General features: G+C 40.3%; 3 protein-coding genes and 1 pseudogene across 12 annotated transcripts; all 4 read left to right on the top strand.

The window, feature by feature from the left end:
- The first annotated feature begins 20,900 nt into the window (after positions 1-20,900).
- LOC116210534 (mannan endo-1,4-beta-mannosidase 7) lies at positions 20,901-26,554 on the top strand. Of its 2 annotated transcripts, XR_004157517.1 has the most exons (6): positions 20,901-21,296; positions 21,562-21,756; positions 21,911-22,033; positions 22,399-22,601; positions 22,729-24,229; positions 24,863-26,554. XR_004157517.1 is itself a non-coding variant. In XM_031544416.1 (5 exons), exons 1-5 carry the CDS (start codon positions 20,979-20,981, stop codon positions 23,162-23,164), a joined length of 1,275 nt encoding a protein of 424 aa, XP_031400276.1. In that variant the 5' UTR covers positions 20,901-20,978; the 3' UTR covers positions 23,165-26,554. The 2 variants fall into 2 exon arrangements, 1 of the variants encoding a protein (XP_031400276.1); XM_031544416.1 differs by having other exon boundaries at positions 22,729-26,554.
- A 10,711-nt stretch (positions 26,555-37,265) lies between these two features.
- Positions 37,266-39,747, top strand: LOC116210533 (splicing factor 3A subunit 2). Its single transcript, XM_031544415.1, has 7 exons — positions 37,266-37,503; positions 37,601-37,770; positions 38,447-38,523; positions 38,652-38,717; positions 38,802-38,876; positions 38,969-39,043; positions 39,133-39,747. Exons 1-7 carry the CDS (start codon positions 37,352-37,354, stop codon positions 39,496-39,498), a joined length of 981 nt encoding a protein of 326 aa, XP_031400275.1. The 5' UTR covers positions 37,266-37,351; the 3' UTR covers positions 39,499-39,747.
- A 1,018-nt stretch (positions 39,748-40,765) lies between these two features.
- On the top strand, positions 40,766-41,556 carry LOC116212105 (annotated as a pseudogene).
- A 2,097-nt stretch (positions 41,557-43,653) lies between these two features.
- Positions 43,654-48,034, top strand: LOC116211822 (putative pentatricopeptide repeat-containing protein At3g47840). Of its 9 annotated transcripts, none has more exons than XM_031546344.1 (4): positions 43,654-46,467; positions 46,662-46,788; positions 47,213-47,328; positions 47,438-48,034. In XM_031546344.1, exon 1 carries the CDS (start codon positions 44,057-44,059, stop codon positions 46,181-46,183), a length of 2,127 nt encoding a protein of 708 aa, XP_031402204.1. In that variant the 5' UTR covers positions 43,654-44,056; the 3' UTR covers positions 46,184-46,467; positions 46,662-46,788; positions 47,213-47,328; positions 47,438-48,034. The 9 variants fall into 9 exon arrangements, with proteins under 9 accessions (XP_031402204.1, XP_031402208.1, XP_031402203.1 ...); XM_031546348.1 differs by having other exon boundaries at positions 47,435-48,034; XM_031546343.1 differs by having other exon boundaries at positions 47,210-47,328.
- The last annotated feature ends 24,055 nt before the right edge of the window (positions 48,035-72,089 follow it).

The following is a 72,089-nucleotide window of genomic DNA, read 5'->3' as shown; positions in this document are numbered from 1 at the left end:
TATAAAAAATAATAATAATTTTCAACTTTTTGTGTTAATACTGAAATAATAATCTTCAATAATTTTTTAATAAAACTTATAATAGTAATAATAATAATAATAATAATAATAATAATAATAATAATTTCTATTTCAATTAATATGCATTTCATATTTTTAAATTAACTGTTAATAGAAATTTATCACATACATTAAGTTTTATATATATAATACAAATTTGTTTTTTTTAAAACATTTTTATAACATCCTAATTTTTAATATTTTTATTTTTATTTTTATCAATTAATTGCATTATGTTATAAATATTTTCTTTTATAGGATCTTAATATTTTTGGAAATTTGTAATGTTTATATCATTTGGCGTTTTATATATAAAAATGTTCATTTTTTAACACACATATATCATTTCTTATAACAATTATTCTGATTTTTAAAACACATATTTGCTCTTTAACACTATAAAATATGCTCAAAATTAATTTGAAGTTTCATTCTATAATCATTTGATAAAATTAGACTAGTTTTGAATGGTTTGGTAAATATTTTTTTAACTAAATGGTCTCAATGCATTACATATTTATCTAATCAATCGATGTATCATATGCATATTTTAATGGATCACACAAAATTGGTTATGTCTTCTGAAATATAAAATTTGATGATATTCTTATTTCAAATATATAATTATTGTTTTATGTATTACCATAAGTTCACATATTACAATAATTTTACCCTTATAATAATAGAAAGTAGGTTAAAATATATTTGCTTTCTAACACAATAAAATATACTCAAGGTTAATTTGAAGTTTCATACAATAATCATTGGAATAAAATTAGGCTGATTTTTAATGATTCGACAAATATTTTCCAACGAAAGGTCTAAATGCATTATATATTTATCTAAAAATTGTATAATATACATATTTTTATAGATATTCATACAAAACTGGTTATATGTTTTCTAAATACAAAATTTGATGACAATATATATTTTTTATTTTTTTATATTACCATAATTTTATATATTGCAATAATTTTACCTTTATAATGATAGAAATTAGGTCAATATCTAATTATATAATCAATTGTTAGCATACTTAATTGTCACTTATTTTTAAATTGGGCCTTTTCTAATAAACTGAGAAGATATTGCGTTCTCACGATTGTGCTTGACTTGATTAAATCAATTGTCTTAATTTTTAATTGATTATTTTAATATATTTTTATATTAATGAGAGAGCATTTATTATAATAGGATACAATTTTACTTCTATACTAGGTTTTTTTTGTCCTATGGGTTGCAAGGTATCGTTTTCATATATCTCTAGATCATATATTATTGCAACTATTTACATTTTGAAATACCAATTTTCTTATTAAAAATAATAATTTTTATATATTAATTTTATTTTTCAAATAACAATCTTCAATAGTTTTTTTTTTGTTATAAATTAGAGTAAGTTGATGATTATAATAATACTTTAAAATTAATTATTCCAATTAATCTGTATCTCATTTTTAAATTAATTGTTAATATAGATCTACCGCATATAGTAATTTTTAGGGTAACCATTTGTTTCGTCCATTTTAAAATATCATTTAGGTGATTTGTGTTTTTAAGTTTTATTGTTATTTTCTTTATGAGTTTAAGTTCATAACGCTATGTCATAAGTTTTTCTTTCATAAGATCATAATTTTTTATAAATTTTAATTAATTAATTAAATTCTCTGTAGTTTTATATCATTTGCATTGTGTGTGTATATATATATATTCATTTTAATACATACACATGTATATATCATTTCTTACAATAATTAGCATGATTTTTGAAAAATATAATTGCTTTTTAACAAAGTAAAATATTTTCAGTACCAATTTTATGTTTCATACGATAATAATTGTATATTACATGTTTACACAAATTTGAATACATATTTTTTAAATATAATGTTTTATGATATCCTCATTTCAAATATTTCAGTTTTATTTTTATATTACAATTAGTTCATATGTAATAATAAGAAATGATATGAAATATATGAATCATTTCAAGAATCTTTTGAATAAATTATTTTAATAATTTTGTTTTATAAATGAGGAAGCATTTAATGATGTAGGAGTCAATTTTACTTATATATAGGGATATGGATTTTAACTCATGAAAGTTAGAATTTTTTCGCTCTGAGAAATTAGAGAGACATTTTATCAAGTAATAATAACTTAAAACTGGATAAATTTTTAATTTTGAAAAATAGGACATTCTCTCCATTTCCAGCTCCGTTTAAAAATAGTCAAGTATATATGTATATATAAGATATATATAATACTACTTTCCCACTCAAAATATTGTCTTTCTATATGATTTTTTGGAAATTCATATGAATAACATAATTTGTGAAACATATAATAGAAGTATAAATAAATATAAATATTCACATATACATGTTATATATGATAATTAAACATCCCTTTCAAGTTCGAATACAATTATCATGGATTCAATTAATTTTACAATCATGAAGAAATTAATCATGCTCAAATAACATAAAGAGCTAAGAAAAAAGTATGTATGCTAATTAACAAAAATAGATAAGCAGTTCAATTAGAAATTCATAAAATATTTTCAAACATAATTACTACATAGATTTTTCTGTGTTTCTGAGTTAAATAATAGATTATGGTGATTTAATAAAACTTCCACATGTATGAGAGGTTTCCCGCCAAGGAAGGTGCTCCCATATCAAGCGGTATTCCTTGTGAGCAAATCCTCGACTTTAACTTTCCTCTTGCAATTTATAATGTAACAATAAACTTTCCTTTATGCAATATATTATATAATGAATATAATAATTTGCAGTAAAATTAAAGATTAATAGTACTCCTCAACACTTTTATTTAGGAACTATTAGTAATAAAATGTTAACAAACAGATGAAAAATGCCTACGTAATACGCGGGTTACATGGCTAGTTAATTGTATTATTGACAAAAATAAACCCTATTAGTTGTTATTAAGAAAAAAAGAAAAAGTTTGGCAGCATATCAGTCGAATAGAAATTATGGAATCGACGCTTTTCCATGGGGCTCCTCCACAATCTCCGGCGTAATTTGCTCCCATACACCAATCACCAAATGAAAAACTGCTGAAAGCCACTCAGTCAAATCCTCTTTTTCCCTTTTTCTTTTTCTAATACTAATATCGTTCTCTTTTCCGGCCAAAACAAATAGGGAAAAAAAAATGTTTCCATTCTCTTTTCCTCTTTTGTTAGCTTTCTCCTCAAGGGGGAAAGTCTCAATGGGTCATTGTATTCAAAAATTTAATAGATCTCGATTAATTTAGTTTGAGTCAGGTCGGCTTATTAAGAAGAAAAACTCTCTCAATCAAAGATTTTCTATAAGAGTCGAACCCGACACCTTGCTCAAGGCTGCATCAAACCACTCAAACCAACTATCGTTAGTGTCTGCTTTCTCTTTGAAGGGGTCCGCATCCCACTTATCAGATTTGTCATTCAGAAAATCATAAGAGATTACAAATTTGATTTGGCCCGAGAAGGAGCCATGTTCATTTAGTAATAATATCACCCCAAGGGATGTCGATTCTCTAGAACAAGATTATGATCAACTCTCAGCATAACTAGTTATAGTTAGACCAAGGTGACCAGTTCATGTTACTAAAGCCGGACGGTGGGGACATTGAAGATGTATACGAGAACAAAGACGATAGTATGATATATAATTGACTTTGAAACCAGAAGGCTCAAGTAAGCCCTCCTCCGGCCTAGATGTACTGACATCTCTATCGTTATCGTTCACTCGGATGCTCAAGCATTCAAAAGTATGATATTCCTACAATCAAATTTTTATATACTAATCTCGGAGGGGAATATCAAAGATAAATTTTACCATTCGATAAAACAAAATTATTAAAAAGTAGTTATTATTGATTTCTTAATTCATGTTGTTATGGAATACTATCTGAAACCGATATAGATACCATTTATATCGATTTGCCTTATTTTCAGATTTGGTTGTCACAATTGAATCTTATAAATGTGAGGGTTTCTCTAATATAGTCAAATACGCCGTTTGCAATAGTAAATCATCGGCTCCTCGGTTTGGCCCTTCATTGTGACCATTGCATATTTCTCTCCCCATATTGTATCATTGTATCACTTTGTGTCTTCTTCATTGTCAAGCTAGCTAGAGAGCCTTTTGATCCCCTCCATGTTGTACGGACTTAAGAGATGTCAGGGACAAACTTCCGTGCATGACACAAACACGCGTGTATATATATGTATGTATGTATGTATATAATACAATAAAACGAGTGGCCCATTACCATTACGACCACATAAAGGGTAATTGAAGCACGCTGGACCTTGTCGTCTCTTCAATGGCGTCGGTGCTAGGATTTTCTTTTCCCTTTTTCCCCCTTTTTTCTTTTACCATTTTTTTCTTTTACAAATGGTGGTCCTTTTCTTTTTCCAATGTGTAACATACCTATCGGAAAACTCAATCAGTTATGTCTAATTCAGGTTTGAATCAGTTCTGCTGATTAAGGGATAAAGTTGCTTCAATCGCAAGCTCTTTGTTTTTTTTTTTTTCCGGCAATGACTAGCGAAGTCTTACTTACTAATCGAATCAATTGAACCAATCTATATTGATAATAGTTGCGCATTTAATGACTTATTCTTAGGAAAAATAAAACTTTGGGTTATTTGTCTTTATGCTTTTGTGCTGTCTAGGCAAATTACTCCACTCTACCAACAATATAATACATATATTATCATTTGCTTATAGAAAAATTAATAAAATTAGATAAACTAATGATTTTATTCTTCAAATTTAATAAGTAATGTAGTAAGGTTTTAGCGTCGTCACTCAAAGGTCCTCTACCTTTGATCAATGACAGGAACAATAATTGATCCAAAAGTATCGCTTGCCCTAGGCAGCCACTGACAGAAGTGCCGATGGCCATGATCGGGAGGGTTCTTATCTACGTATGGATTCTTTTGTCGAGTAATTTTTTGCTTCCGGTAGAGGCTTTGTTGGCCTTAATATTGAAAGCTGAACCCTCTGTTAAAGAGATCGGCTGTGATGGTCAGTCTATGGCTAGCTGGGTCTCCTTAAGCCGTTCGAGGCTGGCTGTCAATGGATTGGAATGAAATTAGATATGTTCGGGTGCACTTGATTAGACAAAAATTACATGCGGAGGAATGAACATAACGTTAGAATAGGTCTTAAATAATTTCAGGGTTATGCTATTTGAAATCTTCCGTTTGAGGAAAATGCGAAGAATCAAGAATTAGCACCTACAATTAATTATCAAGAATGAGCCCAAAAAAATTAAATTGATTTTTTTTTCAATTATAAAGAAGGTATATGAATTTAGTACATGTTAGCCATTTTTGCTTATCTAGAGGGTATTATTAAGGTAAATTGATTACTGCTATAATCACCTGGAATTGGAAATGAATGAGTGCATAAGTGCCTGCATGTGCCAACTGGTCACAACTTATCGGGTATGGTGGAATAAGGGGGCAATGGCATATGTCGATGTCCTTTTCCAAATCTCTGGGAAATTAGCTGGGACCCCTATGTAATTTGATAGGTAGGGGGAGGAAATCTAATGGAATCTAAATATTTATTATGCCCAAAATAATTTAAAAAAAGGGATAATTATCCAATTCCCCTGAAATGGAGACTTTCGGCACGTATCAACATATCAATCCTCTGTAAGCAGTTGAATCAACATTTTGTAAAGTGATATGTCTCACAAAAATATCGATATGATAGTATAAAAGTTATGATTCCTTATAGGTATTGCATAGTTTTTGTAAATTAAATGTCAAATGACGACGAGACCGGCTCTTTATCTTCTTCTCCTTTTTTTTAATATGGAATCATAAGATATTCTCAACTTATTATTTGAGATCAATTCTTATTCAAACTTCGGTACAACCATAATCAATATTATCTTTGTTATTTAGCCTATTACTTTGTCTTATATCATACGTATTACATATATAGTTTGTGCTCTCTTGCAGGTGTGCGATAATAACATGCTGATGCTGAATGGAAGTTTAAAGAAAGTCGATTGACAGGTAGGACATTGTAAACGACCACCATTTAAAATGAATAGAAAAGCTCCCACATACAATAATCAACGCTCCCAACGTTAAGAGGAAATGCACTGTTTCTAGGAGCTTGATGTGTTTTCATTCATTGTATATATCTTACTCCTGTAATGTGATGAGATTCGCTTGAGCTTGAAGGAATTAAATGCAATATAAAGTGTATATATGCAGATGGAAGTGAGAGTGGAAGGAAACTTTGTGAGGATTGGGGCACGTTTGGGTGGCTCCAATCCATCGTATGAATTGGATTGGATTGGGAGATGGCCCCACCCCTACCCCTAGCTCGTCAATGTCCACAAATGCGGTGCCACGTGGTGAGTGCTGAGGGGATCGTGCTTTAGTATTACGACACAAAACCATGTACCACGACGATCGATGGAGCCAAAGGAATAGCATAGACGGTAAGATCGATCCTCCATTGCCTTGAGTCATCTCTTGTTATCGTTCTCTCTGGGATAATATTAGGGATGAGAGCTGCCCTACCCCATCGACCACCTCGCTGATTATCACTTCTTCTTTTTTGCCGGGTAATCACTCATTATCACATTGATTCGACGGAGGGATTTGGATGATATGAAATTCCTTTTGCTTTCACCCACCTCTCTTGCCCTTTCGTCGTTACTTGTCTTTCTGTGCAAATCACCAAAATAAAAGGGTCACATGAAAATTTGATTTGACCATAACTAAAAGGAAAAGGAAGAGGACGAAAATCTTATATTTATTAACCAACAGAGACCGAATGTAGTCATTTACGTGACAATGAATTTTTCGATATTTGGTCCTCTCCTATCTCCCCGAGATTGGACAGTGATAATTAGCTATATTGCAACATAATCACCCTCTTTATTGCATATCATAGTTATATACATTTCAAATTTTTAAAAAGATTTGTATTTTCAAATTGTATCAAAATTAAAATAATCCCACAACCCTGCAGTATCAAAGAATGTGGTAAAAGTTGGCGAAAAATTCAGAGTCTTGTATTAATAATGGTTAGAATTACATTTCTTTTCTTTTTTAAAAAAATATTATGCGACAGCTGAAGTGTTTGGACAATGTTTTAATTGGGAATTAATGTTGGACCATTTTACGCGATTATTCTATTTTTTTAAGATATCCCCATAATATTGATATAATTCCTTCATGAGAAAACATAAGTTATATAAAAGTAAAAAAATTTCTTGGCGATGGCATGTAGAACACATATAGTCCATAATTGAGTGACTTTTGAGGTCTCCATAATAATTACTCATATGCAGCCGGTTTCAATGATGATTGCTAGTGTTTTTTATATGCCCAATTAACTCTAGCCAGTATGTCACGCACAAGTCCATCATCTCCATGACCCATCCATCGATGCCTTTCTTATTAATGTCCTCGCATCGGCAAGATTCATCCAACGTTCATAGTTATGCTGGCCTTTATTAATCCAAGGGTTCACAAGATGAACATATCAATGTGATAATTTAATTTGTTAAGAAAAGATGATGTTGACTATATATTGTGGATTGTGTTACACTGCACATGACGACCGTAATAATTAGCAATATCACGTCCCTATAAGACATTGCCATCCCACAAAAACATGTTCTTACTATTTATCTCCATTCTTCTCCTCAAACGTCTACTTGATAAAGACTGATTTTATCGTGACTAAGACCGATTAAAACAATCTATGGTTGATGCAAAATATTGAAATAGGATGTCACAAGTTTTTTATCGGAAAATTTCCAAAGAAGTAAATGTTGCAACGTTTGATGTTTATTAAGTTGGACAATAGTTCATAACCTCCAATATGCTTGGATTTATTAGGTTGACATAGTTCAAAACCTTTAATATGCTTGTCCTACTTTTTCTTCTGAAGGTATCAAAATTTCTTGGCTCACATGTACCTTCCTTGTAGTGGACAGAAGATATATCAAAATTACTTTAAAACAAAACATATTCTTAATGTTGTACTAATGATAAGGTGGAAGCAGGGAGGTTATGAGAGGGTATTAAAATGGTAAGACACAAGAAAATCATGGTGAAAATGAATTTTTATATCTTTTGTTTATGAGATATTAGTATATTAAATTTTAAAATATTTTATATCTTGAAACTTCTTTTTAATTTTGAAACAAAAAATTAACTTTAAAAAAACTTCTTTACTTATATATTTATACAAAAAATTTGGACAAATGACCAAAAATTTGTCAAATATGATAATTGATACTATTAAATTTTTATGGGCTTATATGGATCTAGGCTCATACCCACTTAAAAGCTCAAACTAATAAGTGGTGGTACTCAAGTTTCATATAAATCAATGGTTGTTTTTTCATCTTTTCCATGTAGGATTATAATTCCCAACACCTACCCTTAAGTGCAATGTGTGGTCTATCTCTATCTACACGTTATCACGTGCTCTTAAACACCCGCCTTCAATAACTAACCTCGAACTGGACTCATCTTCTGTGCTCGGGCGATGGGACTAACACGAGGCGCTCTTTTGGCTACTCTCAATATTGGTCGGTGTAGTGTGAGTTCATGTGGATACGAGGAAGCATAACCCGCTCTGATACCATATTAAATTTCCATGGGCTTATACTGGCTTATGATACCATATTAAATTTCCATAGACTTATACGGACTTAGGTCCATTTCCACTTAAAAACTCAAGCTGATAAGTGGTAGTACCTATGTTTCATATAAACCAATGGTTGTTTTTTCATCTTTTTATGTGAGATTATAATTTCCAGCAAATATAAGCAAAATATAGTAATTAAAAGTTAATCAATTAAAAATGAAAGGTTAAGTGAACGTAGAGCCTAAAGTTTTATCATTTGGTTTATGTGACTCTCTCTCCTCTTGCTTTTCGGGGTCTGTATATTTATATTGATGAGGACGTGCCATATAGCATTACATTGCTCTCATAGAGTGGCATTTCATGTTTCCCATCAATTAAATGATGATGGTTCACTCATTCTGATCATGCTAACGCGGTTGGTAATTGAAAGTTTTATATTATAATTTTATATTTATAAAATTCAAAATAGATTGAAAAATGAAAAACAAGCACTGCTTCCTGATATAAAATGTAGAATTCCCTTTCTATATCATATGGTCACTTCCCTGACAAGAAAATGAGCCGAACATGATGAGAAACTACTACAACTCTGGACTGTGTGATCTACCCGACAGTCCATTAAATTAAATCAATGATTTCAACTCCATTTCGATCAATAGGGAAAGTCATAAAAGGAACAGCTTACATCCCTTACCATCCCCATTTCAATTTCAAAAAATTAAAATTTTGACATCTACAAAAGGAAAAGGAAAATTCTCCATTAAATTCCACATGATAATACTTCAAAAAGGGTTCTAGTGCAAATGACTTATAGTAATTAATGAAATGTTATTATAGGCTAAAAGGTAAGATTAATCTTCTTTTTGACAAAGGTGAAAACTTAAAAATTGTGTTGATTGATACAGTTTATATTCACGAATATGGGCTACTCTTGCTCTTAGGAGATCATTTAGCTTCTTTAGTACCTGAAAGAGAAAGAAATCTGAAGTTTTGATCTGGTAATTAAGTGGGTAATTGTGCATAGAAGTTACCACGACTCTAGTCTCGTTGGGGCCCAAGACACACAGATTTATCCCAGTAAATTCCATAGACTGAGCATGAATCTGCTTATCTTTGACTCATTTGTGAGTGAATTAGTTGTCGTGAAGAAAAGTATGTGCGAACACCATTCGACCAACACAAAAAAAGAAAATGGACAAAAAGATACATCTATTTATGTGTCTAATGGATATTATTAGGGTAAAAGATAATAACCTCCCTTAAGATTTTGCGAAATGCCATTCCACCCAACTCTTTACAAAAAATGGACACTCCACTCCCATTCTTGACGAAAAATGGACACTCCACCCTATTGATCATCTTTAATTTAATAACATAATTCTTATTAGGTCCAAATCCTTCAAACTTTTGAATTTCATCGTAATTATTTTTTCTTTTGTTTATTATTATCCTAAAGATTATGTATCCCCATTTTGATTTCGCCGTTTTGAGTTTTTGATAAATCATTAATATGCAAGCTGTTGACGATCTAGAGTGTCGAGTGGCCATTCGGAAGGCCTTACTTCTAGGAGCGGGGCGAGGGATGGTTCGGTTTAATTTTCAATATGAACTATAATCGTTTTAAATTATTTTGAGAAGAATTCAGCTAACCATATTTGAAAATCATATTGGAAGGTAAAAAAATCCCAAATGAATTGTATTAAATTTTTGCTAATCGAACTGAACTGATTGATAAAATTATAAAGCCTAATTTAAAATCCCATACTCCAAATGTCATCATAGTTTAACAGTTCATAAATAATTCGCAGAATGAAAAAAATAAACATATAAGAAAATGAAACATATCCAAATTTGAAAATATATAAAAAAAAATGAAACATATCCAACAGTTCATCAATTCACCAATTCTTCTTTTATAGTGGGATTTCATTTTATAAAAGATAACTATATAAAATATATCCAAAGTTGAAATTTAAATTAAAAAATTAAAAGAAGAAAAATTCACATTTCTTCTTTTACAGTGAGATTTCATTTTTTTATATATTTATTTTTTTCATTTTGTAAACTATTTATGAATTGTTAAACTACGATGACATTTGGAGTTTAGGATTTTAAATTTTGCTCCATAATTTTATCAATAAGTTCAGTTCGATTAGCAGAAATAGGAAGATTGGTGAACTATTGGATATGTTTCTTTTTATATATATATTTTTTCAAATTTGGATATGTTTCATTTTTTTATATATTTATCTTTTTCATTTTGAATTGTTAAACTATGACGATATTTGGAGTTTACGATTTTAAATTATGCTTCATAATTTTATCAATTGGTTTAGTTTGGTTAGTAGAAACGGAATACAACTCATTTGGGATTTTTTTTCCTTCCAATATGGTTCGTTAAGTTCTTGCCCAAAACATTTGAGACGATTATAGTTCTTGTGGAAAATCATACTGAACTATCTTGTCCCTACTCCTAATAGTAGGGCCTTCGGAACAACCATCTAACACTCTAGATCGTCCAGAGCCTCCAAATTAATAGATTTATCAAAAGCTCAAAATGGGGAAAACAAAGTGAACACACGTAATCATGAGGATAAGAATAAATAAAAGAAAAAAGAATTAGGATGAAATTGAAAAGTTTAAAAGATTGGGACTTAATAAGAATTATGTTACATCGAAGATGGTCAATGAGGTGAAGTGTCCATTTTTCATCAAGAATGGGGTGTAATGGCATTTAGCAAAACTTCAAGGGAGGTTAGGCTTTGTTTGGCTTTAGAGTTGAGTAAAGTTGAATTTCGGTTTTAGTTGGTTTGTAATTATTGTGTTGTTGAATTATAAAAAAATGTAAAAAAAGTAATTAATAGTTGAGAGAAAGTAATGATTGTATTTGTATCGTTGAATTGTGAAAAAAGAAATAAATAGTTGAGAGAATTTAGTATTAAAATTGAATTGAATTGTTAAAAAAATTAAAGAAAAAGGGAAAAGTAATAATTGTGTTGTTGAATTGAAGATAAGTGGAGTAGAATTAAAAAAAAAATTTGTAACCAAACGGGGCATGTGTCTTTAGGAGTTTTTATTCGGTGTGTACCATGCTATTCAAAAGTCTAATGATTCCCAATTAATCCGGTTGAGTCGGGTCGGTCCATTAAGATGTAAAACTTTCCCAACATAAATTTTTTCATCTACAAAACTTGAACCCAAAACCTTGTTTAGAGAAAACAAGCGTCGAACCACTTGAATCAACCCACGTTGGTTAGTTTAGGTAGTTTTAGGTTCGTCAATTCCTTTCCATGCATTGATTCGCCATTTTAATTTGTCCTTAAACTTCCTAAATTTATTATACGATATAAACTATAATAATATAATTATCCTAAATTACTCTTTATAATTTATGAACAAAAGAATAACTATAAAATTAGGAATTGTAAAATGGTGTCGATTAAAAAACTTCTTTTACAATTAAGCAAGAATCTTAAATCTGTCCACAATTGCGCAGCTCTCCCTTCTGCATTGCATAATAATAAAAAGGAATAAAGAAAATCTGCTATCAGGCGAGTTTCTTCCATCACACAACACCGGGAGAGTCTCAAGGACTCTCTCTCCTTTGTTGAGAGCTTCTCTCTCTTCTCTTCCCTCTGTTGGAAGCTTTTTCTTCTCCATTGCTCATGTTCTACTGCTTGATCTACCATCTTCTCTGCTTCTCTATGACTGATCTTTGGAAGTTGATCTTCTTTTACTGCAAATCTTTAAGCTCAACCACCTCTCTGCTCCAATCAAGTCTGGAGTTACCCCCTCCGGCCTGGATCAAATCGCACCTACAACACAACAGTCATTAATTCCATTCTTCAGCTCTTCATCCCGTTCTATTAATGTCTCTAGTTGGATTTCTTAATCTCAAAACTCCAGCCATCATACCGGGACTCTCCACTTCTGAAAATCCACGGTCAACAATTCATCAACCGCCTCTTTACAGCTTGAATATACCCCCTACCCATCACCCCCCGAAACCACAAGATACCCCTCCCCCAATGGATCACACTGACCTGGAAAACTCATTGGCTGAAATGTTTGGCTCGCAGATGACCATGCACCACGCCCTGGAAGTTCTTGATCTCCCAACCATGGAAGAGGGCGAAGCAAACGAAACCATCCCTCTAACCCTTCTCCTTAAGCCCTTTGGATTCAAGCCTCCACCATCAAAAGCCATCATTCCCCGTCTCCTGCAGGCCTGGAAGATTAAGAAAGGGGTCTCTATAACGCCAAAAAAATATTCTGACAACATATTGGTGTGTTTATTCAAGGACAAGAAAGACATGCTTTATGTTGAAAGGGATAGAGCATGGTCGGTTCAGGGAGCCCACCTAATGATCGCACGCTGGGACAAAGGTAAGGCACTGGAAGAGGTACAATTCGACACAATTGCCTTCTGGATCCAATTGAGAGGCGTCCCACCTGAAATTTTATCCAAACAAAACATCATCAAATTGGCAGAAAGTGCAGGCCAGGTCCTCGACATTGACTGGAAGGACTCACCATCCCTTCCAAAATGGTATGTCACCCCCAGAGCCTTGGTTGAAGTCCTCGTCACCAATCCGCTATGTCCTGGCCGACTAATCAACCGAAAATCTGGAGCTCCCACCTGGGTCTATTTCAAATACGAGCATCTTAAAACCTTCTGCTATGATTGTGGAGTTCTGGGTCACAACCAAGCCCATTGTATGTCGGAATCCCCAGCAAACCCCAACCTCTATGGACCATGGCTGCGATTTGACGAACAATCGGACGTTCCCCCACCTCAGGCCTCCCTCTACCCCCGGGAAATCTTAGAATCGTCCTCACCACAAGGTATTGGAATCTCCTCACCGCCCCCGATCAGCCACCCCGACGCTGCAACCCTTGCCCACTCCTGTCGCCGAAGCGTGGACCCCCAAAAATTAGGGCAAAACGTCGGCATCAATCCCCCAGAATTTAAGTCGTCTTTGACAATTGGAGGTGACTACCTGAAGGAAAGTGAAAGCACTGACTTGGAGCAGAGTTTTTTGAACGTTGGAGGATAGATTGAAGCAGACCTGGCAGGATCCCCTGATTTCCTCAGAAGGGGGCATGTCTCTGTCCCGAAGAAGAAGACGCCCCAAGCTCAGGAAATCAGCACAGACTCTCTTTATTCGGGCCTTATTGAGACGCAAGCCCAAGCGGAAGCCCAATTCAGTGAACTCTTCAGCTCGCACAGAAGCCCAATCAGCCGCCCGCTTCCTCCATTTGCCACCCAGAGCTCAGGCACCCGAAGCCCAATTCAAGGCCCAAGCCCTAATCCAACAGCTCTCCAGCCCGGTATCTCTCCCAAAGAACACAGCAAAACAGCACGTCCCAAGAAGAAATTTTCCAGAATAGGGGACATGGACCTTGAGGATTTTTCCATCACCATCATGCAGAGGAAGCGTAAAAATGACACGACATTGGAGGAATTTTTTAATTTCTCAGCCCCATACTCCAAAATCCTGAACAAAATGGCGAGGACGATTGGAGAATATTCCCAGATGGACTGGACTGCCATGCAATCCACGACAACGTGCCAACCGAATAATTGGCAACCGGAAGTTGGGAATCCGAGCTATGAGGAAGACATGGAAGAGGAAGTCAATCCCGAGAACATCCAAATGGCCGAGGAGGCGGGCCTAAACATGCCCCCGACTCAGCCATGAGTCTTCTCGCTTGGAACTGTGGGGGAGTTAGAGGAGAACCGACAGTTAGAGCCCCAAGACTCCTCACCCGGAAGCATCGTCCTAGTATGATCTTCCTATCTGAAACAAAAGCCGACTCAGCTCACTGCTCCAAGTTAGCAAGGCGTTGCAACCTCGATGGCCATTTCTCGGTCGACTCCTCAAATGCAGCTGGGGGATTATGCTTATTATGGAATACTGAACTGAAGGTAAACATTCTTAAATCTTCACCTCATTACATTCATGCTAGTATTGAGCATCATATTCTACCTGCCCCCTGGATTCTTACTGCGATATATGGGCCTCCCTATTTGCATGAAAAGCCAATGTTCTGGGCTGAGCTATCTGATCTTGCAAAATCTATTGATTGCCCTTGGTTAATTATAGGAGAATTCAATGAAATTTGCTCTGCATCTGATAAAATGGGCGGTCGTAATTATGACTCATCTTCCCGTTCTTTCCTTGATACTTTTCTTAACCAAACGGGATGTGTGGATCTTGGTTTTAATGGCAATCCCTTCACCTGGTATAACAAAAGACTGGGATTAGCCTCCATTAAACAAAGGTTAGACAGAGCTATAGCTAATAATGAATGGAGGACTACATTCCCAAGAGCAGGAGTATTCCACCTTCCACAAATTCGATCTGATCATAATCTTATTCTTTTAAAACTATGGATAGACTCCTCGCATAGACCCAAACCATTTCGTTTTGAGGAAGCCTGGACATGCGATAAATCTAGCAAGGAAATTGTTAAAAAGGCGTGGAATTCAACAGTGAAGGGTTCAAAAGCTTTCCAGCTTTCCTCAAAAATCAAAACTGTTAAAAAAGACCTTAGAAAATGGAACAAAGAGGTTTTTGGTTATTGTGACTCTAACATTGAAGGGATCATGGAGAAACTTGATGAGATCCAAAGAAAGGTCCCAACAGTAGAGACGAAGGAACAGGAAGAAAACCTCCTTGCTGATCTAGAAGAAAACCTCATCAGAAAGGATCTTATATAGCGTCAAAAGTCAAGGGAATTATGGCTAAAGGAAGGTGATAGAAATTCCAAATTCTTCCGTCTCTCAACTGTCATCTGGCGGAACTCAAATCACATAACTGCCATTAAAGCCAACAACGGTGATTGGTGCCAAGACTATGAAGGAATAGGGAATTACTTCCTCAGAAATTTTCAAGAGCTATTCGCCACCTCTCACCCTGATATACCTGATGACCTGGAAGGGCTAGTCAGACAAGTTATCACCGACTCTGAAAATGAAAATTTAATCAGAATCCCAGATGACGAGGAAATTCTCATTGCCCTAAATTCAATTCCAAATCTAAAAGCGCCAGGTCCCGACGGAATCCCATCTCTCTTTTACAAGCACTTCGGAGAGACGGTAAAGCCACTTCTGCTATCCGCTGTTAAAAGCTTCTTCGATTCTAACTTCATCCTCAAAGAATGGAACAATGCTCTCATCTGCCTCATTCCAAAATGCCAAGGAGCTGCTACATTTAAGGACTTCAGGCCCATCAGTTTATGCAATGTAAGCTATAAGGTGGTTTCAAAAATCATTGCAAACAGACTCAAGCCCCTCCTTAACAAGATCATCTCCCCGAACCAAACCGCCTTCATTGAAGGAAGATGGATAAATGAGAATGGTCTCTTAAGCCAGGAAATTCTCCATACAATGAGGAAAACTAAGGCTCGCAGAGGCTGGATTGGGATGAAAATCGACTTTATGAAAGCCTTTGACAAACTTGAATGGAACTTCATTGTCAAAATCCTCCAACATCTTGGATTCCACCCCACCTTCACAACTTGGATATATCAGTGCATCTCAACATCAACTTTCTCCATCTTACTCAACGGATCTCCCCACGGGCACTTCTCTCCATCTAGAGGCTTAAGACAGGGCGATCCTATCTTGACTTATCTTTTTGTGATATCAATGGAGATCTTGTCTCGACTTCTATACAGGGGTGAACTGAATGGGGAAATCAAAGGAATCCAATTAAGCAGAGGAGGACCTCAAGTCTCCCATTTAATGTTCGCAGATGACCTCTTAATCTTGACAAAAGCAACGGAAGCAAACATTCGAGCCACAAAAAGCATCCTCGACAAATTCTGCTCTTGGTCAGGTCAAGAAATCAACTGCGCCAAATTAGGTCTCTTCTTTTCCAAGAACTCCGATGCAGACACAAGGAGAATAGCGAGATCAATCCTAGGTATGAGGAAATTAAAAGAAGATGCAAGATACCTAGGTAACCCTCTATTCATCAAAAGGAAGAAGAAAGAGTCGTTCCAATTCCTCATCGATAAAATCAAAGGCAAGCTAGCTTCTTGGAAGACTAAGGCACTATCCTGGGCGGGCAGAGCAACTCTAATCAAATCCGTCATCAATAGTACCCCGATCTACACCATGTCACTGTTCCAGTTACCAAAATCCACCCTTAGCAATATTGACAAGGTAACCAAGCGATTCTGGTGGGGTACTAGTAAAGAGGTGGGCAACTATTATGCACCGAAGAGCTGGGACTCCATTTGTCAACCGAAAGCAATAGGTGGCCTTGGATTCCGAAGGGCAATAGATGCTAACAAGGCAATGCTCTCCAAAACAGCTTGGGCTCTGACTAAATCGAACAACAGCCTTGCGGGTAGGGCCATGAAGGCTAAGTATGGCAACTTCCTAAATACCTCTAACCGCTCATCCCCTTCGCCATTTTGGAAGGGCCTCCAATGGTGCAAGGATACCATCAAGCGTTGTACCTGTTTCTCGGTTGGAAATGGCTTATCCATCTCAGCTTGGCATGATCCATGGATTCCGAGTATGAACAACCACAAGCCTCTTCCCAGACACAATGCAATCCAAGACCCAGATCTCAAGGTAAGTGACCTAATGCTGCACCAACCAAGGAGATGGAACATCTCTCTCCTCATAAGCCTCTTCGAGCATGATACAGTGCAGAATATCCTCAGAATCCATCTATCCCAGGATGACCTCGAAGATTCAGCTCAATGGACGCCAAACTCATCAGGGAAGCATTCTGTCAAATCCTTCTATCTTATGGATCAACATCATAGATTCCAAAATGACAGTGATATTAAATGGAAGGACATATGGAATCTTAAAATTCATGATCGCCTAAAACTCCACCTGTGGAGAATTGCCAGTGAAAGCCTCCCCTGATTTAGCGAAGAGAGCACCACTTGCCCTCTTTGTCAAACTAGCTCCGATAAACTAGATCACCTCTACGGAGAGTGTAAATTTTATCTTGTTGCTTGGAGGGAATCACCTTGGAACTTACATCACAGTCACTTTCCAATTGCAAATGCAAAGGATCTGATCAATTTTTTGCTTGCCCTCCTTCTTCTTTCCAATTGAGCACTCATGACAAATCCAAGTTTTCTTTATATGCAGCAATAACTCTCCATCATTTATGGAACTCACGCAATATTGTTTTGCATACAGGTAAACCTGCAGATCTCCACGAAACTATCAAATCAATCAAAAGGTCTTTCATGGAGCACTGTAAGAGTAAAGGTAGCATGGATCAGAATGAGGGAAGCTCGCAGTCTCATCCGTTTAAGCTCGCTACATCCCAGATCCCCACAAGTCCAGATTGGAGTATCATAAGCACGGATGCAGCATGGAACATCAGCAGATCATGCCTCTCGGGAATCATTCAACTCCTGAATAGCCCTCCAAATCTATCTTGGTTCCAGGCCTCCAATGAAGGCAAACCTCTCCAAGCAGAAGCCCAAGCTGTCCTCCTCGCCCTTTTAATTGCTGCAGAAAGAGGATTGTCGAAGATTTGGCTTCGATGCGACGCCTTGATGCTTGTTGAAGCCATTTTGCACCCCCATAATTCGCCTTGGGAAATTAGGACGATTGTTGCTGATATTACTTCCTGTCTTAATCTTTTCTCCGATTGGCTCTGGTCATGGATCCCTAGGTCCGATAATACCCTTGCTCATGACCTGAGCCATTTTGGCTCCAAGTCAAATTTTCAGTCTCTTTGTATTTTTCAAGGGTATCCAAACCTAGATCCTCCGGACAATGTAACCGTTTCCCTTCGTTAATGAATTATTTTTAATTATCAAAAAAATAAAAAGGAATAAAGACAAACCCCACTGTTTACCGATGGCTCATATCCACGTCCCGAGAAAGCTCCCTTTACTTTGGATGATTTGCTTTTTTAGTGAACTAGTAACTTTACCCGCGATTATTATTTAATTATGTATTATATATACATCATTAGATAATAATTCTATTATATTAATATTATGAATTAATTAATTTTATGTCATTTTTTTCTTTTTGAGAACTTTCATGATTTAATATGATTGTCAAACTAATGTGGTGGATTAATAAATGTAAATCATGTAATAAATGAAAGTACTTAATTTATATTGGGTATGTAAATGGTCGAGCCATGAGGAATGTTGGGATCGATCATTGGTTGAAATTGATTTGTAAGGATCGAAAGGGATCTAGCTCACAATAATCTTAACGAAACAATTGAAAGGAGATAATGGAAGAAAAACTTGCACACTCGTGTACATTATTCGGGCCAGTGGTGTGCCAGCTGTACATCCACGGGCAAATGAGACTGTATCGGTTCTTCTTTTACTATGAGCAATGAAACCATGGAGTACATAGTGTTTTTCCCAAGCTCCAATTACAAGTTCTCTTTGTGATCTCTTTTAATCTCATCCCATATGTAATCTTATACAAGAAGAAAAGAATCAGGGAAAATAAATCTCATACATGAAAGAAATCAACTAAAAGAGGAAATAACAAACTAGCCAAATTTGTTGTGATTATGCTAGATCTCCCCTAAGGATTATGTAGCTTTTTGCAATCAATTGCACGGGTTACCATAGTCGACTTTCTGCGACTTCTGTCATCTTCAGCCTACTCAAGCTGCAGTTGGCTGTCTGCAGTACTACAATCGACTGTCCATAGCCTAGGTCTTTCCCTATTGCCTTCAAGTCTTGGGGTGAGAATTCAAGTCACACTCAACAGGAACTGAAGGTTTGATAATTAGAGCAACAGTGTTAATTCTTCCTCTCTGTTTTGCAATTATATATTATATATAGACTAGTCATTGAGCCCGCGCGTTGTGCATCTACTTGTACTTTAGGTTTGATAATTAGACGCGTAAGCGTGTTGGAAATTTATTGGATTTTTTTTTAGGAAATTCAAAATTCATTAATTTTTAGAGAAATGAAGAGAATAGAGTAAAAATTAGAAAAGTTAACGAGAGGAACGTGAAGAGAAGATAAATCCTTAGCTCCTTATTTACCGAGAACACTTACGTGAAAGCTCCTCAACAAATAAATCGAAGGCTTTCATTGAGAGCACTTTGAATTACTATATATATAGATTGGAGAGGTTGATTAATCAATATGTGCACAATATGTCCTAAACACTTAGGGGCATTCACTCTCACTTATTAATTAAGATATTGCGAATTTGATTCAAGTAATAAAACTAGCCATATTGATTTATTAATTATTAAGAATTTTATTTTATTGTATTAAAACCATGGACCTTCTTGTAATTGGGGAAAAAAAAAGCTCCCCTCCAACCATCTACATTCTAGTTCCCTATTTCGACTTAATTTGGTTAAATATTATCGTAAACAAAGCTATTGAGATTGAAAAGTGGTCTTTCCATAGAATGACGTGATAAGAAAAAACTAATGAGATGTTTATAGGAATGAGAAAGAGACTAGTTCTCGTTTAGGAATCAAGATTAGCTCTTATTATACCGTTTATGCCCAAAAAAAATATCCAATGAGAAAGGAGATGTTCCAAGAAAAAGAAAATAATGAGAAAAGATGTGTAATGCAGTGATACACGTCAATTCTCATTTAGGAATTAATGATATTTCATATTTGATGGAGTTTGGGTTTCGGGCAACCCTAACCCGAGCCCAGCAGGGCACTCGACATGGGCCGAACGGTAAGATCCAATGGGTTGAGAACCCAAGAGCCCCGCACGTCCATATTCAACATAGAAAGGAATATATTTTGCTGATAGCATATCAATAATCCAATCTCGAGAATATATCGAAAATTTACATATTTTCTAATATCACGAAGAATATCTCTCCACGTCCTCCTTCTATATAAATAAATCACAGGTTTTTATTTACACTGGCTGCCCTATTATTTTCCAGATACAGTCTTTGACTTAAGCATCAGAGGAGGAATCGGGGCACGCCTCCTGAAGTCCCTCTTGGAGGTTGGAGCTGAGCTTGTTTGTGGGATCAAGCACATGAAGATCGCAGGGTCTGAGATCCGAATTCCGACTCCATCAATATTCAATTTTTATCAGTGCTATTTTATTTAGCTTTTCATTTGCTCGTATTACTTTTTCTCGTAATATAAAAAAATAAAAACCGCATAACTTCCTGTGGTCGGAGCAGAACAGGGGGGACACAGGACTGAGATCCGTTATAAATACACCCCACGTACCCTCTATTCTTTTTCTACATCCACGGTCCACCCCCTGCCTTCTTCACTCTCCCCTCACACTCACTCTCCGCCACAAAAAGCCATGAAACCACTAACGCCCCTTCTCCTCCTCACCGTCTTAGCCCTCCAGAGGTTCCTCACGGTGGCCGGAGGAGACGGGTTCGTTCGGACGAGAGGGATCCACTTCATGCTCAATGGCAGCCCCTACTACGCCAACGGCTTCAACGCCTACTGGCTCATGTACTTGGCCTCTGACCCGTCACAGCGGCCCAAAGTCTCCAACGCCTTCCGTGAGGCCGCCTCCCACGGCCTCACCGTCGCCAGGACGTGGGCCTTCAGCGATGGCGGCTACCGGCCCCTTCAGTACTCACCTGGCTCCTACAATGAGCAGATGTTTCAGGTCTCCTCCCCTGTTTCCTTACAATGTCACTGCTCCTGAGCTGAAAATTCCAAATTAGCTCTTTAAGAATACTCTGTCTTTACCCACCGGAAGCACCAACCGACACCGGAACTTCAGTCTATAGACTGAGATACTGGTGGTCTTAACGGAAAAAAAAGGAATATTTGTGTCTTTCATAGTCGAACAAAGTTGCTCCTCGATAGATCCATGAGTCTTGGTCTCCATGAAATGCCAACAAATTGTTCTGTTTGCTTTGTGTGTGAAGGGATTGGATTTTGTGATAGCTGAAGCAAGAAGGTACGGAATCAAATTGATATTGAGCTTAGTGAATGACTATGAAAACTTCGGGGGCAAGAAGCAGTATGTGAACTGGGCAAGAAGCCGAGGCCAGCCCTTGTCCTCCGAAGATGACTTCTTCCGGAATCCTGTCGTCAAGGGCTACTACAAGAGCCATGTCAAGGTAAGTCTAAGCCTTTGATCCGAAGTTTCCAAGTATTCCTCGTAGTTACTCGGTGAAACCAGAAGAGAACTAAACACTTTTAGAGCCTGGGTATAGATCATCACGTGTTGGCTGGTAAGAGATCTGATTTCATTTGTGCGTCGAACTTGTGCAGACGGTCCTTAACAGATACAACACCTTCACTAGAATCCACTACAAGGACGACCCGACGATCATGGCCTGGGAGCTCATGAATGAGCCTCGATGTACTTCGGACACTTCGGGAAGAACCATCCAGGTTTGCTACGAAGACTTCTGATCCCGCTTGAACTCGTGATCTCTGTACTCCTCATTTTTGGGAGGAATCTAAAAAATATTTTGCTTCTTACATTTGTGGATCTTATGATGCTAATTGAGATCTTCAAGCCACTAAATTGCGAGGAGATTATCGGTATTTTATTTACAGTAATGCTAGACAATGTAGAATGTTCGATTGACAAATTTCTTTCTTTCTTTCTGTATTCAACGTGGACATTCGGTTAGACTACACTACAGAATTCACATTTTTCCTTTCAGGGAAAGCAATTAATCTCCTCGAAATTGTTAATCGCTGGTTCCTTAACATAGCCATTTTCTATTTTTGTTGATGTTTGTGGAAAACAGGCTTGGGTAATGGAGATGGCTTCATTCGTAAAATCGATAGACCGGAAACACTTGCTGGAGATCGGCTTAGAAGGATTTTATGGGCGGTCAACTCCTCAACGGAAGAGGGTGAATCCCAGCATTGATATCGGAACAGACTTTATCGCAAATAACCGTATCCCTGGAATTGACTTTGCCACGGTTCATTCATATCCTGATCAATGGTAAGCTCTCATTCGCATATACGCGAAAAGATAAATCTGTGCTGAAGTAGTTGGTTTCTTCTTATACGTTAAAATTTGCCATTTCATTGATCTCTCTTCGTAATTGTCCTGTTTCATGGTGTCGTAGGTTATCGAGCTCGAATGATCAATACCAGCTCTCCTTCCTGAACAACTGGCTGAACACCCACATTCAAGATGCCCAGTACATTCTTCAGAAACCACTGCTCCTTACAGAGTTTGGAAAATCACGGAAGGACCCCGGCTTCAGCACATACCAGAGAGACCAGCTCTTCAACACTGTCTACTACAAGGTCTACTCGTCGGCCAAACATGGTGGGGCAGCCGCAGGCAGCCTCTTCTGGCAGCTGCTGACGGAGGGCATGGACTCGTTCAGGGATGGATATGAGATAATCCTGGGCGAGGGCTCCTCAACTGCTAATCTGATCTCTTATCAATCCCACAAGCTCTATCAGATTCGGAAGATCTATGCGAGGATGAGGAGTGTCAACAGGTGGAGGAGGGCACGGGGAGACCGGAACAGGGGAAGACGGATCGGGAGTTGAAGCTTGAATGGATGAGAAACGGATTTTGGGATCAAAAGGTTCGACATATTTAGATTCAAAATGTTAGTGCCGTTACTGATGTCTCTCTTAGTGATGAGTTCTTTTCATCCAGGGGAGTGGTTAGCTTAGCTAGCATAGTTGAGTTTTGAGTGTCGAAATTAAAGGTTTGGTATAAGCTTTCACCCCGAACTTAAGAGAGTGAATTGATTTGTAACCGAGAAGGCTGTGGTCGCTTAACATGGTGATCAGAAGCCATGAGTGGATGCCTACTGTAAATTATGCTAGGAAGAATTCTATCGACTTATGTCAAGAGGAGCCTGTGTGCAAGCTTCTTTATAGACCTAATGAAAGATTCCTATTCCGAAGTGCAAACCTGCAGGCCCAAGAACTGCATTTGAGCCAAATTTTTGCCTGGTGAGACAACGAGATTGGATTTGATGGCCTCGGGGCTTTTGCTGGCCTTGCAAGGCTTGCTATCCGCAACCTCGTTAGCTGGATCTGACGGAGGAGCTTCTCCATGGGAATCCAGAATTCACCTTAGGGTCATCGGAAACTGCCTCCTCTTGCTGTAAAACAGCACAAGGAAAGGTAGAGGGGTCATAGTTATTCTCCAGTGGAAATAATTGGTTGTATTCGTTTTTACGTTCGGAAGATCGGTAAGTAGAGTGATCAATGAATTCTGTGAGGACATGGCTGAGTTAATCCGATATGTGGTGAGGCTTGAGAAGAAAAACCTGGCCAAGGAGAGTATGAGAGCAGGAAATAGCCTCAGCTTGGAGTATATTGATATTGGAATCCATAGACCTACATTTGGGAAGTTGTTGGGTCAGTCTCTGCAATGTGGATAGTGGCTAAGGCCCATGTGCATATAAAAAACACATGGATGGTTATCGGGCTTAAGCCCATGGACTTAATAAAATGCACCCACATATAAAGGCAAGGAGTCAGGGCCCATTAGGGAGTAGATTTTCGACCAGCAGCAGTAGATGGAGATCAGGAGCAGCAGCATGAAGCAGAGGAGTCGTCTGTCAGTTTCTGCTCCGACTAGCTTCGGGAAAATCGCTGGTACGACTTTGTTCTCCGTTGGATCGTGCTCAAATTTTGAGGGAAGGTTCTATACTCGTAGCTCTCCATTCTGAACGGTGGAGATGGGAAAAGAAGACGTGTGGCCTGTGTTCTGAGCCACGACAGTTTGCTCCTTTGTATTTGGTGAAATCTCTTCAGCTCAAAGTTCTAGTGTTGTTGTTTGGTTGTGGTAGCCAAGAAGTTGATTCTTGATGAGATTTGAGTTGATTGAGTCGTGTATGCCCCTATTTGTTAATTATGCAAGGGAATAACTTCTTGCATACTCCCGGTTATTGTTGATAGTGGAGTTTTGTGGGTGCCCTCGTCGGGCCGTGGTTTTACTCCTCACATCGAGTAGGTTTCAACGTTAAAATCTTGGCGTCCATTTCCCATTTGGTTGGTGCTATTGGTTATATTTGTTGATTGCTCCACTTGGTTAAGTTCGCACAAGCAGGGATTTCGGATTCCCCACCAGAGCTTGGTTTGGTTGCTTGGGTGGTTTTCTTGTGCTGAACATGAAGGTCAATACCAGTGGAATGATTATGTTGAATGGGTGTAACTATGCTCTTTGGAAAGCAATGATGGCGGATTTGCTTTATGTGAAGAATTAATACATGCCTGCTTTTTCCATAGAGAAACCCAATGACGAGCGATGAGCAGTGAACTGTGATGCATCGGCAAGTGTGTGGATTCATCAGACATGGGTTGAAGAAAACGTGTTGAACCATATTTCTGGGGAGACACATGCTCGAACATTATGGAGCAAGCTTGAGGAGTTATATGCTTGCAAGATTGGAAACAACAAGTTCTTCTTGATGAAGCAGTTGTTGGCTCTCAAATACGCCAAAGACACTCTCGTGGTAGATCACGAGAATACCTATCAGGGCCTTGTGAGTCAGTTGCCAGTCATGAGTGTCAGATTGATGATGAAATGCTAGAGCTATGGCTGCTTGGGAGTTTGCCAGACACGTGGGAGACATTTAGAACTTCGGTATGCAACTTAGCCCCGAGAGGTGTGGTCACACTAGACTTGGCCAAAAGTAGCGCTCTGAATGAAGAGATAAGAAGGAAGTCATTGGGTTCCACCTCCCAGTCAGATGTTTTAGTAACCGAGAGTAAGGGGAAGAAAGGGTGCGGGTCGAAGAACAAGAATGATAGCAGCAGGAGTAAGTCAACAAGCAAGTTTGCAAACATCGGGTGTTATCACCGCGGGAAGAAAGGGCATACCAAGAAAATTTGCAGACAACTCAAGAGGGAGAAAAACAAGAACAAGAACAAGAACAAGAACGATGAGAAGAAGAATGATGACAATAGTGATGAAGAACGAGTTGCCACTACTGTTGAAGATTTTCTCCTCGTCTATGACAGTGAGACTGTTAACCTAGCTTGCCATGAGACGAGTTGGGTTATCGACACGTTCGCTTCTACTGATACCACAGCCCAGAAGGATTTCTTTGCAACTTATAACGGCAGGTGATTTCGGGGTTGTTAGGGTGGGTAATGACAGCGTGGCGAAGGTAGTCGGGATCAGAATATCCATTTGGAGACTCATAATGGATCCAGACTGATTCTCAAAGGTGTGAAGCATGTTCCAGATATTCGTCTCAATTTGATCTCTACTAGCAAGCAGAGTCTTGGCCATATGAGAGAGAAGGGTATGGCTACGTTGGCTAAGAAGAATGTTTTGTCTGGTTTGAAGACTGTGCCTTTGTAGAAGTGTTCTCATTGCTTGGCAGGGAAGCAAAACAGAGTATCCTTTAAGGCACATCCTCCTTCCAGGAAGCAGAATGTACTTGACTTGGTGCATTCAGATGTATGAGGTCCTATGAAGACTCGATCATTTGGTGGCTCTCTTTACTTCGTCACCTTCATTGATGACCACTCTCGAAAGCTATGGGTTTACAACTTGAAGCGTAAGTTGAGCCGAACTCCGAGCATGAGGACAAGTTGTATATTTCTACCGGACCGGTCACCATAGCATGTGCCAAGAAATTGGAGCAAGCCTTGCAGAACTTATGGACGCATATTCGAGAAGAGGCACGCAGTTCGAGAGACGAACAAGTCGACTTGGGGCTGATTTTGGTCATCAAAAGTGCTGGACCTCATCAGTACACATCGGGACATTAAAGGATTATCACAACTACTTCAAATCTGGTTGGAATGCCTTCTAGAAGATGGCTACCAACATTTGACCGAATTTTCAACCAAACATTAATGATCACTCTTGTTGGTTGACTTATTCAATGTTTTTCGCTTTTCCTATGCTAGGAACTTGTACTTTCTTTAGTTGTTTTCAGATTACAAGAGCATTATAAGCTTTCCTTAGGTTATTTTTTTCAGAACTTTCCAAATTGTTCTTGTTGAACTTATGCTTCAAGGGTTGCAAGTCGATTACTTGTAGTTCTTAAGCTTCATATAATATTGGTTTCTAGCTCTATATAGCTACGGGGTCAATATTACACCCTTCGAAATCTCTATCTTGGACGATCCGGGATTTGATAACATATTATTGTTGCTTGATTCCAAATTATCGCGAAACCCAGCAACAATAATATGTAATCAAATCCCGAATCGTCCAAGATAGAGATTTCGAATGGTGGAATATTGACCCGTAGCTATGTAGAATTAGAAACCAATATTATACGAAGCTTACGAACTACAAGTAATCGACTTGCAACCCTTGAAGCATAAATTCAACAAGAACAATTTGGAGAATATCTCTCACACAAGTTAGAAAATGGCAGAAAGTTCTGAAAAAAATAACCTAAAGAAGAGCTTATAATGCTCTTGTAATCTAAAGACAACTAATGAAAGCACAAGTTCCTAGCATAGGAAAAGAGAAAAAGATTGAATAAGTCAACCAACAAGAGTGGTCATTAATGTTTGGTTGAAAATTCGGCCAAATGTTGGTGGCCACCTTTTAGAAGGCATTCCAACCAGATTTGAGGTAGTTGTGATAATCCTTTAATGCCCCGATGTGTACTGATGAGGTCCAGCACTTTTGATAACCAAAATCAACCCCGAGTCGACTTGTTCGTCTCTCTAACTGCGTACTTCTTCCCGAATATGCGTTCATAAGTTCTGCAAGGCTTGCTCCAATTTCTTGGCATGTGCTATGGTGACCAGTCCGGTAGAAATATGCAACTTGGCCGCATGCTCGGAGTCCGGCTCAACCCCATTATTCCCCCCTTCTTCAAAAGGATTCGTCCTCGAATCTGCGCCCATATCAAAGGGAGAAAGATCAGAAACATCAAATGTAGAACTCACTTGATACTCACCCGGCAAATCGAGCTTGTATGCATTATCATTAATCTTTTCTAAGACTTGGAATGGTCCATCTTCTCGTAGATTCAGCTTTGATTTCCTTTGTCTTGAAAACCTTTCCTTCCTGAAATGAACCCAAACCCAATCTCCTGGTTCGAAAGTGACATGCTTTCTTCACTTATTGGCTCGAGTGGCAACTTGCTCGTTCTTGTGCAAGATGTGGTTCCTTGCCTCTTTATGGATCTTCTTCACCATTTTGCCTTACGCTTTTCATCAAGGCTAACAATCTCACCAATAGGCAATGGAGTTAAATCAAATGTGGTTAGTGGATTAAAGCCATAAACAACCTCAAAGGGAGAAAACTTAGTAGAAGAATGCATGGCCCGATTATATGCAAACTCAATGAATGGAATGCAATCTTCACAACTTTTCAAGTTCGTTTTAATAACAGCTCGCAGCAAAGTTCCTAAGGTTCGATTCACAACCTCTGTTTGCCCATCAGTTTATGGGTGGCAAGTGGTAGAAAACAATAGCTTTGTTCCCAATTTACCCCACAAAACATGCCAAATGTGACTTAAGAACTTAACATCACGATCACTTACAATGGTTCTAGGAATGCTATGCAAACGCACTACTTCCCTAAAGAAAATATCCGCCACATGAGTAGCATCATCCGTCTTTTTTACAATGAATAAAATGAGTCATCTTTGAAAAACGATTCACTACTACAAAGATAGAATCCTTACCATTCTTAGTGCTAGGCAAACCCAAAACAAAATCCATTGATACATCGGTCCATGGATGACTAGGAACAGGCAAAGGCATGTAAAGTCCATGAGGTTGAATCTTAGACTTAGCTTTCTTACACGTGACACACCTAAGACAGATCCTTTCAACATCTCGCTTCATATGTGGCCAAAAGAAATGCTCTCTCAAAACATCTAAGGTCTTAGCCATACCAAAATGCCCCATTAAACCTCCCCTATGGGCTTCCCCAACAAGCAACTCTTGCATGGAACTTTGTGGAATACATAGCTTGTTCTCACGAAACAAATACCCCTCATGCCTATAAAACTTGTCAAATGCCCATTTTTCACATTTAGAAAAGACTTCCTTAAAATCATAATCATGCAAGTATAACTCTTTGATATATTCAAATCCCAAAAGCTTAGCATCAAGAGTTGAGATAAGAGTATACTTGCGGGATAAGGCATCGGCCACTACATTTTCCTTACATTTCTTGTATTGAATCACATAGGGAAACATCTCGATGAACTCGATCCAACGTGTGTGCCTTCGATTCAGCTTGTTTTGACCCTTTAAATGCTTCAAGGACTCATGGTCGGTGTGAATGATCAACTCCTTGAACCACAAGTAATGCTGCCATGTCTCCAAAGTCCTCACCAAAGCATAGAGCTCATTGTCATATGTAGAGTAGTTCAACGCAGCCCCGTTAAACTTCTCACTGAAGTAAGCAATAGGCCTCTTCTCTTGCATAAAGACGACACCTATACCAATACCGGAAGTATCGCATTCGATTTCAAAAGGTTTAGAAAAGTCTGGTAAAATCAGTAAAGGAACTAAACTTAGCTTTTCTTTCAAGGTATTGAATGCCTTCTCTTGCTCCTTGCCTCATCTAAAGCTAACTTCATTCTTGATGATCTCGGTCAAAGGAGCAACTATTGTGCTAAAATTGCGCACAAATTTTCGATAAAATCTAGCAAGGCCATGGAAATTTCGGACCTCAGCAATGGTAGTGGGTGTAGGCCATTCCCGGATTGCTTTCACCTTCTTTTCATCCACTTCCATACCCTTGGAACTTACAACAAAACCAAGAAAAACAACACTTTCCAAGAAAAATTCACACTTCTTAAGGTTAGCATACAACTTCTCCTACCTCAGCACCTCAAGAACACACCTCAAATGATCTATATGATCATGTTCAGTCTTGCTATAAATCAGAATATAATCAAAGTAAACAACAACAAATTTTTCAATGTAAGCACGCAAGACATGATCCATAAGGCGCATAAACGTGCTTGGTGCATTAGTCAATCTAAATGGCATCACTAACCACTCATACAATCCACTCTTGGTTTTAAATGCTATTTTTCACTCGTCTCCTTCTTTCATGCGAATTTGATGGTACCTACTCTTCAAATCAATCTTAGAAAATATAGTGGAACCATGCGATTCATCAAGCATATCATTCAATCGAGGAATATGATAGCGATACTTTACCGTTATCTTATTCACAGCTCGACAATCCACACACATCCTTCATCAATAATCAGTCCACATACTCGATCCTTCACGTGGCATCGAGTGTAGAAAATGTTATCTCTTTGTAGCTCATCACCATCTTCTTTGGCCTGTACATGTAAAGCTCTCAAAACAATAAGAGTTTAACTCGATACAGCATGCTCCACATCATCTGCATCTTCAAGTGATGGTATAGAGTCCGTGTCCTCACATGCTCATCTGCACTTTCAATCTCCCCATTATCTAACATAATCATGGCTCTTTTGTTCGGGCATTGAGAAGCATAATGACCAGAACCCAAACAATGAAAGTACTTTATATCACGGTTTCTTTGAGGTTGGGAAGAAGAGTTACCCTTCTCCTTAGAATCAGATGATGGCTTGGCTGAGGACTTGTCTCCCTTGGCCTTCTCCTCTTACTTCAAACCAGCCCATTTAGGTCCAGCCCCTTCAAACTTGGAAGTTCACTTCGAATTCGAATTAGAGGATTCGAATCTGGATGACGATCGTCCCCCCTTCTTGAGCTGCCTCTCAACCTTCATAGCCATGTATACCAATTCTTTAAGCTCTACATAATGGTGCAGCTCCACAATATTGGCAATCTCCCAATTGAGTCCACCAATGAACCAAGCCATGGTTGCCTCTCGGTCCTCATCAACATTGGCGCGAATTATGGCAATCTTCATCTCCTTGTGGTACTCCTCCACGGTCTTAGACCCTTACTTAAGATTCTGCAGCTTCAAGTATAAATCCCGGTAGTAATGGGATGGGACAAACCTCTTCCGCATGACAGCTTTCATGTCCTCCCAATTGTCAATAGGTCGCTCCCCATTTTGGCGTCTACTGACCGTCAATTGATCCCACCAAACTATGGCATAGTTGATGAATGCCACAGTTGCAAACTTCACCTTCTTTTCCTCGGAGTAGTTGTGACAATCGAAAACCAGCTCAACCTTCTTTTCCCATTCGATGTAAACATCGGGATCGTTCTTGCCTTGGAACGAAGGAATGATTAGCTTGATGGACCCCATATTACGATCAATGATGTCTCTTTCTTGGCGCCTCCCACGTCTGCGTCATGGCCTTTCAGCCCTTGCTCCTCGACCTCTTCTCATTGTAGCAATGGAAGACACATCATCCTTATCATCATAGGATCCCTCCTCGTGGTCATCAAATGGATCAATAGTAGGTGCCGACTGTCGGTTATTGTTCCTCCTCGGTTGCTAATTGGGAATTTGTCGCAACTGGTCAATCTGCTCATCGTGCCTCTCCAACCGATCATTGATCGTATTGAGCACCATGTTCATTCGCTCAAATTATTGTTGCATAGCCCGAATGATTGTGCTCTGATCAGGCCCTCCACTGCTTTGTTCAAGTCCCCCGCTATTTTCTTGTGACATGTTGAAATCTGTAAAGAAATGTTAGAATAAAAGGACCTCACAATCACTCCCTCACGTGTTTACTCTTAAATCGATGTCACACAAACTCTCGTATTTCACTGGATACAATGTCTTTTACCCTCTGATGATCTCACCCGCTCTTGCCTTTTTCCTCTTGTAGATTTCTCCACAAAGTTCTAGAGGAACTAAGCAATCTAATTACAAGTCCTTGAGGAAATTACTTGTTCGCTCAAGCCACTTATAATATCAGTTCCAAGTAGTAAAGAAGCAAAGAGATATGAATGGACAAGACGTATGTGAAATGAATGAGCCCGGACGAATCAAAGATGGAATGGACACAAATACGATCAGAGAAAAAACAAAATGAGAGCAACTATGACAGATCAGCTTAAGGCCAGTGTAATCAGTGAAACAATCAATCAATCTAATTCACCACAGATTAATTACAACACAAAGACAACAAATTGTTCAATAAATTCTTTGCCCACTTCAGATCGTTTTCTTTTTTCTTTTTTTTTAGATAGCTATGAACAAATTAGACAAGACTAAATGGAAAGGATAGAAATGGAAGATAGTTCTAAAAATTCCAGAATGATGAACAAGGAAAGAACAAGGATAGATGAAACCTCGATTTGGAGCCTAAGCTCTGATACCAAATGATGCGAACCCCGTAAAACCCGTCGTGGAACCCAGCAACAATAATATGGAATCAAATCCCGGATCATCCTAGATAAAGATTTAGAAGGGTGGAATATTGACCCCGTAGCTATGTAGAGCTAGAAACCAATATTATACGAAACTTAAGAACTACAAATAATGGACTTGCAACCCTTGAAGCATAAGTTCAACAAGAACAATTTGGAGAATATCTCTCACACAAGTTAGAAAATGGCAGAAAGTTCTGAAAAAAATAACTTAAGGAAGATCTTATAATGCTCTTGTAATTTGAAGACAACTAAGGAAAGCACAAGTTCCTAGCATAGGAAAAGAGAAAAAGATTGAATAAGTCAACCAACAAGAGTGGTCATTAATGTTTGGTTGAAAATTCGGCCAAATGTTGGTGGCCATCTTCTAGAAGGCATTCCAACCAGATTTGAGGTAGTTGTGGTCATCCTTTAATTCCCCGATGTGTATTGATGAGGTCCAGCACTTTTGATGACCAAAATCAGCCCCGAGTCGACTTGTTCGTCTCTCGAACTGTGTACCTCTTCCCGAATATGCGTCCATAAGTTCTACAAGGCTTGCTCCAATTTCTTGGCATGTGCTCTGGTGACCGGTCCGGTAGAAATATGCAACTTTTCCTCATGCTCGAAGTCCGGCTCAACCCTATCAGATCAAGTCTTGGACGTGTTCAGGCAATTCCAGCTTGCAGTTGAGAAAGAGATCTAGAGGAAGCTGAAGTGCATTCACACAGATAATGGAGGTGAATATATAAGGCCCTTTGATGAATATTACAAGTAGCAAGGTATTCAACATCAGAAGATACTGCCAAAGACACTTCAGTTGAATGGGCTAGCTTAGAGGATGAACAGGACATTGGTTAAGCGAGTGAGATGTTTGCTATCACAAACAAAACTCTCAAAGCCCTTTTAGTATGAAGCCTTGAGTGCTGCTGCACACGTATTGAATCTTTCGCCATGTGTTCCTTTGGATTTTGATGTACCAAATAGAGTTTAGATGGGCAAGGATGTTTCTTATGATCACTTGCAAGTCTTTGGATGTAAGACGTTAGTGCACATTCCCTAAGATGAGAGGTCCAAGCTCAACGTGAAGACGAAGCAGTGTGTCTTCGTCGGTTATGGCCAGGATGAGTTCGGATACAGGTTCTATGATCCTGTTGAGAAAGAGCTCATTAAAAGTCACGATGTTGTGTTTGTGGAGGACCAGACTATAAAGGATATCGATAAGTCACGGGAGTCAGTGCCCCAGCACAAGGATGAGAATATCAATACAAATATAGTTCTTCCTAGATCAACCCTCGAGCAGGATGAATGAGAAGTTCAAGATGATCAAAAGGTATAGGCGAGCCAGATGACAATGACCACGATTAGCCACCAATCGTAGAGACTACTCTAGCAGAGCGACTCATAAGGTCTAACATGGCCCGACAGCCGTCTACCAAGTATCCGGCAAGTGAATTTGTTTTGAACATCATATGAGTTGCTTCAAACAATAACATCAAAATGCACAGCAACTTCCAACCATCATAAACAATCCTAAACAGCTTTGCCAACCTCAACAGTAACACCAACTCTTTCTAATAACACCAACTCTTTCTAAGTTAACAATTACTACTAAACACAGCCACACTTCACTTGTACTAGCAGGTACACTAGCAAAATGATAAACACAAACAACATTCCCAAAATGTAACAAAAAATCCTAAGTTTATGCAGCTGTTTCTCAATGGAGTTATTCCTCCTACTTAGACGACCAATCAACCCCTACTCCTTAAAAATCATCGATGAGGTTTTCCAGTTGATCTTCCCATTGAAAGTAGTCACACTTCCTCATTTCATGCTTCCAAAATGGAAATCTATAAAATGCTCTTCTAGGGTTTGCTTTAGTCTTAGAAGTCATCTTCACAGCTCTTGCCCCGCAATTGCAAAAGATTGATGGGGCTCCAATTAAGCTGGAACTATGGCTATAACTTGTGCTCAATGGGTAATGGGTCTCACTTGCGACAAAAAGATCATCCGCACCACCTGTATTGGGCCACCGTGAGTGCGATTAAGAGTCTGAACTCATTGAGATCTCCAATTTCTCCGTCTTCGTACTTGTGAAAGGAAAATTTGGGAGATTTTGCCTGGTTAGGGTTTTTAATCGAAATTACTGTTTCAGTTAGGAGGGAAAGGGAAAGGGGGAGGAAGAGATGGTGTCGTATGAGAGTTTTAGGACATACTCGAACGCTGTCATTTGATGTTGTTGTGTTTTTGAAGATAAAAAATTAGCTTCCTTAACGCCGTTATCTGCACGTGTGATGCCATGTCATGTTTTTGTTAGGATAGTTAACGAAAGGGCAAGATTGTTAGACAAATTACAAACGTTTATGGCCGATTGGTGGCAAAAATGTTTGAGGGGCAAACGTGGTGGCAATTTGAAAAATTATGGGTAACTATGGTAGTGCATTCTTTATTTAATGCAATAGGTTAAGTTAATAAATGCTAATCATGTAATGAATGAAAGTGTTTAATTAATGTCATGGGGCATGTGAAAGGATCAGATGATGAGGAGCTGGGGATTGATGCTCGAAATGGGTACCACTTGACCTCCATGGCCGATCACTGGGAGACCATGAGGCCTTCCCATGCATAGTCACCTATAGCCCAACATGCATGGCCACCTTGCATGGGTGAGCTTCATGTGTCGATATATATGCATATATATAGATATGTGTGTGTGTGTGTATATATGGAAAACCAATAGTTCCAAAAATTTTAGATATCGTATCGGTGTTTTCTTCATATTTGGCCACTAGAACCGTCAATCTCGAAGACCAATCGACTCAATCAGTGTAGATACCCGTAGAGGCGTGACATATGGAGCGTTAAGTTAACGAACGGGGATCAACACATCGCAATAAGATTGCAATTAAGTATGCTTTATCTGTTCTATTCTTCTAATAGCTCTTGGGATTGGCTTCACGATTAGGAAAATTTTTGAATTTTTCCTTCGTGAAACTATCGATCCCAATGTCGCAAAGATATCCTACCATTATTATAGGATATTTTCCCTTTAAAATATTCTAAAAATATTGTAAAATTATTTCTAGTATTCCCTAGAGGTAATTTCCAATATTTAAAACGAAATCCTTACAAAATACGAAATGTAATCTCAGCAGAATTTGAGATCTCGTCCCCTCATTTTTCGTCCAATCTTATTACCGTTGAATACGAGGCATATCTCAAGAAAAGTAATTGTGAGAATGATAGAACCAACCTCAAAAGGAATCCCACCTGATCATGCCATTGTTGCGAAGATTCAACATCACAATTGAGGAAGCATTTTAAAGAAATGGGAGAAAGATAGAAATGGTCCTAAAAGTTTACGATTTTTTAAGTTTGAGTCCTATAAGTTTGACCTTGTAAGAACCAATCCTAAAATGCTTAGAAAAGTGATAAATTTGGCCCATTTCATAACCGACCAACCATTAAAAGAATCTCTGCTAGTCGTTGGTTGATACACGTGAACTAACCATTGTGCGCAAAGGAAAAAAAATAACAAAACCATAATAAATCTAATAAAAAATAGTAAAATATAAAAAATAAATAATAGAAAAGTAAAAAGATTTGAAAATAAATAAAATTTAAAAATATTTTGGCATTTTTATAAAATAGGAAAAATATAAAAAAAGGGAAAGATAATTTGAAATTTTTATAAAATAAGAGAAATATTTTAAAAACAAAACACAAGGAAAATCAGAAAAATGAAAAAATAAATTGACATTTTTTTATAAAATAATAAAAAATTAAAAATTAAAAAATACTTGAAAATAAATAAAATTAAAAAATATTTTGTTATTTTTATAAAATACGAAAAAGTTTGAAATAATTCAAAAATATAGAAGAATAATTTGAATATTTTATAAAAATGAAAAAAGCAAATACAAAGAAATCAAAAAATAAAAAAATTAATTTGATATTTTTTTATAAAATAAGAAAAACATGACAAAATTAACTAAATTGAAATAAAGATCAAATAAGAATGGAAAAAATGTACAAAAGTAAAATAAAAAACGGATAAAATAAAAATAAAAAATAATATGAAAAATAGGAAAATAAATTAAAAAAGGAGGACCCAATCCCGATGGGGCTGGGATGAGGGGGAAAGGCCAGACATGGGAGCCCTTCCGAAGTCTTCTCCATCCTAGCGAGGTCGACTAGGGCTCGAGAAATAAGGATGGGGGAGGTCTAGATCGGAGGAGCCCTTCAAGCCTCCCCTCCCTCCCAGCGAGGTCATAGGAGGTACTAGAGTCCCGTCGACCTCGCCAGAAGGGAGGGGAAGCTGGAAGGACTCCCCTGTCCCATCCTTCCCTCTACATCCAAGCCTCGATTTTTTTTCTTTTCTTCTAAAAAATGTCAAATTATTTTTTCATTTTTGATTATTTTTCTTATTTTATAAAAATGTCAAATTATTTTTTCATTTTCTGATTTTTTGTATTTTAATTTTTAAATATTTTTCTTAGTTTATTAAAATCTCAAATGATTTTCCATTTTCTGATTTTTTTTGTATTTTTTCATATTTTATAAGTAATGCTAATATATTTTTAAATTTTATTTATTTTCAAATCTTTTTACATTTTTCTATTTTTTATATATGGTTCTTTTTATTTTTTTAAGAATTATTGACGTGGCGCGCGATAATTGGTCCACATGTACCGAGTAACGGTCAATTGGGATTCTTTTAACAGTATGTCCACGTCAGAGATCGTTAACGATCGGTTATGGAATGAACCAAATATATCACTTTTCTAAATATTTTAGGACTGATTTTTGTGAAGTCAAACTCATAGGATTCAAACTCAAAAAATCACAAACTTTTAGGCCTATTACTATTTTTCTCCCTTAAAGAAATTGTGGTAATGGTCCCCTGAGGATGTTTCTTTCCATGTGCACGTGTGTTAGTGCTAAAGCATTGAGACAGGTAGGTATGCTAGGACCAAACCCATTACCTTAGAGGTCCAAAAATTCAAGTTCCAGCTCGCAAAAGCTCAACGGCAAGCTCCCCTCGGAGGACACATCGATCATCTCCGTAAGTCACAATTGCTGAGCTCAAGTACTACCAGGTCATGCTGCAGCTTTATAAAACCGGAACGAAACCACGAGGTTTTGTCGAAAATGCAGTTTGATAGACCAAAGTCAATTAGCTGATGAGACCAAGCATGTTGACCGTGGAGCATCCTCTGTTTCGAGTATCAATTCCTTCAAGCCCCTCCTCCCTCCCCCCATGTGCACACGCACACAATAATTTCTGGTCTTGGGGCTTTAAGGTAGATCTCCTAGCCGAAGGTTTGGGCCGGAATCGGGCCCGGGCCGGGCCCAGGCCCATAATATCAGGCCCAAATCAATCCTTTCCCCTCTCCTCCCTCTCCTTCAGCCCTGCGTCTGCATTCAATCGTCGGTTGATTCGTGGTTTCAAGGCTCAGAACTCTGAAGACCGACTTGAGGAGTCGAGACTTGTGAGAGAGTGAGAGAAGTATGGATCGTGAGTGGGGCTCGAAGCCAGGTACCGGCGGCGCCGCCTCCGCCCAGAATGAGGCCATCGACCGCCGGGAGCGCCTCCGCAGGCTCGCCCTCGAGACCATCGATCTCGCCAAGGATCCCTACTTCATGCGCAATCACCTCGGCAGGTACACATCCCCTCTCTCTATCTATCAATTGAGTTTCTGATTTCGGTGTAGAATTGGAGTAATTGATTGATTGTTCGGCTGTCCGTGTTTGTGTTAGCTATGAGTGCAAGCTTTGCCTGACTTTGCACAACAACGAGGGCAACTACTTGGCGCATACACAGGGGAAGAGGCACCAGACCAATTTGGCCAAGAGGGCCGCGCGTGAGGCCAAAGATGCCCCTGCTCAGCCGCAGCCCAACAAGCGGAAGGTCAATATCCGCAAGACAGGCACGTCCCCTCCCTCTCTCTCTCTCTCTCTCTCTCTCTCTCTCTCGTCCTCCTATTTCCAGTTGATGATATGCTATACTCGCTGGGGAAGTTTCGGGGATGATGAAACTTTGTGAAATTTCAGTAAGAACAAGCTTGATATGAGCTGGTTTGAATTGGGATTTTTGGTGGGGGTTCATGCCTGTTGAGCATTACTTTGGAAAGGATAAAAGATAAGATTTTTGCTGGCAAGATTCGGGACAACCTCGTGATTCTAGAACATATGCAGAGGAAGATAAGATAATGAAAAAAGCTGAAAGAAACCCGAGCACATGAACTGACACGAAGCAAATAGGAGAATTGTGTAATTGGCGAGATTGGCACACTTTGGGAATAAACTGAAACTGCCTTACTGTTAGAATGAAATTGATGTGAATCAAGTGAAGGTTATGATTTGGCGATACAAAATATGATCGTAACTGCTGTCCTTAGATAAGACATAAAGAATGTGACAATGTGTTTTACTCAGGTTGTCAGTCCTTTACATGAAATAGAACTAGACCTAGACATTTTGACTGGGATTATGGTGGCTATTGTTTTGAAGGTGCATTAAGGTCTATAGCCTTTATGGTGAATTGTGATGTTCGTTATGGGCTGTTGAAATCATAATTAATGGGAACTTTCTATTCTACTGCAGTCAAAATTGGTCGGCCCGGGTACAGAGTGACAAAACAATTCGATCCGGAGACGAAGCAAAGGGCCCTCCTCTTTCAGGTGCTTCATGTCCTTCCATTTCACCATTTTTGCAATAATATATTTTTGGAGCCATCCACCAACTACAAGTTGTAATGTGAACTGTAGACTGATGTAATACTCATGATCATGATACATTTCTGTTGCAGATTGAGTACCCTGAAATAGAAGATCTTACGAAGCCAAGACACCGATTTATGTCTTCTTATGAGCAGGTAGGCTGGTCATCAATTGTGAAAGTCATTTTACTTTTGCTCCTCTTATAGAGAATATGATTAATGTTTCTCTTGCAATTACAGAGAATCCAGCCGTTCGATAAGAGGTACCAGTATCTTCTTTTAGCTGCTGAACCCTATGAGATTATTGCTTTCAAGGTAATGCCAATTATTATTCGATTTTGGTTTGGCTTGTTCTGTTCAGGCTTTGCTTCTGCTTTCATATTGACTGGTAATATGTGATATGGCAGGTTCCAAGCACAGAGATCGATAAATCAACCCCAAAGTTCTTCTCACATTGGGATCCAGACTCGAAAATGTACACGGTTAGTGTTTACACGGTTAATTTGTTCTTGGTCTTTTCACCTACGTTCTTCACAACTAATATCTTTACTTGGCGTTGCGTGAATTGCAGTTGCAGTTGTATTTTAAGCTAAAACCACCGGAAGCAAACAAACCTCAGCCTCCACCTGCAGCTAATGGAGCCCCGGCTCCAGGTGCTCCGCCTCGGCCACCATCGCAAGCTCCACCGCCACCTCCACCTCCACCACAAGGGCTGCCGCCAGGAGCCCCTCAAAGACCTGCCCCACCTCCAATGGGATCGATGCCGCCGCCACCACCTCCCATGGCCAACGGTCCAAGGGCCATGCCTCCTGGCGGCCCACCACCAGTTGCCCCTCCGCTGCCGGTCAGTGGCGGAGCTAGCTTCACTCCTGGCATGCAGATGAACAGGCCCCCTATGCCCCCGCCTCCTCATGGTTTTCCTGGACAGCAAATGTAGAATTAACCGTTCTTGCTGAAACGCTTCATTTTGTGCTTTCTATGGCTGGGTTGATACAACTCTCTTGGGTTATTATTAGTATTCAGATTCACTGTGTCTTGACCTTATTAATGAAGCACTTGTCTTGTCTAGAAACACTTTTCTTTTTTTCTTTTTGTGTAGTGTGCAATAACAATGGGTTCCGACTAATTCGGGTTAGACTCAGACCGGTCAGTAGGGGATGAAGCTCTCACTCATGGATTTTCACTATTCAAATGAGTCAAATCCACGATTCTACTTAAATGAGAGGCACCAAACCTTATCAATCAGTCCGCGTTGGATGTTCTTGTTAGTCAGTTGTGCACCAAAGAAAGAATCCGTCTCAGTTCCATCCTTATCGTGGCTGCCTTGAAAAACCCTGGCGAAATTACCTTACCTTATTGAGCGGTCTATTAGACCACGAACATAAGTTTATGATGTAAAATAATCTTTAAACAGATACTCTTGATCCTTTCATGGAGGTGATTATCTGGAACCTTTTTAATAGTTCTGTTCCATTTGATGTTAATTTTGGAATTCGGTGATTAACTTTCAGGACAACTGAATAAACACATGGAAATGAATCAATGTTGATTTTGGAATTCGCGGATTAACTTTTAGAACGACTGAATAAACACATGGAAATGAATGAAAGAGGGTGTAGTGCAGTGGCGTACGCTCTTGCTTGACAATTAAGTGATTGCAGATTCGATAAATAGTTTTTGTTTTCCGTTGCTCAATAGTTTTTACAACTTAAGATCTTAAGTTGCGAAGTATTGTGCTTGGGGAAGGGGACAATAGAAAACTGAGAGCAAACGGAGATGATATCTGCCAACTGTTTCTTCCTCCTTTCTCATATGCTATCTTCTACACTTGGTCCGATTACAACGTCACCGGAGGTGCACTTTGAATTTCAGATTACAGGTGGATGTTCATAACGAATGAATATAATGGGATTCTGATAAAGGTTCGTGTGAGACAACATTGAATAGACATGGAGGCAATGTCTCTTCTCTTGGGCCTTTGCTTGCTTCAGGAAGCAAACGCTGCGATATTATTCTATGGGATGTGGTAGCGGAGACTGGCCTTTATGGATTGCACGGCCATCGCGGTCAGGTCAGTTGTTCTTGCTGGTTTTGTTCTTTATATGGCGATTTCTACATACTATGAATTTTCTTATCTGTTTGTTCTCCCTGTCAGTCTTGACTTAAACAATGTTTGCCTGCTTCATTGATTCAGGTGACAGGCCTTGTCTTCTTGGATTATGGTGAGAAACTTGTCGGTTCCTCGAAAGACGAATATCTCAGAATGTGGAGGTGTTTGGTGTATTAGATGAATGAAGCTAGTGCAAAGCGCAAAGCTAAACGAAAGGTTATCTGGAAAAGAGAGAAGAAATCGGCAAAACTTACCGCAGGTGCACCTGCAAATGGAGATGCAGTGCAAGTTATCGAAGTAGAAAATATCCATGTAGTCACTGCTGGTGAGTTTTTAAGCTCCTCATTCAGGCCATTCGAGTGAGCAAGAGGATCTGCTCCATTTCGTGTTTGTCCCATTGTCCCCAAAATTTCACAAGCGACGTAGGCATTGTCTTTGAAAAGATACTTTGTTAGAATTTTACTCTATTGAGACAAAAGGTACCCAGTAATACGCTTGTTATTGAGCTTCAACAACACGGATCTGATACACTTGGTTCGGTAACAGCCTTTGATGGCTACTAGTCACATTGCTGTAAAAATTTGGAATCCTATCACTGGTTCCTGCTTACGAGCCATTGATTCTGGGTATGGGTTGTGCGGTTTGATTCTTCCTCAAAACAAGTACGCTCTTGTTGGAACTGAAGGCTCCATTGATATGATTGATAGTAGAAGCGGTGCTTGCATTGAAATCATGGAAGCTCATGGTGGTTCTGTTCATTCTGTCATGGCCATTCTAAACGAAAATCGTATTGTGACTGGAAGTGTGGATCGCGACATCAAGTTCTGGGAATATAGTGACCTATCTTTTTGGATGATTGAACCTTTTTGTGCTCTTCTCATGTAATCTCTATGGTCTGCATTCTAATAAATGAGAATTTATATTTGGTATGGCCTACATTAATAGTTCAAATTTAAAAAGAGTATGATTTAATTATCTTCTTGATTTTAGATTCCAAAACTGTAATAAAAAATGGTAACACATCTACCTGTATCGAATGTGCATAGAACGAAGATGAATGATGATGTTTTGGCGATTGCTGGAAGCCCGGTTGCTCAAGAACTTGCTGTTGCACTGTTAGACTGCACTGTGACGGTCAGAATGTCACTCTGTACATTATTTCCTTGTCCATGTTGGATTGCAAAGTAAAGCCTTGAACATTTAGTCCACAGATAATTGAAGTCATTTCCCGTTAGTTCAAAGTTGTTCATGGTAGTCACTGTTTGCAACAAAATGTTGTCGACCGTGAAATTGTTTTTACCTTATGAGTTAGCGTTTCTGACAATGCCAAGCATTTCCACAGTTTTCTTCATGGACTCACTCAGACTTACGTTTTCTGTATGGTCATAAGCTTCCTATCTTTTGTATGGATATATATCTTATGATGGAGATCTGATTGTGACCGGCTCCGCTGACAAGAATTTGACGATTTGGGGCTTAGACTTAGGTGATCGCCATTAAATTCATCGTTGTTGATGCTGACAAGTGCTGCATGCCATGCGCGTCTATAGAAATAAAGCTGTTTCAGTTGTTTGAAACTATTAAATTTCCATTGGGCTTATACAGGATCGGGTCTATATCCAGTTAAAAGCTCAAGCTAATAAGTGGTGGTACCCAAGCCATATATTAACCCATGAATTTTCCTTTTCTTTTCCGATGTGGGATTTATCCCAGTTTAAGCTTTTAGGTTGCAGATGGGCTCAAGTTCGTGTAGGCCCAAGTGGGTATTTTACACAAAGACATGAAGATTTGATTTAGAGAACTCCAGTTCAAAATGACGGGCAAACTTTTACGGGTGTACCATCGCGAATCAAAAGTTGTTCAGGGCCACGGTGATCATCATGCTGAGGTTAGATAAGTTTGATGTGATGTGATGGGTATCACCAGAGTCGATATACTAGTCAAAGTCGTAAACACTAGGTAAAACCCTCGTGCGAGGGAGAGATGCTTGAACACTCAATTATGCATGAAAATTGTTAGGTAGGGTGGCAGCAACGGACATTAAATTGCAGTGTATTCTCGGTTCAAGTCCTCTGAAAGGAGAAAACCCACCATTGGGAAAGTTCTACCTTTTGGCGGGCCGATTCGACCTGAATCTAAATTTATTGAGGACTATTGAACTTTTAAATATCACGTGATGCATATGAAAAAAAAGATGATCTAGGGTCCCGTCTGGACTCTGGACTTGTTTAATTTGGGAGAGTATAAAGACAGTGAGCGTGAACTGGGCTAGAGAGATGGCCCATGGGCCTACAGACAAGGAAAAAAAAAGATTATCTTTCCTGAGTAAGCCAACGCTCGTAATCTGCATTGGTTTTAGAGTTCAGGAGAGTTGAGTTTTAATTTTAATTGAGTTATAATGATTGCGTTATTAAATTATGAGAAAAAGTGTAAAAAAGTAATGATTGTATTGTTGAATTGTGAAAAAAGTAATGGATAGTTGAAAGAATTTAATATTAAAAATTGAATTAAATGGTTTAAAAAATTGAAGAAAAAGGGAAAAATAATAATTGTATTATTAATTTTTATTGTATAGTGGGTAGAGTTAAAAGTTAGAGTAAAATTTTAAAAACTTGATTGCAAAACCAAACGGGGTGTAACGTTTCGAACTCACTGTAGCCGTCTTTAGAAGTTAGAGTTTTTGGATAGATAGACTCGTCTGTATATTCAAGTAGTAAGTACTTAATCTCAAGGGATTCGGCCTAGTGGTTAATGTGCACCCAAATTTGCACCGAGACCCGGATTCGAATCTCCTTGGGGCCACCGGAGCGCCTTTGGCATAATTACTCGCTCCATGCACCGTCGGAGGTTCATGGAGTCCCGGTGATTAGTCGGGCGATGTCCGTACAACTCAGGTTAGCCAAAAAAAAAAAAGTAGTAAGTACTTGATATGCACGAAGGAGAGGGGCCATAAATGCTTTTCAGGTTGAAATTCATTGGTCGCATTCGATTCATTCTCGTGATTCTTCGTCATTCAAATTTTTTTTATAGGAGCTTTGTCCAGCCGTTTTTTTTTTTTTTAATCCCAGGCATTATCTTGGAAATTTTTGGGTCATTATACATGCGAGTGATATCCATTTCTTTAGAATCTGGGGACGGCAAATAGCATATATTCACTTACAATCAATCTTTCATCCCATGTTAGAGGCATATAGATGTCATAAACAAACAATTGCTTTAGACAATCTGTGTCTTTTAGGTAGCAAAGTTGGATCTTTCATCAGTGCCGTTGTCGATTAAGTAGCGCGAAACATTCTACAGTTGAGAGGAATCGATCAATCATTCTGAATCGATCAATCACTGAAGTCTGAAGGCACAGATGGGAATAGGTTGATTTTCTCTAAACATGATTTTATCAGCACGGCCACACATCAGGAGACTCTTCTCATCCACCTGCGCCATTGCTCGGTCTGAGTATGGAGATCTCTGTCGGTTCGGGAGTGACCCTGAACTGCTTCCGGTCAAATCCCATTTCCCCGTTTCTCTCGTAGAATCCAACTCCCGGCTCAAAGAGCTGATAAGGACCGATCGCCTGAACGATGCACGTGACTTGTTCGACGGAATGGCTCAGAGGGATGAAATCTCATGGACTACCATCATTTCTGGTTATGTGAACTCTTCGCGTGTGGTCGAAGCCTTGTCGTTGTTCCTGAGAGTGTGGGTCGAGCCGAATCTTAGGATGGATCCTTTTGTACTCAGCCTTGCCCTAAAAGCTTGTGGGCTCGATATGAATGCAGACTTCGGAGACTCGTTGCATGGGTACTCTGCGAAAACAGGATTTGTGTACTCTGTATTCGTAGGCAGTGCCCTCCTAGACATGTACATGAAAACGGGTCGGGTCCTGTTAGGTTGTCGGGTTTTTGATGAGATGCTGCTTAGAAATGTTGTCTCTTGGACTGCCATCATAACAGGACTCGTTCGTTCAGGCCGGTGTAGGGAAGGATTGGATTACTTCTCTGATATGTGGGCTTCGAAACAACAGTGTGATTCTTACACTTTTGCGATCGCTCTAAAGGCTTGTGCTGATTCGGGTAACTTGAATGTGGGGAGAGAGATTCACAGTCTTGTGGTCAAGAGAGGATTCGACTCCACCTCGTATGTGTCCAACACTCTTGCCACTCTTTACAACAAGTGTGGGAAGTTAGATTACGGGCTTAGATTGTTCGAGAGGATCGAGACAAAAGACGTGGTCTCATGGACGACTATAATCACTTCATACGTTCAGATGGGACAGGAGGATGAAGCCGTCAGAGCATTCTTGCGGATGCGGGAGTCTGGTGTGGATGCCAACGAATACACCTTTGCAGCGGTCATATCGGGCTGTGCAGGGCTGGCAAGGATTAAATGGGGTGAGCAGTTGCATGCCCATGTAATGAAGAAAGGTGTTTTGGGTTCATTATCGGTGGCAAACTCCACCATGACAATGTACTCAAAGTGCGGTGAGTTAGATTCGACTTTGGCCATATTTCAGGAGATGCACTTGAGGGATGTGGTCTCCTGGAGCACGATTATTGCAAGCTATTCACAGGCAGGTATTGGTGAGGAAGCCTTTGAGCTTCTATTGCGGATGCGGAAGGAAGGTCCAAAACCGACTGAATTTGCCCTGGCAAGTGTTCTGAGTGTTTGTGGTAATATGGCAATTCTCGAGCAAGGGAAGCAAATTCATGCCCATGTTCTGCAAATTGGAATAGAAAACAGAGCAATGATACAGAGCGGTCTGATCAATATGTATGCGAAGTGCGGGAGTATAACAGAAGCGTCGAAGATTTTCAATGTTTCGATGATGAATGATATTATCTCATGGACAGCCATGATTAATGGGTATGCTGAACATGGGTTGAGCTTTGAAGCGATAAATTTGTTCGAGAGGCTTCATGATGTGGGTCTGAGGCCCGATGCAGTGACCTATATTGGGGTTCTGACAGCCTGCAGTCATGCGGGCCTTGTTGATCTTGCGTTTTGTTATTTCAAGGCAATGACTGAGTGTTACCGGATTCATCCAACGAAGGAACATTATGGTTGCATGATTGATCTCCTCTGCCGAGCAGGGCGACTGAGTGAAGCAGAGAGCATGATTGAGAACATGCCATTCCATAGGGACGATGTTGTGTGGTCGACACTGTTGAGGGCATGCAGAGCCCATGGGGATGTCGACCGAGGGAGGCGGGCAGCAGAGCAAATTTTGGAGATGGACCCAAATTGCGCTGGAACCCACATCACCTTGGCTAATATGTACTCTGCCCAGGGGAGGTGGAGGGATGCAGCTCACGTGAGGAAGCTGATGAGGGCCAAAGGAGTAATGAAGGAGCCCGGTTGGTCTTTGATTAAGATGAAGGATTGCGTGTTTACATTTGTTGCTGGTGACCGGACACATTTACAGAGTGAAGAGATTTATTATGCTCTCGATATGTTGGGATTGGGAGAAAATGAATTTGATGATACAGACCTTATTTTAGATGTTCTTGAAGATTGAAGGGAGAAACTCGTGCTAGTTAGTCTAGTGGTTGATGGAGTGACTGGAGCATTTCATGTTCAGACCCCAATTCCCTTGTTTAATGCACTGTGATCATCCACATGGATTTCATGATCACTTCTCTCTGGTGTTTGTGGTATGTTTTTAAGGATCAGATACAGAGAATTGCTCGGTTTTGGCGAATGAGGTCAATAAGCAACTATTGTCATCAGATCCAGGGGCAAAGTCATGCAATTCTTAAAAGAAAGATCGTAGTCGAGCATTTATTTCAGATGAAAGATTCAGTATGTTCTCATCCTTTATATTGTCTGCTATTTTTCATTGGATTTGGGGAAGATATTTGTTGCCTATTGACAAGTGGTTTCTGAAAGATGGAGCGGACCTACTTTGGGGCTCCTGTGCATTTTTGGTTCTGTGGTAATGTGATCTCAGCTTGATTGTTTATTTTATTAAATTGTTAGGGTTCTGTTCTTTGTAGGATTGAAGCCACGTCCATTGGAAATTATGGGTCAGCAAAACTAGAGAAGTTTTGTGCTTAACAGAGGAAGTCGCTTCCAGAGAAGCGACTACCTTCTTCAAATACTATTTGGCACAGGAAGGTGCAGGTAACCGTGCATCATAAGCTTAAGTCAGTCATGCTTCCCTGCTGTTAAATCTTGAAACTGTACAACCGCAAGTCAATTGTTTTATGAAATTTCCCTACTTGTCCGTTCATGGATAAGCCAAGATATCTTCGATAAGGCAAGGAAAGCTTTACCTCTGTCTACCTTGCAAACTAAAGCTTGGCAATTGATTTGTCCCGTTTACAATGGACTGAAGCTCTTGATACTTGAGCCATTGCTCCCTACCTTCTAGTGTTAAGCTTTGCAATTAATTTGTCACGTTTCAAAATGAGATGAACCTTTTAATATTTAACACAAACAGATTGCTGCAATTATGAAACACTGAATAGCCATGGCTATGTCATTTAGCTGTCTTTTACTTTCTTAAATAGATGCTGGATTGTTAACACAAGATCTTTACCAGAAGGATAAGCCTGTGGAGGGAAGGTGGAAGAAATAGAAGTAGATATCAGAGATTATGTCGGAAATATGATGTATCGGAATTCTATGCCTTTTTCGAGTTAAAAGCTGGTTGTAACTGAGGTAAGCATTTCATACATATGATTGGCTTGTCCGATAATTTGAGATTAGTGATCTCTCTTGTATGCTTCCTGATCTGAAGCGTCAAATGTCATTTTATATGGTTTAGCAGCAGACTCGTGATGTCCGGGAAAAGTTCAACAAACTGCTGCCAGAAGCTCAGGCTTATGACAAATAGAGGACTGCCGCAGTTGGACAGTCAGTAGAGCTTCTGCCCAACACACATAACTACCAGCAGGAGATTGCCGCGCGGCGCAAGGCTTCATGATGTGTTTGGGGGAGGTGCAATTTCAATGATTGATCTGCAGTGTGGCCTACGTCCTGAATGCTCTTTTTCCGAAACAGATACGCAGGCAGATTCTGGAAATTCAGGTTTTGTGCTGCATTCCTATGAACTCGAATCCCCACACCGGTGGACCAAGCACAGCCTCTATTCTTAAGTCAAAATAAACCATGAAATGTGATACAACATATTTATAAGCAGGGCCATCTCGTGACTAGTGTACGGGTTGGAGCCTACGGCTCAGCCCCACTGAGGAGCAGGGACGAAATTAGGATTTTCAGCCAGCGGAGGCAAAGATTTCTGTGTGTAATATTTCACTTCTATACTAATTAATTGATGAGGTTAGATGTCATTGATAGATATCCTTTATAAATTTAGATTAGTTAGAAGTATTTACCAGTAAATATTTCGTACTTATTCATCTCATAGTGCTTGCAATCAATCATATTTTACAATATTCTGAATCATAAAAACCAAAATATGAAGCTCATCGAAACAAGGATGAAGAGTTCTATATGAATATGATATGTGTATTTCCTGTCTAAGTCAGATCATTTAGTTCTACCATGATATCAATAATGGAATCATAATATGTTAGACTATTGTTAATTCTTACCACATTTATACTAACCGTATAGCGAAAAGCGAGGGCGATTGAGATTTGCATTTCTATTTCGATCTCTTCACATAAGAGAAGCAATTAGGCGGTAAATTATACAAGTGATCTTGGTTCATATACTATTTACTGGGGGCAAAACCGTAATCTACTTAAATAGCAAAGATATTTCTAAGTAAAAAGAGAGGGTTTTAGGAGGTTAGGGGGGGCAACGGACCAAACAAGACAATACAATTTGTTTGTTTCGTCATGTGCTCTCTGTTGCAGGTTTAACCTTCTGGTTCTTCCGGTACCTATAATCCCCTGTTCCTTTTTCTTCCCAACAGTATACCAATCCCCATGAATGCCCGGCACCATCAATACACTCTCCATCTTCATCACTATCCTCACTATCCTGCCCGCTAACCATCCCCTTTTCACCTCCGCCCTCTCATGCTCTGCCATTTACTACGCCCTTTAACCACATCCTACCAATCCCAAAACACTCTCCCACCGTGGAACCAACTGAACCATCCACTGCCATTGAGGACATCATGGACCAAACCAAAACACTCTCCTGCAAACACACCACTCTATGCCTCTCACCTGACCCCACTAAAACCTCTTCCCTCTCAAAATTAGCACTCTATGGCAAGATTATCTCAGGTGCGGATCTCAGTAAGAAGCTGGTGAAGCAGAAGATTATCTCCTCGTGGGACCTTCAACATGAAGTTCAAGCCACTTTGATAGGCCAAAATCTCTTCCTCTTCGAATTTGCCTCAGCTGCAAATAGAAGAAAAGTCATTGCATGTGCATTGTGGTCTGTCTGGGGCGATCATATAGTTCTCAAACCTTGGTTACCCAACGTTATTGCTTCAGAAATCGACTTCTCCTGTACTCAGCTCTGGGTCCAAATTCATGGTCTTCCACTAGATCACGTCACGAAGCAAAATGCTCAAGCTATTGGAGCTATGTTCCATGCGATCTTGGATATTGACTTGGCAATAGATGAAGGCTCTCCGAATAAAAGCCCTATGCATATTCTTGTGCAACATCAGGTCACTGAATCACTCAAAAGTGATTTTTTTTTTAGAGAAGCCAGGTAATCTTTGGGTGCAGTTCAGATATGAACGATTGTCTGACTTTTGCTACAACTGTACACAGCTTGGGCATTCAAAGTATTCGTGCCCCTAAAAGATTGTCAGTTTGGAGGTTAAGCAGAAGCGAAAGTGAATAATGACACTTATGGTCCTATATGTTTGCTAATTTTTGACATCGAGTCCTAAATGTTTCGGTTTGGAAAAACAAGTCCTAAAAGGTTTGAAAAAGTGACACTTTTAGTCCTAAATCTAACTGACCGTTACCGCCATGCCACGTGGCCGTTAAATGCTGACGTGGCGCTTCGTGATTGGTCACGAGTTGGTTCGGGTCCGGATGTCGGGGTGAATCGGGTCAGGTTCAGATCCGGACGTCTCCTTCTTCGCCCGACTCCCTCCCCCATGACCAAAACCCTCTGTTCTCCCTCCCTCTGTTCTCTCCTCCTCTCTGTGCCGTGCTGTGTTGTGGAGTTCGGCAGTGTGAGCTCGGGAAAAGGCCCGGCAAGGGTGTTCTGATCAAGCGGAGCTTGATGTTCATGGTTTCCAGAAACCATTTCTTTCGCCAACCTTTCTATGGATGCTTGACCAATAATCGAGAACTCATGGCCATATCAAACAGAAAAAGAACAATCGATCTGCAAACTTAGCGTTTTGATCTGTAATCTTAGGGTTTTCTGGAATCTTATGGTAACAATCGATCTGCAAACTTAGCGTTTTGATCTGTAATCTTAGGGTTTTCTGGAATCTTAGGGTAATAATCGATCTGCAATCTTAGGGTAACAATCAATTTGCAACCGTTCGAATAATGCCAAACAGTCCTCGAGGGTGCCAAACCTCTTCAGAGCTAACAAGCAAACCATACAGGACCTCTCATCTATCTCGAACCCGCGACTCTCCATGAAGTCGTAAACCCCGACAGCCTCGTCAAACATTTTGTTATCCGCATACACCTGAAACAGCAAATCACACAACTTCACAACAGTACTGTGCCCTTCCTTCATCTCTAGAACAAGGTCGGCAAAATCTGAAACTGCCAATTGCATAAACCCAGATCCGACAGGGAGGAGGCTCAGGCGGGGTTGCTCGAGGTGCTACGGTGCCCGTGATCAGTGGTTTACAGGGGCGGCGCTGGGTTGCGTGGAGGAGAGGAGCCGTGCTAGGGTTTCGGACATAAGGAGGGAGTCGGGCGAAGAAGGAGACATCCGGATCCGAACCCGACCCGATTTACCTCGACATCCGGACCTGAACCAACTTGTGACCAATCACGAAGCGCCACGTCAGCATTTAATGGCCACGTGGCATGGCGGTAACGGTCAGTTAGATTTAGGACCAAAAGTATCACTTTTCCAAACCTTTTAGGACTTGTTTTTCCAAAATGAAACATTTAGGACTCGATGTCAAAAATTGGCAAATATATAGGACCACAAGTGTCATTCTCCCGAAGCGAAAGTATGGGCGACAATCTCTAGGTTCCCATATGGTTGCAGAGGGAAGTAATTTTGGTTTCGCTTTGTTAAATCTCAGTAATGAAGTGGTGGAGGGTCAGATGGCAGCGGAAGAGCAATCGACTTTAGAGGTGGCAAGTGCAAAACAAGATCCCACTCTTCCTCTCTTAGCACATTAACCTTGCACCCCACTTGTTTACCCAGTGGCCCAAACTAACTCCCATGTCCCAAACCCACAATTACTCACTGTCATAGCCACCTTTCACTCCTCCTAGTACAACTGCCCCTTTTAAATCCTACCCCTTTCACATCACCTTAGGAACCTCCCTGGTTCGTCTAACCAAACCACAAACTCCTAAGCCCCTTTCCACCACCGCCTCCAACGATACCTCTAAATGTTCTCTAAAAAGAAAGAAGCATCTAGTCCAACAATATTTACAGCCAAAAAAGCTGTGCCTGCAACCCATTACTACTCCTGGATCGCCTTCTAACCCAACTTTTCTTGACATAAACCAAATTTCCACTCTAATATCCACGGGCCTCCCAATTCCAGCACATGCTCACCTGTCCATTCCCCCTCTCATTCCAACATCCACTCTTCCACCTCAATAATCCTTTACACACATTACACCATCTACTTCAATGCTCTCAATCAATCCCTCATCCCACACTTTTCACCTCACCCACCTCCCTTGTCCTCCTTCCATCAACTAATATCCTTTATCCCCATTCCAACCAGCCCCCTCTCACTACCCCAAACACTGACTACCTCGACCCTACCTAACTCTCTAGTCCAACTATTAGTAATTTATTCACCTACACGAGGTTCACGAGCCTGAAGCGCCTAGCAAAATTAAGGGCCAAGGTTGCAAGTTTTCCGAGCAATTCAAAGGCTAAGGAGGCGAGCACAAGCATGCCCCCACCCCCCCAATATTAATCCTCAGCTGGAACTGTCGGTGGTTGAGTCGCCCCGTGAGAAAACATTCCTTAAGGACCCTAGTGAAAAAGCACTCTCCTGACTATTTTTTTCTTATAGGAACAAAGATAAAAGCTGCATTGGTGAAAGAATTCATGACTGGACTTTGATATGCAAACTGTGTCTTTCCCTACCCTCCATAGGGTAGGCAGTCTATGTTTCTGTACAAAAATAGGACTCGACATTGAGACGATTCTTATCTCAAAGAACATCATAAATGTCATTGTATACTCTTAATCTCAGACTGCACCTTGGATCCTCTCTCTGTGCTACGAACCTCCTTACTATGCTGATAAAAGACAATTTTGAGATGATCTTCAAAGGACAGTGGACTCTTTTGCTGGTCCTTAGTTAGGCATTGGTGATTGGAATAGTATTGCGTCTCTTTACGAAAAATTAGGAAGACGGCAATCTGATCCCTCTACAAGTCATGGCCTCAGCTTCTTCATAAACTCCAATGCTATGGTGGACTTAGACTACTCTGGAATAAAAACACTAGGTTCAATAAAAGGGAAGGAACCAATCATAGCAGAGAACAGTCGGATCGAGGTTTATATAATACGGATTGGCGTCTCCTAATCCCAAAAGCATCCGTAGTTCATCTACCAACAGTTTCCTCTGATCATTCTCCCTTGTTACTCAACAAGGAAGTAGAACCGAGTATCTTTTGGGCACTTCAAAACTCAGATGGAGAGGCTCATGAAGGAGCTAGATGAGGTACAAAATGCAGCTCTGACCGCTCTTAATCTTTCAAAAGCTGCTACTCTAGAGCTACAACTTCAAGAATGTCTCAAAAGGGAAGAACTTCTCTGGTGATAAAAGTTTCGAACTACTCGGTTGACTATGACAAACCTGAACACAAAGTTTTTCCACCTTTTCCACTATTATCCAGGGTTGACATAATGCTATAGAGTTCTTAAAGACCTCTGATCACTCTTGGACCTCTGACATCCCTACGATTGCTGACACATTCATCAATCACTTCTCCACTCTCTTTACATCAAATTATTTAGAATACAATTGATCCTTCTATATGACCTATTCCCTACTGCCCTGTCCCCTAAAGACTCCACTTCTCTAGCCATAATCTTCACTGACCTTGAAATCCAAAAAGCCATCGTCTCCCTTAGAGCTCTCAGGTCATCGAGCCCAGATGGCTTCCTAGCTATTTTCTATCACAGACACTGGAAGATCATTGGCAAGAATACAACCTCAACAATGTGGAGCTTTTTTGGAGGTAAATATTTATTAAAGCACCATAATCATACACATATTGCATTAATTCCCAAAGGCGATAATACTGTTACAGTGCACAGCTTCCGTTCCATAAGCATTTGCAATGTTTTTCGTAAAATTATTTCAAAGATCCTTTCACACACTTCAAAACCTTTCTACTGTAGCTCATTTCACCATATCCATCTGCTTTTGTCTCGGAAAAAAATATTTCGGAAAACTCTATCATCGCTCATGAAATAATGCACTTCTGCAACCATTATCAAGGCGATGATCATTTTGTTGCTATCAAAATAGACATGGAAAAGGCTTTTAATAGACATGAATGGCCCATTCTTTTCGAAATTTTTCATGATCTTAGTTTTGATGACACATGGATGCAATAGATTTCACAATGTATCAGCACAATATCATTCTCTGTCCTCATCAATGGAAGTTTTTCGGTTTTTTCAAACCTTTATGTTGCATTCGACAGGGCGATCCACTTTCCCCCTTCCTCTTCCTTTTGGCCACTGAGGCCTTGTCTTGACTCCTTATTCGTGAGGAAAATTCAAGCAACATTCAAGGAATAACAATTGGCAAAGGTTGTCTGACCTTCACTCATCTCCTTTTTGCCGACAACCTCTTCCTTTTTGTAAAAGCCACTGAATCCAACTTGTAAAACTTCTTTAACATTCTTCATACTTACCAATCTTGGTCGGGATAGAAAATCAACTTTGAAAAATTAGCCATGTTCTTCGGTAAAAATGTTCCTTTATCCCTAAGGAACCACCTCTCTCGGCTTTTCAAGATTAGACAATGCTCACCAGACTCCAAATACCTTGGCCTTCCTTTACACATCCAAAAGGCAAAGACATCTGCCTTTCACCCCCTCATTGATAGAGTTTCGAAAAAAATAGAGGTGTAGAAAGCCAAAACCTTGTTCCAAGCATCCCGTGGAGTGCTCATAAGATCTATTGCTGCTTCCATACCCACTTACACTATGAGTACCTTCCTCCTCCCTAAAACCACTCATTCTAAATTGGACTTGACGTTTGCATTCTTCTGGTGGGGCTTCAATTCCTCTAGAAAATCCAAAATTCATCTTAAGGCTTAGGTTTCACTTTGTGCACCAAAAGACCATGGTGGGTTGGGTTTTCGCCAAATATACGATCACAAAAGAGCCCTTATTGCAAAACAGTCTTGGGCAATCCACACTCTCTAGGCTAAGCCTCATATCTCTCTGTTGAAAGCCAAATACCTCAAACACACGCCCCTCTCCTCCCACAATCCAAACTCTCACTCTTCCTACTTTTGGATAGGAATTTGCCACACCTCATTTCTAAGGGCTGTTGTTATAGAGTCAACAGTGGCCATGCTATTAATATATGGTCAAACCCTTGGATTCCTATCCTCTCCTCCCTTATCCCCTAACCCTTACATGAATTACCAGCCCACCACCTTAACTGGGTCTTAGAACTGTTTCTACTAGGAACTAGAATATGGGATATTCCCTTTCTCCACTCTCTTTTCTCTATAGAAACAGTTCAACAGTTCAACTCCATTTCTCCCTGCCACACATCTCCATTCAATGAACTCTCATGGTAAGGTAGCAGCAATGACACCTCCTCTACATCTTTTGCCTATGTTCTTGACCAGTCACACAGATTCCCCACATGAGCTTTGAACCAACGAGAATGAAGAGCCCTTTGGAGACTAGAAAGACATGATCGTCATAAGCTTATCTTATGGAAACTTGGCTGGAATTGCTTGCCAACAAAGGTTGTTTTGGCTTTTCATTTCAATATTGTGGATAGTCTTTGTCCTTTCTGTAAGGCATCCCTGGAAGAGATTGACCATATCTTCCTCCACTGCCCCTTCTCCATAATTGTCTAGGCTTTACTACCTATACCTGTACGATTTATAGGCCTTGAACATGTTAAGATATTGGAATGGATTAAACTCTTCATAGGTCTTGTTGATTCCTTGAATACTCCCAGGGATATTTAGCATACATTTCAGCTTCAGGCTTTGGTTTACATGGACTACCTGTGGATGCTTATAAATAACATGCGAATTGGTCAAAATAGTCCACCTTCAACACAACCTGCAGTTGATCATGTTGATCTCAGTCCTATGCAAACTAATAGAGGAAATAATAATGATAATTTCAAATCATAGAATTCCTTGTATAGATGCTGTATTTAATTGTATTTATTTCTTTCCTAAAACATATCATGTACATGCTCTATATATTTCAATACAATTTACTTCTAACAGTAAGTTGAGGTTTCAGCCACAATTCTACAATCTTAGATGGTATCAGAGCCAATGATCGAGTAATCTAGAGAGTTCATATCGATCAGGCCAAACTATCTCCCTTCTCTTCCTATTCTCGAATTTCTTCTCCCCTTTTTCTCCAATGGCCGACTCTACTTCAATTCTCCATCTTCCTTCATCTATTCCTACTGTTCAAGTCAAATTGAATGGTCAGAATTATATGTTATGGAAGGGCATTATGAGTCCCTTACTTGAGACCTATGGTCTCTTTTCCTATGCTGAGGGACGAATATCAGAACCTAGCAAAACTATCACAGGGCCAGATGGCAGTGTCTCACAAAATCCAGAGTACCAACAGTGGGTATCCAGAGATAGATTTGCACTAACCTGTATTATGCTTGCAGTGACTGAAGACATTAATGTCACCATCCTTTTTGCCAAGACGTCTCACAAAGCTTGGCACTCCCTGGCGACTGCTTTCCTCAGCCAAACAGCCGCACAAGAGGACCTCTTGGAACAGCAATGGCGTGACCTCCGTAAGGGATCATTGTCAATATTGCGATTCATCAATGAAGTCAAGGGGAAAGCTCTTAATTTCGCTCAAATCAGAAAACCCAAGACCCCAGCAGAAATAAATCGACGTATCTACACCGGCCTAGGACCAGAATGGGAGCCCTTTATCCTAGCAAAATCAGACACGATGATAACAATGAGTCTCAATGAACTCACTTCCCTCCTCATGGGGCCTGACGAACGCAGCACTTATGCCGGCATAAGTGAGTAGTCGGCCTCAGCTCCTCTCTCTGGCATCCTTGGACCGCTTCTCGTCGAAGCAAATTACGTCGATAGCCAAGGGAGGAATGGTGACTAAAGTCGCAGCAAGAGCAGAGGGAAAGGCGTCGGGAGAGGAAACTGGAACAGTGGCAGCAGATTCGGCGGCCACAACACCGGACTTTCCATCGGACGCGGTGGAGCCTTTCCTGCTGGTTACTGGAATGAACATGGCGGCTTAAGAGGGAGTTCTGATCTTCAGAACTCTGGAACGAGAATGACAAACTCTAACCCTAATTTCTTCGCAGGAGGTCCGGGCAGGCTGAGCCGTTCGGGTCAGCAATTCAACTCGACCCACTCGACCCGAGATCCGCGACACTCTCAGTCCGGCTCTTTCTCTCAGCCCACGGCCTTTCAATCTTTCGGGCCCTCTCGGCCCGGCCCATTCCGAGCCCAGTCCAATTTGACTTCACCTTACAGCCCGGCCTCTTCATCAGTTCTGTGTCAGAATTGCAACAAACCTGGCCACATTGCCCCATTTTGTCAATTCAGTTATTTTTCTAATGTTCAGACTAATCTTGCTGAAGCTTCCTCTCAGGGAATTCATGACCTCGACTGGTACATGGACTCGGGTGCTACACATCATGTCACCTCTGACCTTGCCAACCTAAACATTCATGATGAGACACCACATTCCGATCACATCTATGTTGGGGATGGTAAATCTCTTCCCGTACTTGCCTCTGGCTCCTCCACTATCAAACACTCCTCTCGTCCTCTGCACTTAAACCATATTTTATATGCCCATAATATTTCCAAAAACCTCATATCTATCTCTAAATTTGCTCGAGATAATACTTGTTTTTTTGAACTTCATCCTGATTGTTTCATTGTTAAGGATCAATGAACCAACCATGAGCTTTTGCGAGGTCCAGTTAAGGATGGACTCTATTGTTTCCACTCAAGAGACAGGCCCACCGGTCATCCTCAAGTTTTTCTTTCTGCTTCTACCTCAAGTAATTTATGGCATCAGCGTCTTAGTCACTCGTCTTTTCCAATTGTTCGTCGAGCTTTAGGTTCTTCCTTAAAATTAAATAATGATCATGTTGGATTAATTTGTTCTACATGTCAACAAGGAAAGTTAATAAATTGTTCTTTTCCTCCTACTCTGCATAAGAGCAATTCCTTGTTTGAACTTGTTCACACAGACATCTGGGGACCAGCACCAATTACATCTCATACTGAAAATATCTACTATATTCACTTTCTTGATGATTATAGTAAATTTTCCTGGTTCTATATCATGAAATCTCGATCTGAAGTCATACAAATCTTTCGTGCTTTTCGCCTTCAAGTAGAAAATCTTTATGGACATAAAATCAAATATTTTCAGTCGGATGGTGCCAAAGAATTCCTATCCACTGCTTTTCAGGCAGAGTTGCAAAACAATGGAATTTTTCATCGTATTTCATGTCCTCATATGCCTCAACAGAATGGCTTAGTTGAACGTAAACACTGTCACATAGTAGATATGGGCCTTTCTCTTCTTTTTCATTCTTCTCTTCTTTCCAAATACTAGGATTATGTCTTTGAAACAGCTGTCTATCTGATCAATCGATTGCCTACCAAATCCTTACAGTTCCAATCTCCCAATGAACTTTTGTTTGGTCACCCACCTCATTTTGATCATTTACGGGTATTTGGATGTCTTTGTTTTCCTTATTTGCGCCCTTATAATCATTACAAATTGGAACCTCGCTCTCAACCCCGTGTCTTCCTTGACTATCCCTCACAATATCAGGGATATCGGTGTCTCAATCCTGCCACTGGTCGTATCTTCATATCTCCTCAGGTTGTCTTTGATGAGCACTCCTTCCCGTTCAGAACTGGTGCGCCTATCTCAGTGGAACTTGGTCGGCTATCCTCGAGCTCTGCAACTGCTACTGGTACATTCTCCTCCCACATCAATAATTCTTTTCCTGCATCTTCTGAGACTACACATATTCCCGTCCCACCTAATGTCTTGCATAGCCTCCCATCCACATCCACCACCCTGACAGATGCTGCACTTGAGGTCATTACTTAGTCCACAGGTCCTGTTGACTCTGCTGAGGATGCTTTGGCTACTACTGAACCAGATGAGACTGAACGTGCTCCTCTTGTTCCGCCTCCAACTCAGAACACCCACAGAATAGTGATAAGGGCTAAAGATGGATCTTTTCCACCTCCACGCTTTGTTATCTCTTGACATCCTACAGCCTTTTCTGTCTTAACTACTCTGCAGGAATCGCGTTCCTTTGCTCATGAATTAAGCATTCTCAATGGCGAGCTGCCATGAAAGAAGAGTATCAGGCTTTGCTTCAGAATAACACCTGGAATTTAGTTCCACCGTCCTCTACTCAGATTGTTGTTGGCTGCAAGTGGGTGTATCGGATCAAACAGAAGGCAGATGAAACGACCGACCGCTACAAAGCACGCTTTGTGGCTAAGGGTTTTAATCAAAGAGAAGGTGTCGATTACGAGGAGACTTTCAGTCCGGTAATCAAACCTATTACTATTCGCACTATTCTTTCCATTGTTGTCTCCTTGCAGTGGCCTGTTCGACAACTTGATGTGAAGAATGCTTTTCTTCATGGGCACCTCTCTGAAGAAGTCTATATGACGTAACCTTTGGGGTTTACTGATCCCTCTCGGCCTCATCATGTATGTCGTCTCCGACGTTCTCTTTATGGCTTTAAGCAAGCTCCGCGTGCATGGTTTCAACGTCTGAGCAACTTCCCGTTTAAACTTGGATTTTGTGACTCGAAGGCTGATTCTTCTCTCTTCATCATCCGTCATTCTACTTATGTTATATTCCTCTTGGTTTACGTTGATGACATCATCTTAACCGGGACCCCGAGAGCTCCTTTTCAGTCTGTCTTAGCAGATCTGCACAAAGAATATTCTATGAAAGATCTTGGTCCACTCCACTTCTTTTTAGGCATGGAAGCCAGAGGTCAGACTCTACAAGACTCTACCTTACTCAGTCCAAGTATATTCATGATATTCTTATCCAGACATCCATGCTCGAGTGCAAGCCCATTAGTTCACCAATTTCTGCTGGCTCCCTACTTTCTCTTCACGATGGTCACCCATTTGAAGATCCTTCACTCTACCGAAGTGTGGTTGGCAGTCTACAATATTTGTCACTCACTAGACCAGACATTGCTTATGCTGTTAATCAGGTCTGACAGTTCATGCATAATCCCTCTGAGACTCACTGGCTTGTAGTAAAGAGAATTCGACAGTATCTCAAAGGTACTATCACTTATGGACTTCATTTTCGACCAGGCTCTTTTTTGGCACTTCATGGTTACTCTGATGCTGACTGGGCTGGGAATCCCGATGATCGGCGGTCTGTTAGCGGCTTCATTATCTTCCTTGGGTATAATCCGATTTCTTGGAGCTCGAAGAAACAGCGCACGGTGGCTCGCTCCAGCACCGAGTCTGAATATAAAAGCCTAGCTAATGCCACTGCAGAGATAATTTGGCTTTAGTCGCTGCTTCAGGAGTTGGGTTTTTCACAGCACCAGACTCCGACCCTTTGGTGTGACAATATATCCGCCATTTACCTGACGACGAATCCTGTCTTCCATGCCCGAACAAAACATATAGAGATAGACTATCACTTTGTTCGAAAGCGATTCATGCGAGGCCAGCTTCATATTCAATTTATTGGTTCTGATGATAAGCTTGCTGATGGTCTTACCAAGGGCCTATCTTCTGCACGCTTTTCTATTCTGCGGTCCAAGCTTCACGTGGCAGAGTCCCCGTTAAGCTTGTGGGGGAGTAATAGAGGAAATAATAATGATAATTTCAAATAATAGAATTCCTTGTATAGATGCTGTATTTAATTGTATTTATTTCTTTTCTAAAACATATCATGTACAGGCTCTATATATTTCAATACAATTTACCTCTAACAGTAAGTTGAGGTTTCAGCCACAATTCTACAATCTTAGACAAACAATAACAACAATCTACAAGCTGCTCGTGGAACATGAAGAGGCTTGGCTTCACCAGACAACAAGCCAAATCCTGCCACGAAATATCAACTCTAAACAATTATCCTTGTTTTTCAATGCGGCAATTTGCAATAATCGCTCAACCCCACAATTATCTGCTTAGACAATAGGATCAACATCATTTTTTCTTGGGCATTCTCCTCATACTCCACGGTCCCAACTCTTGGGGAAGCAGAGGCTGCACACAATGTTGTCCAGTGTGCTCAAGGTATGAACATCAGCTAATTGCTTCTTTTTGGGATGCTAAGGATGTCCTAGACTGCCTAAACTCTGCGTTTAGCCAACCTTCCTTAGGCTCGAAGTCTATCTTTGCTAATATATTTGTTGATCTTATTTTTTTTCTAATCGTGGATCGCCCTGTATATACCTAGGGCTGAAAACTTTATTGCCCATAATCTTGCACATTGGGCTGCCTTTTATAAGTTGAATGGACTATCATCATCTCTTCTATCTCGTCTGATGTCTTTGTAAAGGAAGAGGAGATGAAAATAGGCACATTGAGTATATGCTATTTAGTTTGAATGAATTATCCTTCTAAGCAAAAAAAAAAAAAGGAAGTTAGGGGGTAATGAGTCCTTTCATCCATGCATTTGAGAATCGAATCCTAAATCTCCTCTTGGTTTGGGCCAATAGGCGAGTGACACCACAGTAGAGTCCTTTCTAATTTCAAAATACTATGCCATGCTTTCTCATGAGTTAAAAATCTCTTACCAATAAAGGACAACTTAATTTTCAAAATCATTTCAAAACATGTTCTAATTTTTATAGCATGGCAATGTAACGCCCTCAATTTCAGACTAAGGAGAAAAAAATATTCAATGGACATTACTCATCTATTTCGAATGAGTAAGAACCAATCAAAATACTTGTAAGTCGAAATATATGGGCCTATTGTGGGGCCATTTTCTCACTTTTAAGTATTTTTATTGGTTGTTACACATCCAAGTTAATGAGTAATACTTATACAATATTTGCTCGACTAAGGATATTTTTAGTTGGGTGTAATGGGTATTCCATTACAGATCTATCACATATGTAATTCCCATTATGGTATTTGTTTTGATTCGTAATTGTAAATGTTATTACGGATGGGACTTATGATTTGTAATAAAGGATGAATACTCCTTCTCTACTATCCCCTATGTAGAGAAATTCTTAGGTCATTTGGCTGAATTTTTCAGTCACGGGCCGAGTATAAAACCAAAACTCTTATGTACAAGAGTTTAGCGTTTTGTACAAAAACAGTTTGTACATAAACTCTTGTACAATATGAATAAGTGTTTTGTATTTGGCTTGTGATTGAAAATTCAGCCACGGGACCCAATCATTATCTCCTCTATATAATAAGCATTACTGATGTGTAGTAGACTCTCAAATAACTAATTTGCCCCCACTCACTCATCGAATTTTCAAAAAGTGCCACTTCCCTGGCTGCACCCTCCGCCACCTTTTAGTTGCTCCTTCGCCGTTGCCGTCGCCGAACTTCAACCTACGACAGAACCAAGGCACCGTCCCAACTGTTCTCAAGCTATCGAGATCATGTCCGGGCCCTAGTGAGGCCAGATCTAACCTCAGTGAGCCAGGGAGCTCGTGGATGGTTTGAGCCCTCCGAGCAGCTCATGCCATGGACCTTGAAGCCATGGCCGTAGCTTGGGGCCTCAAGTTCGCCGAAGCTCAGAGGAAGAAGACCACCCCCCCCCCCTCAATTTTAGCTTTTTCAAAATATTATTTAACATTTATTTTTTAATAAACGAATTTTTAATTTTTTTTGCCACCAATTTTTAATAATTGTTGGACATTTCCTTCTTCGTATAAGAGAGTTATTTTTATATTTTTATCCCAAAGGTCTATCTCCGTTTTCTCAAGCCAACTTTAGGAACTATAATTTCTATAGGGTTTTTACCACATATATCCGATGGTTTCATATTTTTTTCAAATCTATCTTATTCTTTTAAAATTATCAAAAATATCCCATGATTTACATTTTTTTTCCAAATCTATCTCGGCGTTATATTTTCCGTTAATGAAACGTAAGTAGGCTCCAAATATATCCCATGATTTTAATTTTTTTCTCAAATCTATCTTATGGTTTTAATGTTTTTTCTCAAATCTATCCAGGGTAAAGGGCCATAGTGACAAGACGGTTAAATGTTGACGGAAGATATAACGGCGGGATAGATTTGGAAAAAAAATGTAAGCTATGAGATATTTTTGATAATTTTAAAAGCATATGATATATTTGAAAAAACGGTAAAATCATATGATATATGGCATAATTTGCCCTATTTACTATTATATAAAACCAAACAAATAAGTTTATGACTAATTATATTTATATTACATACTAACTCATATTATGTACTCATTTCATTCATGACTTATTCAATTATATTGAAGCAAACGTAGCACAAGAGGTTTTGCATTTGATTCTCAACACTAAGAGGGAACTTAATTCTTGTACCTCTCCTATTTCTTATTCGGCCACAAGCCTTCATCGTAAAAGAAAAAAATTATTCTTGAAATTCCGAGAAAATGACTAGATTTTGTCGGAGGACGCACAGAAGGGGAAACGATTTCTGAGAAAAATGAAAGGTCAGTTTCATATCCTTAGGTGGAGCTTAGTGAGGCCACATTAGTCAATCCTCCAAAAGCAAGACATGAAAGCATTTAAGAATGAGATGAGACGCATATGAGTCATGGATAAGTATCTTGGCAACCTTTCCATGTATTCTATATGGTCTTTCCAGGCAACAAAGTCCCCACCATGCTCACCCCAAAGGGTAAAAGATGTCTCATGGCGCTTTTGAATCAAAATCGCCCTCCGTGAATCATGTCGATCGTCATCGATCTCGAGTTTGTCTTCGTCAAGTTATCATCATCATCATCATCATCATCATCATCATCATCATACTATCTAGTGGGTCGTACTCTAGTATCATGAGACCATAAATCACATGGCAACCTCCTATAAAAACCGTGAAAAATGTAAATGATAATTTCTCAGGAGCAGTGTATAAACTGGAAGGAACTTCCCATTCATTACACGTATTAAATCCGATTCTTCAACAAGGATATCAATTGCTTTTCTCTTAGACTTTCGCGAGCCATGTGAAATATTAGCCCATGTTAATGTAGGGATTCTCTGCAAGTTTCCATATATTTATTCGCATTATGAGAGGATATATTATTTATAATTAAAATGAAAATTATATAAGTAATCATCAATTCCATACATTCAAATTGAATAGCGTGCTCCATTTGATTAAATCCCAACTTTGTAAATTCTCTCATTTTTCCGATTATTAAAATCTTATAATTTCAATGTTTTACTTGAAAATCACAAAGAAAATGTTAATGAAAAATAAAAAAGAACTTTTTCAATTAGTGAATAACAATCAATATTTCTTAGAAAGTATATTTTTTCAATAAATTGAATAATCAATCGAGAAATTCATGCTCTCGCGTAATGCACACTGACCTGTACCTAGACTAATTTAATTGAACGATCCGCTCAAAAATGCTAATGCAATAAACTAATTTACCTATTATATGTGTTACTTTTCTCCCGTCCTGCTGTTGAGATAACATAAGTTATGGGGGTCTCAGAGTGCAATATAAAGAAAGTGTACACCTGGAATGGGACAAGGAATAAAAGCAAGGCAATGGAATGCAGAAATCACGGGACACCTTTCTTTTTTTCCCCCTCGAATTTCTGTAGGCTATTACATTTTTGTTATAACATTCTCGGTATACCTGATCACTTTACCCGAGCGTTGCGAGGCTATTATTGATAGTGAAAATTAATCTTTTTTTTTTTAATTTTACCTTTTTTGAAGAAGGAAACCTCTATGATTAGTTTGAGTCAAATTTCTATCATTGTGCAAGTTTTTTTTTTAATTAAATACATGGACTATTACTATCACCATGTAAATTGTACAAGATTTTTAAATTCACTCTACACCTCTGTGCGCACCCGAATTTCGTCTCGTCAGGGCACGCATGCGCGCGCCTATACAACGCGGCTTGGGAGTGTCCACCTTCCCGAGGACGCGCGACGGACGCACGTGAGAAAGAGTCGCCACTTGCCATTTTATGACCCGAAGGTCGAGGGCAGGCAAGTTACCCGGGTCTAGGGGTATGGGGTACACCTAAAATGCTAAGGCAATGGTCTGTACGGAACCGGAAATTCCGAATTCGGGGGTTCTATTACGTGTGGGCCTATATCCCACACGCCCTTTCGGTACTCTAACTTGATAGGCTTGCCATTTTATTTATTTACCGCATGATTAAGTTTCGCTCATCTTACGCGTTTTGACACCGTAAATTCGAAGAAACACTCTGACCATCTACTCTCCGACCGGGATTTTACATGAATATATGTATAATATAAAACCTTACATTGTTCTCTCAAAAAAAGACAAGTTATAATGACTAAATCCCGGTCGGTTCGCATTTGGCCATGATTTCACTCATTCTCACCGTATAGTTTGGAAAAGACCGAAAATTAAATTAAATGTGCACTCGGTGTATGGGGGTATTGGACCCCGTGATCTACGGTTATGGGCGTTGGACCCAATGTGAATCGAGTCCTAAAGGATCGGGCTCGATCCGCATAACAGTCAAATGCAAAAAATGTAACAAGCATGCTCAACTAAACAATCAATGGGATTTTGTTATCGCCGAATTTACGTGAATTAACTGATTATTAACCAGGGTATATTGGCATACAAATCATACCTTAAAACAAACAAAAGAGATGATGGATAGGGTATATAGCATCCGGCATCATTTTAACGGGCCCGACAGACGTGATATCCACAGTCAAGTCTCGAATGTGTGGGTTGTTTTTAGATTACTCTGTATCGCGACAATATGGCTTTTACCAATTAAGAGTGTTTTTTTACCTAAAAAACCCAAAACCTAACCCTCTATTTGACTATTTGACCATGTTCGATTAAGCCGAGTTTGAGGTTAATCCGTTTTCCCATGTTTTAACCCGTTCTAAACACAAACCTACACTAGAGTGACGGCAGGACAAGAACCGGTAATCATGCCCTTAAATCGGTAAATATGTGTGTGCATGAAAATCAAGATTACGTTGTACGTATCTCGGTGCTTTTGAAATTGTGAATTTTGAAAAAGGCATGATTAACAGTTCTTGAACTGTCGATGCGGTTACAGGTTATTAAATCGGTTCGTGCAATTCATTTAAAAGTGTCAAGTGATTTAATTTAGCCAAATTTAACGTCCCGATTATCCCGTATGTAGAATTTTAGGTTAGTTAGAAATTTGCCGAATGCTTTAGTCTACGGCTTTCGAGCCGTCGAGATAGTCATTAATTGACCGCCCAATAAACTCTAATTTCCGACATAGTCCCATAATTACAAAAATGAAATATTTAAATGGGGCACATGCATTGTCGGTGGGTGATCTAAGTAGAAAAGGGCCGGATATTTTAGAAAATGTCCAGGGGGCTGAATTGAACAATTTTAAAAGAGCAGGGACTGATTTGAAAATTCTAAGAAAATTGGGGACTGATCTGAAAATTCTAAAAGATTGGGGACTGATTTGAGAATTCTAAAAAATGGGGAGTGTGTAAAAAATTACTGAAAGTGTCCTAGGGCTTATTTGAAATGAATTTGAAAATCAGGACTGATCTGAAAAATAAAAAAATGGCCCCAGGACTAAACTGAAACAACTCGGAAAGTTCTTTGGGATGCTTGAAAAATTCTGGGAATTCCAGGACTGATTGAGAAATAGTAAAATGACTGGGACTTGATTGAAAATAAATTTTAGGGTTCGGGGCAGATCTGAAAAGGGTGAAAAATGGCCCAGGGACTAAACTGAAACAACCTGGAAAGTCTTTTGAGACGCTTGAGAAATTCTGAAAAATCCAAGGACTGATTGGGAAATAGTAAAATGACCGGGACTTGGTTGAAAATAAATTTTAGGGTTCGGGGCAGATCTGAAAAAAAAATAAAATGAGTCCTCTGGACAGAAATGTAACAAAATGGAAAGTTCGTAAAATCGAGTTCGGGACAAATCCGATCACCCACGCGACCCAAGAACACTCAATTCACATTATATCCATCAAGCAAGCAATAATATTCAGGAAATGAGTCCTAATCATGCCACTAAGTCGAGGATTTACCTAATCCGGAAAGTTGAGGGGCTTCTCTGTAAATAAAAAAATAAAAAAATAAAAAAAAAATCGCCGGACAATCGGGTCGGATCGGATCGGATCGGATCGGAGCGCCCGCCTGAAGGAGAAACCGCCGGGAAGAGAAGCTGGGCTGGACTGGAGAGCGTTGGGCCTGAATGGGCCGAGCCTGCAAAGAAAGGGGAATGGGCCGCTGCTGACGGGCTGGGCTGGACCTGCGATGGAAACGCAATGGGCCGAAGCCCGTTAATGGCGGATTCGTCGGACGATAACGCGGGCGGCGCCGAGAGGCTGAGAGCGGCGGTTCCGGCCGTTGGGCGATGCAACGACGGCGCGAAGGGGAGCGGGTGAGTGTTCTGAGCGCCGCCTGAGGGACGTCGGTTCCGATTTGGGCTTCACCGGTGGCTGGAACGGTCGGGATTGCGGAGATTTCACGGTTTTCCGGCGCGGTTCCAATCGAGCTCCGATTTGCAAAATTCTCCCAATCTGAGAGGAATTTCGCGATTTCTTTCACTGGGTTCTGTTGTTTTCATGCCGAATCGCATTTCTGTTCCATTTAATTGCAATTCCATCACCTTTCCGTTGAGATTTCGACCGATTTGGCCGAAAATCGCGGAAATCGCGATATTGGGGTTTTGGGCCGGCCGGGGATTGCGGGCAGCCGGCGAGCGCTGCCCGACCCCTGCCCGAATCTCTTTTTTTTTTTTTTTTTAAATTAGATTAGGGCCGGCGGGTCACGGGCAGCCGGTCAACGCTGCCCGGCCTGTCCGGCCCTGCCCGACTCTTTTTTTTCTTTTTTTTTTAAACATATTTAATTTAATTAAAAATAATTTTTATTTTTTTTTTAAGAAAATGTGATAAATTGGGAAATGACAATTTTGCCCCCCTCGGAGCCGATGGACCGAAATTAGGTGCTGACAGCTTGCCCCTCTTTGGTTGCGTGCTCGGATAGAGGATGCAGCCAAAGACTATTAGAAGCACCTCGTTTGGTCCTGGCAACCGTTTAGAAATTCTCCTCGTTTTTGCTAATATGTGGGTCTGTTGCAAAAATAGTAAAAAACCATAAATTAGTAACTGTGGACGCATACTTGAAAGACATTAAGTGAGACACGAAGTCCAAAAAGTAGTAAATGCGGACACAAGATCCGAAATGCAATGAATGTGGACACGAAATCTGGAATGCAATGAATGCGGACACGAAGTCCAAAATGCAATAGATGCGGACGCGAAGTCCAAAACGCAGTGAATGCGAACATGAAGTCCGGAAAGCAGTGAATGAGGACACGAAGTCCGGAATGCAGTAGACTCGGATACGAAGTCCGGAATGCAATGAATGTAGACACGAAGTCCAAAATGCAATAGATGCGGACGCGAAGTCCAAAATGCAATGAATGCGGACACGAAGTCCGGAAAGCGGTAAAGATGGACACGAAGTCCGAAAAGCGGTAAAGATGGACACGAAGTCCTGGACGCGAAGTCCGAAAAGCAGTAAATGTGGACACGAAGTCCTGGATGCGAAGTCCGAAAAGTAGTAAAGATGGACACGAAGTCCTGGACGCGAAGTCCGAAAAGCGATAAAGATGGACACGAAGTCCTGGACGCGAAGTTCGAAAAGCAACAAATGTGGACACGAAGTCCTGGACGCGAAGTCCGAAAAGCAATAAATGTGGACACGAAGTCCTGGACGCGAAGTCCGAAAAGCAGTAAAGACAGACACGAAGTCCTGGACGCGAAGTCCGAAAAGCAGTTAAGATGGACACGAAGTCCTGGACGCGAAGTTCGAAAAGCAGTAAAGATGGACACGAAGTCCTAGACGCGAAGTCCGAAAAGCGGTAAAGATGGACGCGAAGTCCAGAATGCAGTAGATGCGGACACGAAGTCCGGAAAACAGTAAATAAGGACATGAAGTCCAAAGATCGGTGAATGCGAGAGTAAGAATCACTGTTATGGGGTAGCGTAGGGCTATCTGTTCGGTGTTAAGCCGGTATTGTGCTGAAATAATGCAGTGATAACTGTGCCCTGTCGCTGGTCGTGCGCCCATGGGTTTGTTTGGCGAAGTTAACGTGTGCTCCTTTTTGGGTCCTTCACCCGAATAGGGACTGCGACCTGTCGAACGAGACAGACATACGCCCGCTCGGGGGGACGCCTCCCGGGATCTGTACACTCAGACCTGTATGCAGGAAAACGATAACCAACGATCGTCGTCAGTCGGGCAAAACTTGCTGAAATTGCGATATGTAAAGAAATCTATGTAATGATATTCCGGGAATTTAGATTCAGTGGCCGTTTGAGGGGTGACCGCGTCCCCGAGTATGACATGTATTTGACTTGAAGGAATGGCCTTTGCAAGACGGGCATGACCCGCAGAGTTTTTGCATGAAGGTAAAAGGAAGGATCTTTAGGAATCCTTCAAATCAAGGATACGACGATTCGAACTCATTTCGAGGCATGTCTTGAACCCGTAAAGTCGAAGAGAGTTTGCTTGCATTGAAAACCGCTAAACCACTACTTGTCATAGCTCCACACGAGGTGTCGCAGTTCTTTCGTGGTTGAACCGACAATTTCCCCTAATTTTTGCCCAGGCCGCAAAACGCGCGACGACCTGACGGGGTATTTTATTTTGACTTTTCTCTCATGAATGCTCTCCTTTTGCTACGATTGCCCAAGATAGGGTCTGATCGCACCTCTCGGTTCCTTTAACTTTTGCCTAGACCGCCTTTTGTGGGTTTTCAGCCTAGCAAGGATATAATTCATGCTCTCCTTTTGCCACGGCTCCCCTTTGCGGGATTTTAAGTCGTGCCCCTCATTCCCTAATTTTTGCCTAGGTCGCCTCGGGGAGGTTTTCAACCTAGCGGGAAAATTATTCTTTTTCTCTCAGAGATGTCCTTATATGGAAGGATTGGATGGAGATGGCATAAATGCTTATAACAGAAAATGCGCTGAAGTAAAACGGGCGCGAAGCCTGAAGAATACGAAAGAAGACAAGTGTTGGAAGTGTGAGTTGTAGTTGCAGGGACATGTAACGGCTGTAGAACGACGAAGCACCCAATCAGGGATAGTACTTCTTAAGGGCATCGACGTTGATTGGGAGCGCATTTTCGATCCTGTCCATGTCGTTTAAGATAATTGCCCCTCCGGAGAAGACTTCCTTGACGACAAAAGGCCCATTGTACTTGTATGCGAACTTGTCCCGAGAATCGGGTGTAATATGTAGGACTTTCCGCAGGACGAGGTCACCGGGTTTGAACTCGCGGTGGCGGACTCTCGCATTGAACGCTCGGGCCATTCTCTGTTGGTAGCATTGGCCGTGACATAGTGCTGTTAGCCGTTTCTCATCGATGAGATTGAGCTGTTCACAACGTTGCTTCGCCCATTCTGCTTCTTCAAGTTCGGTCTCGGCGAGGACCCTCATAGAAGGAATCTCCACTTCGATTGGGAGGACGGCCTCCATGCCGTAGACCAAAGAATACGGGGTTGCCCCTGTTGAAGAGCGGATAGATGTTCGGTATGCCAAGAGCGCGAAAGGAAGCATCTCGTGCCAATCTTTGTAAGTGACCGTCATTTTCTCGATGATCTTCTTGATATTTTTGTTTGCAGCCTCCACTGCACCGTTCATTTAGGGACGGTATGGAGTGGAGTTGCGGTGATGCACTTTGAATCGCTCACAAAGCTCGTCAATGACCCTGTTGTTCAGGTTCTTGGCATTGTCGGTGATGATCGTCTCGGGGATTCCGTATCAGGCGATGATGTCACGCTTGAGAAAACGTGCCACAGCATTTGCAGTGACTGCAGCAAGCGTTACGGCCTCGATCCACTTGGTAAAATAGTCTATCGCCACCAAAATGAATTGGTGTCCGTTGGATGCTTTGGGGTTGATAGGACCGATCACGTCGATACCCCACATTGAAAAGGGCCATGGGGCTGCCATCGGGCGCAACTCGTTAGGCGGTGCTTTGATCTGGTCGGCGTATACCTGGCACAAGTGGCAGTGCTTGACGTGTTTGACGCAATCGGCTTCCATGGTGGACCAAAAGTAACCCAAACGCATGAGTTTCTTGGCAAGCATAAGCCCGCTCATGTGGGGTCCGCAGCTCCCCTTGTGTATTTCTCCCATGAGACGTTGTGCCTCGACTTCGTCGACACACCGGAGTAGTGTGGCGTCGAAAGAACGGCGATAGAGTGTTTCTCCACTCAGGAAATAATGTGCTGCGAGTCGCCGAAGTGTTTTTCGATCACGACGGTTAGCGAATGTAGGATATTGACCAGTTTGCAAGAAATGCTTAATGTCTTCGTACCAAGGCTGCTCATCAGTCGCTTCGATTGCGTCGCAGTGAGCAGGGCCTTTGGCGATCTCGATCTCGAGTGGTTCAATGAGGTTTTCTTTCGTGATGCTCACCATGGATGCGAGCGTCGCGAGTGCATCTGCAAATTGGTTCTTGATGCGAGGTGTGTATGTGAATGAGATTTTCTCGAAGTTCTCCGCTAACTCCTCAAGATACTCGTGATATGGCACTAGCTTTTCGTCCTTCGTCTTCCATTGCCCCAGAGTCTGGAAGATTGTAAGCATAGAATCTCCGAACACTTCCAATTCCTTCACCTTGAAGTCGATCGCCGCCTGCAGGCCAAGGATGCATGCCTCGTATTCGGCCACGTTGTTGGTGCAAGGAAAATCGACTTTTGCTGCAATCGGATAATAACGTCCGTCGAGGGATATCAGCACTGCGCCGATACCAGAACCGGTGGAATTCACTGCGCCGTCGAAATACATCTTCCATGCGAATTTGTTCTCCTCACTATCTACTTGGAGGATCCCTTCATCCGGAAAATTAGAGTTGATTGGCGTATCGTCTTCGATTGGGAACTCCGCTAAGTGATCTGCAATTGCCTGCCCCGGGGCACATATTCAATGTCGTACTCTGCCAGCTGACATCGCCACTTTGAAATGTTCTTCATGGAAGATGGACTATCGAGCAAGTACTTCAGGGGATCCGCTTTTGACAATAAGCGGATAGTGTGGTAGAGCGTGTATTGTCGAAGTCTCTGCATAACCCACACTAGCGCGCAACATATCTTCTCAATCTCCGTGTAGTTAGACTCCCCTTCGGTAAACTTCTTGCTCAAATAATAAATGGCGTGTTCTGTGCGCGTGGACTCGTCTTCCTGCCCTAACATGCATCCTAGGGATTGTCGGCGTACTGTCAAGTAAAGGATCAGCGGACGATCTGGTGTCGGCGGAACTAGCACTGGTGGCTGAGCCAAGTATGCCTTGATAGTATCGAAGGCCTTCTGACATTCCCCGTCCCACTCAATTGCCGCATTTTTACTAAGCAGACAAAAGAGTGGTTGACATTTGTCTGTCAGGTTTGCAATAAATCTTGCAATGTAATTCAGCCGTCCCAAGAAACCTCGTACTTCGCGGGCCGTCGATGGCGGACGTAGCTCCCTGATTGCCTTCACCTTGTCCGGGTCAACCTCAATGCCTCGCTCACTGACCACAAATCCTAACAGTTTCCCTGACTTAGCGCCGAATGTGCACTTCGTCGGGTTGAGTCTGAGCTTGTACCTCTTGAGGCGGTCAAAAAGGCGTTTTAAATTAACCAGGTGGTCCTCTCCTTCTTTGGATTTGGCAATCATGTCGTCAACGTAGACCTCGATTTCTTTGTGCATCATGTCGTGGAATAGCGTGACCATCGCCCTTTGATATGTTGCCCAGGTGTTTTTTAGGCCGAAGGGCATGACTCGGTAACAGAAAGTGCCCCACATTGTGATGAACGTCGTCTTGATCTTGTCCTCTTCGGCCATCCGAATCTGGTTATACCCGGAGAAGCCATCCATGAAGGAAAACAACGTGTGGCGTGCTGTGTTGTCGACTAAGACGTCA

The sequence above is a fragment of the Punica granatum genome, chromosome 6 (assembly GCF_007655135.1).
Source record: "Punica granatum isolate Tunisia-2019 chromosome 6, ASM765513v2, whole genome shotgun sequence".
NCBI lineage: Eukaryota > Viridiplantae > Streptophyta > Magnoliopsida > Myrtales > Lythraceae > Punica > Punica granatum.
The sequence above is the reverse complement of the archived record's forward strand: the minus strand, read 5'-3'. Positions and strand labels throughout refer to the sequence as shown.

Coding starts and splice junctions, on each gene's coding strand:
- LOC116211822 (XM_031546344.1), top strand. CDS start 44,057: ATGATTTTATCAGCACGGCCACACATCAGGAGACTCTTCTCATCCACC.
- LOC116210533 (XM_031544415.1), top strand. CDS start 37,352: ATGGATCGTGAGTGGGGCTCGAAGCCAGGTACCGGCGGCGCCGCCTCC. Junction 37,504..37,600: donor ATGCGCAATCACCTCGGCAG/GTACACATCCCC, acceptor TGTTTGTGTTAG/CTATGAGTGCAAGCTTTGCC. Junction 37,771..38,446: donor GGTCAATATCCGCAAGACAG/GCACGTCCCCTC, acceptor ATTCTACTGCAG/TCAAAATTGGTCGGCCCGGG.
- LOC116210534 (XM_031544416.1), top strand. CDS start 20,979: ATGAAACCACTAACGCCCCTTCTCCTCCTCACCGTCTTAGCCCTCCAG. Junction 21,297..21,561: donor ACAATGAGCAGATGTTTCAG/GTCTCCTCCCCT, acceptor TTGTGTGTGAAG/GGATTGGATTTTGTGATAGC. Junction 22,602..22,728: donor CATTCATATCCTGATCAATG/GTAAGCTCTCAT, acceptor ATGGTGTCGTAG/GTTATCGAGCTCGAATGATC.